This window comes from Manduca sexta, chromosome 5 (genome assembly GCF_014839805.1).
Source record: "Manduca sexta isolate Smith_Timp_Sample1 chromosome 5, JHU_Msex_v1.0, whole genome shotgun sequence".
NCBI classification, from domain to species: domain Eukaryota; kingdom Metazoa; phylum Arthropoda; class Insecta; order Lepidoptera; family Sphingidae; genus Manduca; species Manduca sexta.
Window position 1 is genome coordinate 4,446,103 of NC_051119.1, and position 72,089 is coordinate 4,518,191.

Genomic DNA, 72,089 nt, shown 5'->3' on the forward strand with positions numbered 1-72,089 from the left:
TTACTGCACTACACATAACAGCATTCGGCTATATGCCGCGTCGGTATAAGCGCGAAGAGCGCTCGTCTACTGCACTACATATTACAGCACTCGGGTATAAGCCACGTCGGTGACAGCGCGGAGAGTGCTCGTCTACTGCACTACACAACAACACTCGACTAAACGCTGCGTTAGTGACAGCGTGTAAATATATTTTACTACATTTGATAAACTCAGTCTTACCGCAAGAGAAATCAAACCGCCATTCTCCAAGGACCGATCGCCTTATCAATAGGGATGATACTGTCAATCTGCAACACTTTGTAGGGGACAACGGCAGCCGGAGACAGCCGAGCGCGCTTTTAAATCGGAATTGAATTCGTATTGAATCCACTCTCTGTATTCGGATGAGGCGCGGCGCTCGCTTATTCGATTTGTTGCCGGTACGAGATTTGAGTTTGTAAGACTCTAACGCGCGATTTATGAATGATGGATGCGGTGGTTATCTATTCTGATTTTATTTTTCTTTAAACCTGAGACTAGACTATAAGACTAATACGAATTTAAATATATATTGTCTGTTACGATTTCAATCACTGAACCGATAATAATGACTAGTAAAATGGAATTATCTTGAATCCCAAGGAATGGCGTTGGATTCTTTTTTGATTTGGTTGTTAACAACGTAGTTTATAAAGGTCAGGTCACATCGCCAACCCACGTCTAATTTTACATAATCATTTAACAGACCAATGTTATATGATTGATCGATGATTGCCTTCAAGATTGTTAATCCTCAACTCGGCCCTTCTCTTTAATGCCCTTGTTATTTATTTGCGGAAATATTTTGTATACCTATGTAACGTCAAATAAGTGATGTATAATATGATTTAGTTGATTTAAAAAAAATACTTATGATTTCCCGTTCCGTAAAGCCAATGTAACATTAGTGTTGATCTATGATTGCGATAAGCGAAGTGCAGTAGTGTTTTAAACTTGAATCCCAAGGAATGGCGTTGGATTCTTTTTTATACATTTATTAAAATCCGAATTCTATGCGAATGAAGCAGTCAGTAACAACTAGTCCCACAATATCCAATCAACTAAGTACATATCTTTGTGTACATAATAATTACTGTGACTCTCTCTAAAATGTAGCAAATACTTTTCTGTGTACTCGACTTTAAAATATAGTATAATATAAAGATATAAAAATTATTTTGGAATAATCTTTAAAGTAACCTTAGAATTATATGTTTGGTTGAAGTGTGTTCGGATGGTGTTGGCACTCTTTATAGGCAGTCAAGGCTGTCATAGCTTGCTCGTACCATCATTTATTTCTAAAAGGTAGAAGTACCAACCTGATCAAGCTAGCTGGTAAATAGCTGTGCATTGTAGAGGCTCTACCAAATCAATACGTACATAACTATCTCGCCCCTATCCCATAGGGATAGACAGAACCTATGTATTGCCACTTTGCACGATTCTGGTATACTTCTCTCGCTTCCTCCACCTTCATCGATCTTTTCATGCATTCTGGTTGGTTCAGGATACTTCTGACCTGACCTTTACTAAGAATATCAGATATCTGACATTCGAAGGTACGGCGCGGTCGACCCCTACAAATAAAACTAATTAATACACAAAAAGAACATCCATGCGTTTCGTAACTCGATGTTAAATTCGAAATCCTCTCCCGGGAAGCTCTATTCAATACTAGACTTTGAAACTAGATGTTTAAGAATAACTGTAGTTTGAGACAAAGGTTGTTCTGATTATGTAATGTTTGAGCAGATAACGTATATTTTTGTTTTTTATAGAGTTGCGAAACTCGAGTGGCAGTGGGCAGGACACATAGCTCGTAGAACTGATGGCCGTTGAGGCGAAAAAGTTCTGGAGTGGCAACCACGGAAGACGCAACGTAGGCAACCCCCACGAGATGGACTAACCTGGTGAGGGTCGCCGGAGTCCGATGGATGAGGGCGGACCAGAACCGGTCCCTGTGGCGCTCAATGGAGGAGGCCTATGTCCAGCAGAGGACGATTTCGGGCTGATATGATAATATTTTTTTGTTTATGTAAGTATTTGATGTGGTATATAGATTTATAAACTAGCTTTTACTCATAGCTCCGTTCGCGTGACAGTATATTAAAAGTCCCGCTATATATTTTCTTAGAATAAAGAGTAGCCTATGTCCTTCCCAGAGTTTTAAACCATCTCCTTTATACAATAGTACTAATCCGTAGATTTGTAATATTAGTACTTACTTAATTCACTATCCTTAGTCCTAGACCTCTAGTATTACTAATTTCCAACAACGAGCTTTCAAAAACAAAGATCAAACACAATTAAATCTAGGATTCGCAAGAAAATAAAAAAATCAAAATAAAATATGAGAATTTTCAAAGGAAAAGACGTAATGAAAGTTCTTTTTACCTGTTTGTACAATAAAGGGTTAATTTTTCCGCCAACTTTGCTAGGCATTTGTATGAACGCAAAACAATATAGCACTTAATAAAAACTCCTTATTTTGTACGTCACTGGCGGGTAGACCTTGCGATCGGTTTGCAAAATGTCAGACATGACCGCCATTTTGAATAAATTGGATTTTATTACTATTAACTCGAGTTCTTATTTTAAAATTGGAATTTTAAATTGTTATTGGCCTTAGACACGACATATTAAATAAATACTTCGATTTATAAATTCGAATTTCGAATATATCTTTCCAACCATCTATATTCACATTATAAATGCGAAAGTAACTCTGTTAGTTTTCACGGTTGAACTGCATGATGGCAACATGACAGATGAAATCAATTTCGCCTGCACCTGATGGTAAGTGGAGTAGGGTCCATTAAAATGTCGACTGATGAGAGACGATTACGCCTTGATAATCGATTTAATTATGCCGGCCTGTTAGATTCGGATATACACTGGCTGAACCCGGAATGCGACAAACTTACGTGGACCACTATGGCGAGTTTTAACACCATGTGTACGCCGCTATCCGGGCGAATATAAAACATATCCTACCACCAGCAAACCTGCATGCTAATCCAGAATACGGTCTATGTGTTTCAGGATTTACTTCTAACAAACGGTTTAAATAAAATCATTTATAAGAAAGAGTAAGGTAGTATGTAAAAAATATATTAGCCATTATAAAATTCTCCCGACGAGTTAACGATCGCAAGTAACATAGCTATTAGCACAAAGCCACCGGCGAAGCAAGGGGAATGTAAAACAATGGCTATTTGTTTGCCGGGGCCCAAGTTTCATCCCTTACACAATATAGCTCTTACCACGTTGGTTTCGCTCATTCATTCAACCCGTACATTAAGCCTTAAAAGCTGTTCCACATTTTACGGTGCGTGCTTTACGTTTACTAATTTATTAAGTTTTTATTGGAATTTGTGTTCCATACGGTGATATACGTATCATATCACTGGATGGAATATATTGATATATATTATAGACACGAACGTCCATATAAAATATTTGTTCAAAATCTGAACTAAAATGGCAACCAAAACGTCACTGTTATAACCTATTTATTCTTTTGAACAACATTTTTTTTTTTACAATTTTTATTTATTTGACTAATATTTTTGATCCAAATCCAGGTTTACACTTAAAATCGAGTCGTCAATATTGACCATACTAAAATCAGTTTGAATGGATTGTAGTTCAATTCAGTTGAACCCAGTGAATGTTCGGAACGCAAAATCTAGTACGTAGTACATATATATCGATGACATATATATTAGTCAAACGCAAACATCGCTAAAGTAAAGCCAAAACTAGCAGCAACTTCTATCGCTATCAATGAAGAAACATTTGTTAACATAATTATTTTATTTTAATAATTTTAAAATCGCATCTGAATCAGTCGTACACCTGTCCACACAGCGAGATGCATTAAGAGATATCACTATCACAGTAGACAATGGTTTATTGTTGTCCGGGGTATACGCGTTCGATCATCCACTTCTTGATACAATTGCTAATGCAAAGGATAATGAATGGATTGATCCCTGTTGTTTATGTACTCCTGGTACTTAGACGAGGGGATGGTATATAAATTATGTGTTTCATGTATCATTGATTGTTAGGACTGGGGTAGTACCTCGGTCTTACAATCAAAGTGATTTAACTCTTGGCTATAATTGGTAAAACTGCCGAGGTTTTACAAATCCCCAAGCCCATACTTACTTTTTTTTTGCTTAAGACGGCATCACATTTGTCGTTCCTTTGTCACTTGTGTTCAAGTTTAGTGAATGATTTAATTTTCTTTTTTAAATTTCTATTACTAAAACTAACCACTAACTAAAGTATTATTCAAGTAAATTTTTTTGTTATTTTTTTTTCTAACATCGGCCAGCAAAGTAGTAAGTGGATGGTGATCCACACAGCTGTTAAGGTGTTAACAGCTGTATTAATATTCAACTAAGACACGCTCTCAAGTGCGATCCTAGTTGAGATGCTGTCAAGTTAAGGTACATTGTAAGACTGTTACTATTTAATAAATAGATATCAACAACATCCCAAATGATATCTAAAGATATGACACAGAACGGATTATGATAGCTGAGTTTAATGTAATTATTTCCTATCACAACATGGGACGGAACACACTTAGTGAATAATTATTGGTGTTATAGTTGCGTATCCCTCTGCATACCCTTTCGGGGATATTTGCGTGATGTGAGGATTTAGTTATTGTTCTTGGTTTGTTTAACAGCGTCAACTTAGATGACAACAGACGCTCAAATAACGTTCAACAAAGCATCTTACCTAACTAAAAGTTTAAATTGGGGACTTTATGAAGTGAAACTTGTTCAGGATCGTTGTAATTTGAAATTTGATCAAACGAAATTGCGACACGATATTTTAAAAAGGAACAATGTTCAAACAGCCTGCATGCATTTTGCATCCTTTTATTCTTTTGTTAGTATGTGTTTATTACATCGATGACTGCTAAGTAAACCACATCCAACTAAGCTATCGCCGCTTTTAAATGATCTTCCTTCTAGATGTTTCTGTAGAAATATCTATCAAACTAACTCGGCACAAAGCCGTCGCGCCGGGAGTTATCAGCCGTCCAAAGTTGGAGCGACCGCTATCGATTATTGGAAATTCACTTTTATGTGTTAATAATTGACATTTGAAACGATAGCGTCAACCAACTTCAGTTGTTTCTCTTAAAGTGTGTGCCGGTTTAGTCGTTAATGTTCATTTTTCTTTACTTGCTACATTTTTGTGGCCAATATTAGATTTGCCGTTATAACTGCACGTTGGCCACGTATCCTGAACATTGAAATATGGTTTGATAATTTTGGGGAAAATCGGTTAACAAAAATATAGCTTTTTGGGCCCAGAAGCGTTTTATTCGATTAATGGTAAGCGATACGACCGCCCATAAACCGCAAACACCATCCAACACCTTGAATTACAAAGTATTGTATGGTATTTAATGATGATTCCACTGCGCTCGCTATTCTGATACATGAGACGTTAAGTCTCACTATGCCTAGTAGTTACACTGGCTACAATGTCCCTCAAACCGGAAAACAAAAGTGACTACACACTGCTGCTTGGCGGCAGAAATAGACATTGCGTTGGATCCTATCCAGGCGGATTCTCACATATGAGAGACCTACCACCAGGTAATTAGTCATTAGTCATTAGCTATTTAGTAATTTTGTTACCTATTTCGTTCCTATTCAACCGAATGTAGGTCATTTGAATATATTCCCAAAATCGAACGGGCAATCGAGTGTGCTAACATGCACAACGTGATATATTGCTGTGATTTGCATTAACCCGAAATTACCGCGCGCGGAACGGCTATTTACTGATTTCAATTCAGCAAATTATGTGGGATTGTGGCAAAGAAAATTGACGAATTGAAATTTTTCAAAATAAAATGCTTTATTCGTCGCGTAGGCGAACATAGTTGCACTTATGATAAGCCAAGGTACATGAGAATATTTAATTATTACGCCAATTAAGTCGATAATAAAACTACAGACATTTTATATTGAACATAAAAACATATGAGAGTACAAAGTAAACAAAGAAGCCAGCTCGGGCTGGCATGAAAGAAGAAATAAAAAAGATGTATATAATCTTAATAAGGATAAAGGGAGGAACGCGTCGCGATCCTCACCGGTGAGGACGATAGGGCCCTAACCTAGCTAACCTACCAGCCTTTCACTAGCTATACACACACAATAAAAAAACAATTTACTTAAAATTCTAGTATGCTCTGACAAATAGCACATGGCTAAAACCCATGGCTTTAAAATTTGTGCCGATTGTTTTTATTCTACAATTGTAGTAAAGGTTACAGATTTATTACAAAGTAAATGTTTAAAATAAGCTATGTTATAAGTTTGATGATATTTAGGTTCCACATATTTATATGTATGTTTGACCGACAGACGTTGTTCTGTCATAACTATGAATATTTAATTCGAATTGGTATAATAAAAAATAATATTCTAAAACATAGTGTTTATTATTGTAATGTTCTACATTCACAAATGATGTTATTGAGATATATTATGAAATTAACAATAAAACAAAATAATTTCTTTAAATTATCCTTATTTCTATACTTGGATTAAATTAAATAATTCTATTACGAAAACTAAATACATAGTCTTGACCCGTAGTTGATTATAATTTGTGAGTTATTCTTACGTCTCCTGTGAATACTGTGAAGATTCTTATTTCTAGTATATAGGCTTGTGTTTGACCTCTCGCCTGATAGTAAGTGATGATATGGTTTACGGTGCACGCTTGCCTAGAAAATACCTATTCACTCGTGATTTGAAGAAGCCCGGTTATTATTATCGGATGTACGATAATGCAATGATCATGACGTCATGACATATGATAGTAAATATTTTATCCTCATTACAGAAAGTCGCCGTAATTGCCCTGCAGACGATATCAACTTGTCCAAAAACTTAATTTATCAGTTTCATAGTTCGATAGTGTTTTACGGTAATAATTTGACAGCGTCTGCCCGGCGCCTAATGTAGATTATCAGTGGTGTGTCTAAAGTAAAGCTGAGATCCAATGCAATATAAGCTTTACACGAAACATAAGTAGGTATGAATTTCGTTGCCCAACTATAAAAATAACACTTTCATAGCAATTCATTAACACCATTTTCTATTGGATTTCTAACAAAACTACCATAATTATAATAATCTTCAATTTCTTGCAAAGTTTTGCCTTTCGTTTCTGGAACACATCGCCATACGATCACCATACATACCAGAGCATTAACAGCGTACACTAAGAAGGTACCCCACAGACCTACATATAGCATCAGATACGGAGAAATCTTCAAAGAAGATGCATGAAGTAAGCAAAGTAATATCACGTATACAGCTCCTCCCAACCCTCTATGTTTAACTGGCATTAGTTCAGCTGGTATCACAAATGCTACGGTAGTCATTCCTAAACTCATAAACAACATAAAACCTACAACACAATACAGGCTTAACATCGAATTACTAGGCAATAATCCGATAGATTGTAAATATGTAACAATTGATGCGGAAACCAAGAAAACTGTAGAAGTAATACCGCTAAATAATAAAACAGTTTTGTTACTGAAATTTTTTAAAAGAAACGTTGTAGTCAATATGCCTATATACAAAATTATGTTTATAGAAATCATACCGTACTTTGCTGCTGCCGAGTTACTTGTAGCTCTTTGAAGGATATCTGGACCATATATGAAAATAACCATAATACCACTCCAATAGAACGCGCATAAGATTACAAAAGTGTGAAAGCATGGTACATAAAAATCTCTGCTTATTATTTGCTTCAATAAAACCCTCGCACTGGCTTTGGGCTTCACTGATCCTCTTTGAGCATTCAATAGTTCTTTCAGCTCCTTCTGTGAGATATCGTCCGTCCCTCGCAGCCATTTGAAGGCTTTCTCGCATTTCGTATATTCCCCTTTGTAGGCCAGCCACGATGGAGACTCTGGCCAAGCACAGCTCGTTACAAAAGCTACTATTATAGGAACACTCATAATGATAGTAACGGTCTTCCAATGAAGGTATCTGGCGATAATTCCAATTACGGCCATGCCGAAGGTTTGGTTGATGGCGTAAAAAGACATAGAGATCATTCTATATTTGGGGGCAATCATTTCACTGATGGTATAGAAACTGACGATGATAAGACTGTTGCTGGCAAGGCCGTGGAAGCACTCTGCGATGATTATAGTCATCACGTTTTTGGAGATGTAGGTCAGGATCCAGCCAGTGATGATCAGGAAGCAGCATAAGAGGAATGATAGTTTTCTACCCTTCCATTGCATTATAGTTGGCATTGCTATGCTTGGTATTCCTGCGAGTCCGTGCGTTGAACCTGAAAAATAGAAGCATGGTATTTTTAAGGAAGATCCAATTTAACGATAAGTTTATAATATGACAAAATATTACTAAAAGTAACCATAATAAAAATAATATGTAAGATGGAAGTCATCTGATCCAAGCATATCTATTACATTGTATCCAACTCCATGAATATCTAACGACCATAGGCAGTCGCGATAACTTCACCATGGTGATCTTTTTCAAAGAATAAAGTTAGACGATCTGTAAATGAAGTTAAATTCCTTCTAACCGAATTTCGACCACGACGGCTAATTTCAACAAAGATCGGCCTGGTACGTAGAAGATATTGTATGCACAAGTGTGTGCAATACACAGGTGAATTATCTGTTTTTATACTTTTATTGTACCGTAAGACGGCAATCCGACACGACCGGAGAGGGATTAGGCGCAGGAGCAACAGCTTTACATGCTTTCCAAGGCACGGGGTTATCACACCGCCGACTTCTTGACCCCGAGTTGCGATTTAGTGATTTTTAGGATGGAAAAATTCAGTCACAATTATTTTTCGCCCGACCCGTGATTCGAACCTAGTACCTCAGCGTGACGACGATGAACAATTACAAAGGTATTCAACCAGTAAATAAGGTAGGTATAACGCAGAAGGCTAAAGTAAGAGACTCAAGGTATGCAATTTCAATAATTAGTAGAACTTTTTTTTATATTGCTTTGTATGATGAGATGAGCTTGTGGTTCGCCTGATGGTAACCGATGCCATCATCCATAAACAGTAGAAACACCATCCGACACCTTGAATTACAAAGTATTGTTTAATTTTCCACTGCGCTCGCCATCCTGAGACATGAAATATTAGTCTTATTATTTCTAGTAGTTATACTGGCTACAATGATCTTCAAACTGAAACACAACAGTGACTACACACTACTGCTTGGCAGTAGAATTAGGCATTGCGGTGGTACCTACCCAGGCAGACCCACATATGAGAAACCTACCACTACCACATGTTAAGTTTTATTATAATACGTACAGTAGTTACACTGGCTACAATGTTTAGGACAATATACTTATATTAGAATTATTATTATTTATATAGGAATCGTATTCAGGCAAGCCATGAGAATTAGTATTACCGATCCAAGACGCCATATGTATATCTACTTGTATCGTGGTATCGTTGGCCTTGAACTGCTCCAAGATGACGTTAGGGAATCCTACTACACCGCCTATTGAAATCGCTGCCAGCTGCGGGGCGCTGGCCACGAACATCTGGAAGAACAACGAAAAATAGATTTCTCATTTATAATTTTGTTGTTAATATGTGACTGTCTTGCTGAGGTTTGGAATTTTATCTTCGGGTACAGAGACTTTCCCGCCCTCAAACCCACTACTACAACTCCTGTAAGCCAGGATCGGCAGTGGCACGCATTATGACACCGAGCAGTGAAGCTCGGCGAGTCTCAGGGAAAACTAATATGTCATTATCCCGCAACGAAATTAATCAAATAGAAAGATAGGGAGGAGTTGGAAATATTAATTGTCCACTTCCCTACAGAGCAATTGATCTTCAATTGAGCAGCTTTGATCTTCGGGTAAAGTGATATTAAGTTTTTCTGCTTAGTATCAGTCTGGAGTTTGGAAATGTTTACCTCATGAAAATACCAAACGAATTATGAATCTATTGCTGCGTAATGAAGATATAATTTTCTTCACTACCTTCCTTAATAATAATATGTGTAATAAACCACTCCTGTATTGTATACTGCCCATTGCTGAGCACGGGTTTTCTCTACGACTGACACAACTACCTTCGTTCATCTGGCTGGCATGGTGCAGGCGGCAGATTTCGACTGAGATAAGAGATGTTAAGTCTTATTATGTCCAGTAGTTACGCTAGCTACAATATCCTTCAAACCGGAACACAACAGTGACTATACACGGCTGCTTGGCGGCAGAAATAGATATTGCGGTGATAAATACCCAGACGGAGTCTCACGTATGAGAGACCTACCACCCGGTGTCGAGTCTTAGGAATCAAAGTTTACTTTACTTACTTGTCTTAAAATTGGCGAATCCATTGGTAAATTATTGAAACACAAATTCAATCAAATATAAAACCAAAATTGCCTGAACTCAGAAATAAAATATAGATGAATTAGCAGAAATAAAATAACTGCATCTATTAAGAATTGAAAATAATACGTCGTCACGTTAGTTAATCAAAAACATGTAAGATCTTAATTCTCCGGTGAGTTCGTGACATAAGGAAGCAAGATATAATACAAAATTTAGGGGTCTGTAGTCAACGAGGACCTTTATAAATTTCAATATGAAATTGAGTTTTTATTTGGCTGCCTCGATGGCGATAGGTCCAGCGCTTTGATATCACAAATGCGTGTACCTGGCCGGGCAAAGGGATATTGGGGCTTTTTGTTAAATATCATCCCAAAGTCAGGAGATTGTCTACATGATATGGACTAGCCCCATCACAACATAAGACATTACATATGGTGAAAAGTAGATGCAATACTGGCGCCTCTGTCTACCCTTTTGGGGATATAAGGTGTGAGCGTGCGCATTTTTTGATTGCTGGTACTGAACCTTATATTATAAGGTATATTGTTAGAAACATAGGACTTCAGAATGAGAATTCTTAAGAGGTGCCATCATCCACTTTGTTGTTCTAACAAGATATCCCGGAGCCATTCCGTATGCGTCGAAATAGGCCATTGCGGGTTTTGGTTGGTATGCTGGTGTAGGGTATACAGGGTTAGGGACTCGGTCCAATGCTCGCTGGGATGATATACTCCCGAGTGTCGACTTTGGGCCGTAAGACCGGTAAAACCAAGATAACCATTCCACTCACCCACCAAGTGGTGCTAGCAATAACGCCTTTTTTACCCGCGAAAAATATGGTTGTTTGGACTTCTTCGTCTTTTCATTTTATAAAGAACTCTACGTGTATGTTTTCTTTATCCTCTTTTCACATGACATGAGTTTTAAAAATAATTACTTGTAATAAAGACAAGACAATGTACTTTGAGCAGAGTAATAAAATGTGAGCTGTTATTTTTATGTATCCGTCATTTGAACATATATTTTTTTTACATTCACTTTAAAAGGGCCAGTTTCACAAGTTTAAGTAAATTTATTTTGCAATTCTCATATTAAACATATAAATTAGGTAGTACTCAATTTATTACCATTTATTTGGGAGCATTGATTAGAACGTGACTTTTGTATTTGGTAGGCTTATACATGAGTATATATTTAAACTCACCGTAGTACCCCACGTAACCGTCGCGTTTCGGGATCAGCCTATGTACATCTAGTTCCAACGCCGGCAGAATAGGGGACCGGCCTATGCTTGATTTTGTCCATTATTCTATATGTAATGGTTAATAATACGAAAAAGAAGCACTGCTGCGAAAACTGCATAAAAATTGGTTAAAAAATGAGCAAGTAATTCATATTTAAAATATTGTAATGTGCAGAAGTGGGTGCGATGTGGGGATATCGCTTCATCTCTTTCTTTCACACGCGTCGTAATTCCCGATGACGTCACATGTGGATATTTCGTCTCTTTTCTGTTTCTTGTTAATTACCCCTTCCACTGAAATTCAAAGACTTATAACTTGTTGATTTTTTACCGGATTTTAAAAATTCCTTCTGTGTTATAATTTATATTATGTAAATATTTGATAAAAGTAAAGAATAAGATAAGAACAAAAATGAGTCCGGTACCCTATTGTGTCGACTGTCGAGGGGTACTCATCTCTCGTCAGTCAACATTCGATTGGACCTCCACTTACCATCAGGTGCAGTAGGGTCACTATGCTGTGAACGGGTAAAAAAATGTTGTGGTGCTACTGTTATGGGTAGACTTTCCAGCCCTCACACCCACCACTACAACTCCTGTAAGCTAGGATCAGCAGTGGCACGCGTTATGACACCGAGCAGTGAAGCTCGGCGAGTCTCAGGGAAAACTAATGTCATTATCCCGCAACGAATTTAATCAAATAGAAAGATAGGGAGGTTGGAAATATTAATTGTCCACTGTTATGGGTAGTCGTCTTATCACCAAGCGAGTTTGCTCGTCTCGTCATATATTCTATAAAAAATACGGAACCCATATTCTCGTAAAGGTTGTTCTCCGGTTACATAAAGCTGTTAATATACTTTGTGTGTAAGTATTTATTTAGTGATCAAAATAAAATATTCATTTTGTTTTACGTAGGCTGAAATTTTATTTGTCTTTATACATTTTAATGTCATACAAGCTGCTTGTTTGATAATTTGTACGTGGTAAAGTGACCCAGTTAAACATAATAGGGTCTTTGACTATGTTTCATTTTGTGCATTTTTTTATATGTATCAGCAATTAGTACAAAAAAGAAATTCTTCTGTGAACTAAACTAAAATTCAATAAGAAATGAGGCAGTAATTGAAATTTTAAATAGGGCTATATACAACAGTGGGCTTGGAGTGGATATATCGCCCCATCTCTTTCTTTCGCACGCATTGTTATACCCGCTGTCGTCACATGCAAGTTTTTTCTTCTTCCTGTTTTTTTGACATTCGTCCCTTCTACCTAATTTTAATGGCTAAAACATGTGGATTTTTCACCAGATTTCAATGATTTTTTCTGTTTTAAAATTTATACAATATAAAAAATACGACCTAGGTATTTTATAAAAATCTTGAAAAATAATATTCAAATACCCTATTGTAAATGGAATAGGGTCCGGATAGTGTCGACTGACGCAAGATGATTACTCCTCACTAGTCGGCATAATTATGCCGGCCCGTGTACACCGGATATGCACAGGATGATCATGGAATGCTATATAAGTAAGTGGACTACTATGGCGCATTTTAAACCCGAGTGGTCGCAACCCGGGCGAATACTGATAATCCTACCAGAACTACATACAATTACAACCCTATTTCAACACAATAAGATTGTTTTTTTAATTTCTCATCGTAGCTTTTTGTAAGGAGCGTATGCGCAATATTTTAGGTCTTGACTGTTACTCGTATGATGCTACATCTCACGACAGCCTATAAATAAAAAATAAAAATGTTTATTGATCACGTAAGCGAACATAGTTGTACCGTCAGCAAAAAAGTAGCAGCACCAATTAAAATTTTTAAGTCGCTTTTAAACTTTATACGGTTTACATAATTTTAGATAAGGAACAAAAAAGAATATTGCGATAGAAGCCACTGTGTAGAAGAGTTTTTAAAGTTATGAATTCTTTCGGCTACTTTTGTTGCTGACTGTACTTTGATAAGTCTTAATAAATCGTATGTGTAATTAGTGCATGCATTTAGGACTGATGGTAGGTCTCTTATATGTGAGAGTTCGCCTGGCTAGGCACCAACGCAATGTCTATTTCTGCCGCCAAGCAGCAGTGTGTAGTCATTATTGTATTCCGGTTTGAAGGACATTGTAGCCAGTGTAACTACTGGACATAATTAGACTTAACATCTCATATTTCAGGATGGCGAGCGCAGTGGAATACCAAACACTACTACTATGTAATTCAAGGCGTTGGGTGGTGTTTCTAATGTCTATGGGCGATCGTATCGCTTACCATCAGATGAACGGCAAACTCGTCTAGTCATTCAAAGCAATAAAAAAAGGCCTGTTTTAAAAGTTACAAATAAATATTTGTTAGTTATCATATTAAACAATTAATGGAGATAGTACTAATTTCATTGCTAATTATTTGGTGGAATAAATTGAAGTGCGACTTTTGTATTTGGTTGGCTTATACATGTGACGAGTAGAATTTAAAAAAGTAACATTCAAAGTGCCCCTATAATTATGTATAAAGAAAGACGGGTATTGCGACGGGAAAGGTCAAGGACAAAAGACCTCTAGGAGGTCGAAACCCGAACAGCTGGAGATCCCCATTAGCACCGCCCTTCATCAGGCGACGGATCGTATCAACTAGAAATAATTTTCGAAACGCAGAAGGAGTCACGATTCTTAGTAACGGGAGAAAGATTAAGAAGAAGATAAGAAGATAATTGAGTGTTGTGTACTCCTATAATTGGTACACACATCAAAATGTGGCTTTACTACTTTTATATTATAAACAAAAAATGTGTACTGTTGGAGAACTTTATTTAAATAAATAAATAATATGATTGGGCGTATATTGCCTTCACTCTAATGAACGCTTATAAGACCCGTAAGAAATAGCGATTAAGAATATTGCACTATACATTAATATTTGTTTATAAAGCCCAAACACCCAAATTAGATTTAAATGTAAAAGATCAAATAAAAATACAATAATAATAACAATGAAAACTCACGCGGAATTGATATATCCAGCCCACCGCTCACGCCGCCCCAAGGGACTAGCGGGACGTGTGCGGGGCCGCGGAGTGGGGAAGAGCGTGCTTGCAACGGTAAGCAGTAGAAGTAGGTATCAAGGAGTGACGGTCATGCGCCGAATGTTTATTAATACAAAAAACAACCTTGATGCAATTTTAATATGTTTTTAGGATAAAATATAACATATTATGTTCCAAATTAGTGAATTGGATTATGCTACTGATTCTCGACAAACTAATTTCGGGTTTGTAATATACTAAAAATAATGTATAACAGAGTTTAAAAAATAACAAATGTATTTTTTCAGTTCAAATATTTCTACATTATACATATTTGAGTTTAATATGTTTGTTAATTATGAAAACACCAAGCAATTATGTACCATCTACCGAGTTCTAAGTGTTATTGTGTCTGCTTTATTTTTAAATATTTTGTTTAAAGCTGTATTTTTTATTCTTTTGCATGTAATAATAGTTATAGTGAAAATTTCAATTAAAAAAAAATCAAACAGTATGGTTTTTTAATTATATATACATTTGTTAAGATAGTTTGTCCACCCGAATAGCTACCACAGTACACAAAGTTTTAACCAGCCATAGCGGTCGCATTCCGGATTCATTAGCAGTACACAAGATATTAAAACCCGCCATAGTAGCCCACGTAAGTGCGTCGCGTTCCGGGATCAGCCTGTGTATATCCGGTTCCAATAGTTATAATTGTGTCGACTATCTGTACATCTGGTTCCAACAGGCCGGCATAATTATGTCGACTGTCGAGGGGTAATCTTTCGTCATTTGAAATTCCATTGGACCCCACTCCACTTACCATCAGGTGGAGTGGGGTCACTTTGCTGTCCCCGTATAAAAAAGAAAAGTATTTATTGGATATAAAAATATTTCTTTTACAGACCTTTATTATCCCAATGAGTTTTTCATCAACAAGGAACATTATTTTTAATTTTGTAATAAAAAAATACAAGACTTTTCTTTTAATTTAAGTAATAAAAAAATACATTAAATTTATTTTAAATTATTGTTTAAATAATAAGTTCCCCTAATTGTTTTGAGCAAAATATTTGAAATTAGAGAACTCATTTGAATTTTTTCTTCAAAAACTGGGCTAGGGAAGTTAAAAATAAAAACAATGGTCATGCGTCAGTGGTTGTTGTCACAAGTGTTCAATGATTGGATAACTTCTACATGATATTCATTTACATATGTCGCACTTGAGTGAAATATCTTACCTACGTATGAATTTCGACAGGTGACAATATATTTACAATATTCATTTTATAAGCCATCTTCCATTTTCAATTTTCTTTTCCAACAATAATAAAATGCTTTAATCATCACGTAGGCGAACACAGTTGCACTTATGATAAGTCAAGGTACATGAGAATATTTAATTATTACTTAATTAAAGTAGCTTATATAAACAAAGACAATTTATATTGAAAATAAAATAAATGAAAAATATAGTAAACAAAGAAGCCAGCTCGGGCTGGCAGGAAAGAAGAAATAAAATGATGTAAGTATATATGTAATTTTAAATAAACAATACGGGAGAAACGCGTCGCGATCCTCACCGATAAGGACAATAAAAGCCCTAACCTAGCTAACCTACCAGCTTTTCACTAACTACCTAAGCGATGACTCCCCGAAGAAGAAAGATAGAAAGAAACAGTAAACAATAATAATAGCTCTAGAATTTTTAAAGGCGTTTTGGCGTCAGACTCTCCAAATTGCTGTGGAGCATCGATATATATATATATATATATATATATATATATATATATATATATATATATATATATATATATATATATATATATATATATATATATATATATATATATATATATATATATATATGTACTAGAATCTAGATTTGGTGTTCCGAACGTTCACTGTGTTCAACTGAATTGAACTGTCATCCATTCAAACTGATTTTAGTATGGTCAATATTGATGCTTGTGGTTCTATACGGAGTGGCGCTCAATATAAAACGCGAGTCTAAGTGTAAACCTGGATTTGAATAAAAAGGATTAGTCAAATAAGTAATAAAATTATTTGTAGTTCGAGTGAATAAATAGGTTATAACAGTGACGTTTTGATTGCCATTTTAGTTCAGATTTTGAACAAATAGTTTATATGGATGGATGTTCGTGTCTATAGAATATAATTCAATGCGATCAGCAATATCTCCCGGTAAAATACAAATAATTAGAATTATATAGATACAGGCTATTCGTGAAATTTGAAAAAATAGGATGCGAATAAAAACATTTAAAATAATAAAAAAATTCAAAGTGAACGCAATAAAGTATTATGTGATATACAATTAGATTTGTTACAAAATGGACATAGAACCTTATAATAATAAGCTAGCAATTCAAAATCGCAAAACCAGGCACCAACTTTCGTCAATAGTTTACATTGCATCTAATCATATAATGAAAATGCCGTAATTATGTAGATAACAACACATGTAGGTTTATAGTGTAGTTGTCGTAAAATAACCTGTTTTTACATTATTGTAATTACATTTATATTATTTACAGTTATATTTATAACGGTACATTACAAACTTGTAATTTGATGTGAATTCATGACTTTATAATACTTAAACATTAGAGCATAGATAATAAATAAAAACTCATAGAGCAATAACCACATTCTTCTTTTAACAAAAAAATTTAAACGAAAAATTTGAAAATGGAAGTCGTGTTCGAAATTCAATTTTAAGTTCATGCAAAATGAACATATCGCCATTTTTACGACAGGTGAGTAGTGTTTTGTATCACTTGTCGGTTAGATCGACATTGTATATTTGGTTTTAACTTTCGTTGAAAAATGTCGATATTTTGAATGTGAGTTTTAGTGTTAACATTTAAAAAGATATACGCTATATGAGACGTACAATCAGCTACAAAAGTATCTGAACGAATTAAATATTTCAAATACCTTTAAACTTTTGTATCATGTTAATTATAACTTATCAATAATGTTTTTTTTAATAAAATTTTAAAAGGTTTACTTATAGGTTAGGTTTATTTTAGATAAAGAAAAAAGTATATTTCGATTGAAGTTAATATGTAGAAGCGTTTTGAAGTTTTGAATTTGTTCAGATATTTTGTGGTTGACTGTACATGTAATTAAACAGGGTGACTTTTTGAGACTGGGCAGTTAATTTAACCATTTTAACTAGAAGATTTTCTTCTAAGAAGACTGTCCATCATCTTTAAATACCTTAAGATCTACATTCACAAATATTGATAAAAATGCTCAATCAACAAGATTATGGACAATTTACGCAAAAAAAAAAAATAATACCACGTGATTCCGTTGCTCATAAGGATCATAAGGAAATGGACAATTTATACAAAAATAAAATTAATGCCACGCGATTCTGTTACTTATAAGGATCAAACTCCAAATCAAATCCCTGAATTACCATCAAGTACAGAGATACACTTTGTCAAGCTGGTAAAAGAATATAGTACACTGCCTGAAATAACCCTTATTTCCAGGTGTTCGTAGCCAGTTCTCCGCAGCTGGCAGCATTCTCTGTGGGTGGTATCACTGGATTTCCTACTGTGCTACTCCAACAGCTCAAGGGAAACGACAGCTCTATACGTATAGACTTGGACACTTCTTCATGGATTGGTAATTAGTTTCTGTTTAAAAACGAGGACCAGGTCTTTCCTGATGATAACCACGACTGTCTATAAACAGTAGCTACATTACGCGACCTTTGGAGTACAAAAAATGGGGGCATTGAACTAATTATTAAAATAATCTTCTATCTATTATATAAAAATGAATCCCTATTTCTCTTGGTCACGCCATCACGCGTGAACGACTGGACCGATTTCATTAATTTTGTTTTTTGATGTATTTGTTATTGTCAAGAGAAGGTTCTTATGAAAGAAAAAAATAAGGAAGTTTAGCGGAACGTTAGAAAATTTAAGAAAAGTTAACTTCAACGATTGACAGAATGTGCGCTGCAAATTCATAATTAAGCGACGATAGCCTAGTTGGGTATGGAACGGTCTGCCAAGACGAATGTCCGCAGGTTCAAATCCAAAGGGCATACACCTCTGACTTTTCTAAAATCATGTGTGTATTCTTTGTGAATTTATCGTTCGCTTTAACGGTGAAGGAAAACATCGTGAGGAAACCTGCACATCTGAGAAGTTTCTCTACAGGAATTTCGAAGGTGTGTGAAGTCTACCAATCCGCACTAGGCCAGCGTGGTGGACTAAGGCCTAATCCCTCTCAGTAGTAGAGGAGGCCCGTGCTCAGCAGTGGGCAAGTATTATAATACAGGGCTGATATTATTATTATTATTATTAACGTCTGTCGGCTCAGCTAGTAACCTTTATGATGATGTCATAATAATTTAAATTAGTTTAAAAAGAACTTTTTTTTTCCAGCATCGGTCCACGGAATCGCCGGCATACCATGTCTTCTTGTTTCCCTAATAATGCAATGGAAGGGACGAAAACTGGCTTTTATCTTGAGCACTCTGCTGATCATCATCGGCTGGTCATTAATGCTGATAGCGAAGACAGCCAACGGAATCATCGTAGCCGAATCATTCCAAGGCCTTGGAGGAAATAGCATCATCATAGTCAGCCTTCTCACCATCAGTGAAATGGTCGCTCCCAAACTTCGTCCCCTTTCTTTGGTTCTCTTTGCAGTCATGCAGATTCTGGGTTTGATTGTCATATCTTTGATAGGCTATTGTCTACACTGGAAAACTATAAGTCTGGTGTTGTTGGTACCAATCGTGTTGGCCTTGTTAATGTCTTGTACGTGGCCCGAATCGCCCTCGTGGTTGGCTTGCAAGGGAGAATTTGAAAGATGCGAGAGAGCCTTTCACTGGCTAAGGGGTGACAGCGCAGACGCTCAAAATGAATTGACAGCATTACTAAAAGCTCAGAAGACGGCCCTATGTAAAAATAGAGAAGTTAAAATAGCTTTCTTTCAAAGAATTCGAAGACGCGATTTTTATTTACCATGTTTTCATATTTTTGTAATAGTAGGCACGTTATACTGGAGTGGTTCTGTAGCCTTATATATTTATACAGTGCAAGTAATCCAAAATACAGCAGGAATCACTAATGATTTTCTACCGATAGCATTAACTGATAGTGTGATGATGTTTGCTTGTTTGGCATCAATAGTTTTAGTAAGAAGATTCGAGAACAAAACTATTTTCGTTATAAGTGGTATTGGATGTTCAATTTCATTAATATCATCAGCAATAGCATACTATTTACAAAAATGTGGAGTACTACCAGCCTCATATATAACTTGGTTTCTTTTATTAGTTTATAGCCTGTTTTGTACATCAGGTTTAGTAAATATAGCTTTTAATGTATCTGCAGAATTGATGCCAGTAAAGCACCGCGGTATTGGTGGAGTTTTCTATACTCTTTCAATGGCAGTGTTGTATACTTCTTCAATCAAAGCAGCTCCTTATTTATTTGTTTATATAGATTATTGGGGTGCCTTTTTAGTGTATGCTTCTGTGAATACCTTAGGAACATTGTTTATTTGGAAATATGTTCCAGAGACAAAGAACAGGACCTTGCAGGAAATTGAAGAATATTATAACCACGGCGATTTCGATAAATATGATCCAAATGTTAAAGAACAGTTTGTTAATGCGTGATTTAATATAACGTTTGAGATGCGATATGATCTTCTATTTTATTTTAGACTTACTTTTGCCTGTGGCTTCTCCCGTCAGAAACATTAACATTTCTTTTATGAATTTTGAGTACCACCTGGGACCTTACGACTTACGATTATGCTAGACGTATCACGCACGCAGAATGATTACGACACCGAGACACATCGAGGCCAATCATTCATGCCGAGTTAATTCTAATTTCTACATACTATAGATAGCGATATATTTAAAATTGTTTTAAAACTGACATCAAATTTAATATATTCTGTTTACATTTCTTTTTGTTTTAAAGCAAGTTCTACCTAGATGTATGCCGAGTAACATAGCAGTGTACAATAAATGGTCGACAATTTAAAAATTACTGACATTAAAATGAATATTTGTTGTGTCTACATATTTTTTTATTTAAAGTAAGTTGTGACCATGAAATTATGTGCGATTCGAAATATTTTAAAACATTTTACGGAATTTTACAAAGGTGTTCTTACGCATTAATATTTTGTGAGAATTTTTGCATTTTTTTAGTCTAGCTAAATATAAGTATCGGTAGATTTAAACGACTAATTATTTATTTAGTTAGCAGTATTGTGGACAATTTAAACTCATTAATGGTACGGAAATCGTGTACAAGTGAAGGTAAATAAGATTTAGAAAGGTAAGGAGAAAACCCATATACAACATACATTTACACTTTGCTGGTGGTTGGATATATTTTATATCCACCTGGATAGCGAACACCGTACACAAGGTGTTAAAACCCGCCATAGTGGCCCACATAAGTGTCGCGTTCCAGGATCAGCCTGTGTACATCTGGTTCCAATAGATATAATTGTGTCGATTGTCGAGGAGTAATCATCTCTCGTGAATCGACATTCTATTGGACCTTACTCCACTTGCCAACAGATGCAGTGGGGTCACTATTTTGTGCCCGTATAAAAATAAAATAACTAGACATGTTTTGTACGATATGACAATCTATTGGAAAGAAAGAAAAAATACCAAGAAAGCAACGCAAGTCCACTTATGTAAATACGTGTCTTTTCCTTAGGTTTTCTTTAAAATAAAATGTCTCAATGATTTTAACCAAGAATTTGAATATTATGTGGTTTTTAAGCGGCGATAGCCTAGTTGGGTGTGGAACGGACTGCCGAGACGAATGTCCGTAGGTTCAAATCTCAAGGGCACACACCTCTGTCTTCTCTAAAAAATCATGTGTGTATTCTTTGTGAATTTATCGTTCGCTTTAACGGTGAAGGGAAACATCGTGAGGAAACCTGCACATCTGAGAAGTTCTCTATAGGAATTTCGAAGGTTTGTGAAGTCTACCAATCCGCACTAGGCCAGCGTGGTGGACTAAGGCCTAATCCCTCTCAGTAGTAGAGGAGGCCTGTGCTCAGCAGTGGGCAAGTATATAATACAGGAATGATATTATTATTATTATTGTGTTTTTTTAAGAAAGCAAACACTGAACCCGGATCCTTAAAAACTACGTTCAGCTGTAAAACATAAAAGAGAAGAAAAAAATGAACATACCTTTTTTGAGACAAGTAAGTTAAACGTACTGTCACTTTATAAGTTATAAACTGGCCAGTAAAATAAGAAACCTCCCTATGCTCTAGTAAAATGTAAAACTAATTTCTTGTAATGACAACGTTAACTTTAAAACGTAAACGTACTGCTCCTAATGCAGGTCTTTCAATTTCCTGGTCAGGCTTTACTAATGATGTCTTGTGTTTACGGAGGCCACATTGACGTGCAAGAATGAAATTGAAGAAGCAATTTTGCAGGCCGGCATGACTGCCGACCGTCCATTGTACCATTGTATCTTTGGCTATCTTGGCAAAATTATCCTTTTACTTTAAAAAAAAATGATTGGCAGTTGTAATATATTTTGTTGTCATCCTAACTTATGTAGTAACAAAATGGGGATGCTTCTAGTGTGATTATTATACAAGTGTATACTTATTTAATTACACAGAATTGATATTTTCTTGATTCATAAATATGAAGATTATTAAACTGACTTCATTGTGCTTTATAAAACGGAGTGCAAGGAGCAACTATCTGCTCTTGTGATGGAGCTCCAGGGATGCTTGTATCTTTGGCTCTTTCTAGGGGCTTCATGTCACTTAACATCAGGTGCAGTAAAGCTACAGAGAAACAATAAAAAAAAACCTTTTTCAAGATATTGGTGGCCAGTTCCCCGCAGCTCGCAGCGATATCCGTCGGCGGAGCAATTGGGTTTCCAAGCGTCCTTCTAGAACAACTGAAAACTAATGACAGTTCTATACAATTGGAAATGGAACTGTCGACGTGGATTGGTAAATAATTTCTTATGTATTTAAGGACGGGTTATAAAGTGCTTTTAGATACTAAGCCAGACAGATGGTCAACAAAGTGGTCCTATATGGGTTCATTTGAGGTAGAAAACCCTTACAACTAAGGTCAGTGGAAAGTAGTGTTTGGGTCCCGGGACGTCGCTTGTCCCAAAGTCCCAGGACTTTTCGTAATTTTAGTTGTCTCGAGTCCCGGGACTTTCGAGTCGAGACTCGAGATGAGACAGAGTGTGTCTCGGGACTTTGAAATTTTCGGGAATACCCAAACCCTAGTGGAAACCCAATATCACTTAATATGGTGATGTTGAGTTCTTTTACTCAGTATCAAACCAAAGCTTGTAATGTATTCCCGATATGGCGATCACTTACTGAGATATACGGGAAAAAATGGGTGCACTAGTTACGCCTCTACCTTTAAGAGATAAAGGCGTTAGTGCATGCTGACTATCAAGAAATTACAAAATAAACACATTAATAAATGACTAGATATTTGTTATGCTAAACATTAATATGAATGGAAATCTATTTCAGGATCGAGCCACGGCTTTGCAGGAATACCGAGCATCCTCATGCCGACATTAATGCAATGGAAGGGCCGAAAAATGTCTTACTTCATAAGCTGCCTCTTCATCTTTATTGGTTGGCTACTGATCTACTTCTCCGAGAACGTTATCACAATCATCATCGGCGAGTGCTTCCAGGGTTTGGGAAATAACAGTCTTGTTGTCGCCACCTTCAATTCTCTCAGCGAAATGCTAGACCCCAAGTTCAGAATCATTGCAATGTCAATATACATTAACAACGAAGCTCTTGGAGTAAGCGTTGCCAGTATTATTGGGAGATACCTTCATTGGAATACAGTCAGTATCGCTATGAGCATACCGATCACTTTAGCGCTCATTATTGGATTTCTCTGGCCTGAATCACCATCATGGCTTGCATACAAAGGAGATTATGTTAAATGTGAAGAAGCTTTTTTATGGCTTCGTGGATCTAGCGAGGACTCACAGAAAGAACTAAAAGAATTACTGAGAGCTCAGAAAGAAATGTATATAGCGAACAGAAAATCCAAGGTTACATTGAAAAAATTGGGGACGCAAATAACTAGCAGGGATTTTTACATGCCGCTTTTCCAAAGCTTTGTTATATTATGCTCTGTATACGGTAGTGGTATTTTAGTCGTTATAGTATATGGCATTGACATGATGCAGAAAGCAACAAAAAACTCATCAGCGACCCATTTCGGCATGATTATAATTTTCGTGAGTATATATTTAGGATCTCTGGTTTCAATATTCCTGATGAAATTTTTCAAAAACATAACCGTTTATATGACCAGCGGTGTTTTCGCTGCTACCTTTATGCTAGGAGCTTCTGTTGTGACATTCTTGCAGTCTGTGAGCGTTGTATCAGAGGAGTCTTTATTGTGTTTGTTCTTTATTATATTCTTTGTTGCTTCTACATCTATGGGGATATCCACAACTGGTTATTGTTTAGCTGCTGAAGTAATGCCGGTTAAGCATAGAGGTCTTGGTGGAGCCACGTATATAATTCAAGTATGCATATTACATTCTGTTATATTAAAATTTTCTCCTTATTTAATCTTATATATGAATTTGTGGGCCACGTTTATGTTGTTCAGTGTAATAGAATATGTATGTATGATTTATGTGTGGAAAAATGTACCAGAAACGAAAGGTAGGACGCTACAAGAAATCGAAGATTTTTATAATCATGGTCGGTTTGTTACTAGGAGTGGTGAGATAGAAGAGGAATGTTTAGCTCGAGAGTAAATAAGTTACTAGGGCTTTAGAAACTATTTTTCTTTGGCATGAGATTTCTGTTATAAACGGGTAATAAACATGAGAATAAATATAATTTACTGAATTTGGGTTTTATGTTTTTTACCTTTAATATTGCGTAAATTAACTATCGAGCTGTCTTAGGGTCTCGTACCTCTAAAGAAACCTTTATAGGATCACTTGTTCGTCTGTCTGGATGTCAAGAGCCTTTTTCTCAAAAACACGTGACGCTAACATTTTGAAATTTATATAAAATACTTTTTTCCGACATGCTTACAAATGAGCTATTTTGATTGGTTCATTCTCGAAATCAGATTGAAGATTAGGATCTTTTATTGAAAATGGCCGTAGGTCGTATATTTTCGAGTACTTTGCGACTTTACATGGGAATCAAAACCTAGAGTGTATTTTCCGTTGACATAGAATCCTAAAATTTGGCAACTGGCAAAGTCTATAGCATATAATGTAAAGAAAAATAATCTGAAAATAGTAAATACGTAATTTAGGAAAATAAAAAGCGAATTTACTTGACTAACTTAATATTTGCGGTTGATCCAATAACCGTGTCTGCAGATCGAATGGCGAAGTTAAGTTTGTCAAGTTTGAACTCACACATATTATATACTAATTCAAATTCAAATTAAATTTTTTATTGCATATTTTATTTATAACTTTCTTTCATTTATTTCGTACCTCACTTAGATACCTTATCTACAAATCGTAAGGAATCCTTAATGCGCAAGTCCAACTCCCACTTGTCCGGTTTTTTAATAATTCTTTCACTAATAGTGATATATAAGTACTGTCGCAATACTTAATTTGGCCGCTTGGAACCCTGGAAAAAGCTAAGTCTCAAACAATTGCTATTTGTATATTAGTTTAGAATAAATTAGTTTACTGGTGGTAGGTCTCTCATATGTGAGAATCCGCCTGGGTAGAAACCACCCCAATGTCTATTTCTGCCACCGAGCAGCAGTGCGTAGCCACAATTGTGTTCCGGTTTGAAGGACATTGTAGCCAGTGTAACTATTAGACATAATAAGACCAAACAATACTTTGTAATTCAAGGCGTTACTTGGTGTTTCTACTGTTTATGGGCGGTCGTATCGCTTACCATCAGGCGAACGGCTTGCTCGTCTCGTCATTCAAAGCAATAAAAAAAAGTAAATGATTCTGAGCTGTCAGGAGCAAACCTGGCTGCTACAGGAACGAGGTATGTAGTGGTCACCACATACGTAAGTATACATTTTTTTAATAAGACCCCAGTTCTTACATAGTCACGGGCAAGTTGGTCCTCTAAAAAGCAATCATTACTATCAAAATGAAATTATTTTTCGAATTTTACCGCGACTTTTTAAATTGTATGCCTTCATGGTCACATGTAGTCCGTAAAGTCAAAGTTACAATAACAACCTACATTTTATAATATTATCGTTTTTTCTTTAACTTTTGATGTCAGTCCGATTTACGAAGAATGAACTCACAGTGTTTTGAAGTCTGGCAGCCAGTCTTTTGGGTCACGATTTAAGTAAATGTGGAATAGGATCCCAGGTTTACGCAAGCTACCAAAGGTCTTTCCTGTTGATATTCGGGTGTTTTTAAATTTCAATAGCCTCGCGATTTATCCTAGGCAGGAATCAGTATTCTTTGGTAAGAATTAATGGATTGTATAGACGCAGATAAAGATAAAGATAAATCTTTACATCCAACCATACCTATCAGAAGAATTAGAGGCACTCAAAACCATTAAGAAAAGGAATAGGGATCCGCTCACCATATGCAATGCCGTGATCGCAAGCAGTACGTTTGCTTTTCAATTTTTTTTTTACAGTTTTATTAAGAGACCAGAATATATTTCGCCTTCTGGTAAGCAAAAGGCCCTTAAATAGTTTCAACACCTTAGATTAAATCTGCCTGGCACTCTAATTCAGTTTTTTGGAAGGTTATTTTAATGCAAATATGGGAAAAACTTGGGACAGTAAATACCACAATCTTGAAACACAAAGTGAACGAATGTACGCATAATATGTTAAAAGTCAAAATATTTGTAATTTAAAATGGTAATGACTAATTAAACAGTCTGCCCATCATACGTAGGTGTGACGCATGAGGTACAAACGAATGTGGACACAGCTTGTGTAGTAGGGTTCTTGCACCCGCCAACATTGTAGACTATAATGTTTTTTTTTTATTATATTACGTTTCAAAGCGGCGATATTCTAGTTGGTTGGGGAACGGACTGCCGAGACGATTGTCCGCAGGTTCAAATCCCAAGGGCATACACCTCTGACTTTTCTAAAAAATTATGTGTGTATTCTTTGTGAATTATCGCTTGCTTTAACGGTGAAGGAAAACATCGTGAGGAAACCTGCATACCTGAGAAATTCTCTATTAGGAATTTTCGAGGGTGTGTGAAGCCTACCAACCCGCACTAGGCCAGCGTGGTGGACTAAGGCCTAATCCCTCTCAGTAGTAGAGGCGGCCCGTGCTCAGCAGTGGGACAGTATATATACAGGCCTGATATTATTATTACGTTTTCACGATGTTTGAAAATAAACACCGGTTTACAGAACAGTCTCACTTATAACCTGTTTCAGCGTTAAGAGGTGGTTAAGAATAGGGATTGCAATCCCGCAGCTCCTTCAATCTCGCGGGATCGACATGCCGGACCGATCGATCCCGCGGGATGCCGCATTATTGTTATTATGTTTTAAAACCGAATTAAATTAAACTCTAGGTTTTCTTTAAAAACCAACTTTTATTCAAAAAGTCTTACATTATGCACCAAGAGTTGACTATAGACCTTTCTTTTGTATGGACTTGGCATTTGTTATTTTAGTTTATGTTCTTTTAATTAGTTGTACCTCAATAATTCTTATGTTATGGGGGAGAAATGTTATGTATATTATAATTGGCAGGTTTAGACCTATCACAATAAAGACGTTAGTGCGTTTTTAACTGTCAACGAGTTTGTATGAAATAATTACATGTCTAACAAGTGGCATTGTGACTATTTACGAATTTTTATTACGTTCTAAGACACTGTTAAGATAATATTGTTAATCTAGTGGCGGAAACTCACCGTTAAACAAACCAAATCATACAAACATTATAAATGCGAAAGTTTGTAATGATGTATGTTCCTCTTTCACTAAAAAACTATTCAACGGATTTTGATAAAACTTTACAGTAATATTCGTTATATATCAGAATAACACATTGACTACAATTTGTAATGATTTTGTGTAATTTGGTCATAATATAATGATTCATATCAAGTAAGTCGAAAAAAATGGTATCTTGGTGTACGCTACCTAAACCGTTGGATTTAAACAAAGATGATGTACCGTAGGATTGTTTATCTTAAATAGCTCTAAACAAAAGTCCGCGACAGCATATATCTACCTTTTATGTGGAAGCCACTATGACAAAAATAGTGAGCCATAAATATAATTAAATCAGATACTTTTTAGTGGGACTTTTATCCCGGAAAATTCTTCACGCGAGTGAAGCCGCCTGCAAAAGCTAGTGAATCTATATGTTCGAAGCAAGTTAATTATACAAGGCACAGGCTGATGCTACAGAAAATATTTTAATAAATTTAATTATAAGATAAATATTACAACGGATCTTTTGCACCTGCTACAAAGTACAAAGCAGCACAAAAAGTGGATATTATTTGCCTATACGGAGGATCTTCATTACCTACAATGAAGTTTGTACAAAGGCGACAGATGTCGACATATTTTTCGATTCCCTTAATAGCTTCATAAACAAATGTAGAAGTTTTTTTAATGGCAAATTATAATATTTATATCGTATTCCTCTGTTGTCTGCTAGTTAAGCTAAGTATGTAATTTTCTTAAGCAGTATGAGGAGTCTTTATTAAGGCAACAGAAGCCAAAACAACAGTTTTTACATTTGTCTTTATATTTGTACATGCATCACGCAAAAACTGCTGCATAGATTTGAATGCAGTTTTCACCAATGTATTTCTAGAGGGTTAACTTAAAATATAGTCTCCTACTTCATTCTGGGAACATACAAAATAAGACCTTTATCGTTGAAATACGTTTTAACGAGGCGGAGCCGCGTGAAATACCTATAATAACAATAATATCAGCCCTGTATTATATACTTGCCCACTGCTGAGCACGGGCCTCCTCTACTACTGAGAGGGATTAGGCCTCAGTCCACCACGCTGGCCTAGTGCGGATTGGTAGACTTCACACAACTTCGAAATTCCTATAGAGGACTTCTCAGATGTGCAGGTTTCCTCACGATGTTTTCCTTCACCCTTAAAGCGAACGATAAATTCACAAAGAATACACACATGATTTTTTAGAAAAGTCAGTGAAATACCTAGTACTGCTTAAAACGAAATGTATGGAATGGAAAATATTAATAGGTAAATTGCAGCGTCGCATCGGCGCATTGAGTCAGATGGGTATATGTCACGTGTCGTTGACAATCGAATAGTTGTGGCAGCTGTTTAACAGTTTTAGTTAGTAAATATAATATAAGTACTACTCATTTGCATTCTACATTTTTTTTGCTTTGAATGTCGAGACGAGTTTGCCGTTCGCCTGATGGTAAACGATACGGCCGCCCATAAGCAATAGAAACATCATCCAACACCTTAAATTACAAAGTATTGTTTGGTATTCTACTGCGCTCGCTACTCTGAGACATGAGATGTTAAGTCTTATTATGTCTAGTAGTGACTAAACACTTGCTGCTTAGCAGTGTTATTACGGGGTAATTTTGACATAGCGTTACTATATGAAACCACATATTCGCCTTCAATCACGCGGGCGGAGTTGCGAGCAGAAGCCATTAAAAAGAGAGAGCAAATTTAATTTGACCTATTAGAATTAAAAAGCTAAATAATCATTGTTAACAGTATTTTTATTGTGTTTACCAGTTTTAGCCTTGCTTATGTTAAGAGACGGCCGTTACGTTAAGACGTCGCGCAAACTTCGAATTTAGCTAAAGCCGCTCATGTTCATGGTATATTTTACGTATAGAGTGTATATTTTCTAGGAAAAAAAAATTACAGCGTCTGCGCAGTGCGTTCTTTGGTCACGTTTTTAACAAAAATAAACCGTAAAATAATATAACATTATATATATTAACGAGTTATTAATTTATTATACATGAGAACACACGTAATCGACATTGCTATTGGTGCTGAGGTCTCGGGTTCGATCCCCAGGTCGGGCAATGATATTTTGTTTTTACACTTTGTATTTATATTTTTATTCTAGTCCGGAGTCTCGACATTGTCTCCAATATTTTTTATTAATTTATTAATTTCAAATACAGACTTAGGAGGCATACAGTATATATATTTGCTAATGGCACACAAACTAAGCTACGCTTGTATCTTGGGCTGCCATAATAAAAGTAACCATATAAGTTATCAGCGCCTTAATGTGGAGATAGACTTTCCCACATCATATGACGGAATAAACATGGCGGAAAGTGGATGCATCGGTAGCGCTTGTTCAATCCTTCGGGGATTAAAGGCATGAGTGTGTGTACATATGTATATAAAAATGAATCCCTATTTTCCTTGGTCACGCTATCACGCGTGAACGGCTGGACCGATTTCACTATTTTTTTTTTTGTTGTGTTTGTTATTGTCAGAGAAGGTTCTTATGAAAGAAAAAAATCAAACATTGTGCAGTAAATTAGAAAATTTAAGAAAACTTAACGAAAATATTAATTTTATATAACTGTCAATTGTTTGAAATAACTGTCAGCGATTGACAGAATGCGCAAATTCATAGTTAAGACGGGACAACGTCTGTCGGGTCAGCTAGTGTTTAAATACATATAAAATATTTTTTGGAGTCTGTGCCTAATTTGAATTGGATATTGTAAAAGGAACGGACTGCCGATGCCGACGGATGTTCGCAGGTTCAAAACCCAAGGACACGCACCACTGACTTTTCTAACATTACGTGTGTATTATTTATGAATTATCGCTTGCTTTAACGGTGAAGGAAAACATCGTAAAGAAACTAGCATGCTATAGAAGTTTACAGTAAGAATTTCGAGGGTGTGTGAAGTCTACCAACCCGCACTAGGCCAGCGTGGTGGACTAAGGCCTAATCCCTCTCAGTAGTAGAGGAGGCCCGTGCAGCAGTGAGATAGTATATAACATACGTCAACAAAACGTATATTATTTATTTATGTACAACGTTTTTGTACATAAATATTTCATAGCCTATAAATACTTAGCTTGGCTAGCGATTTACATTAAGCATTAACTTCAATTAGTCTCTCGCAAATAGATGAAAATAAAAAAAAACATTATCGAACATAGAATTTCCTTCTTTTTAAAGTCGGTTAAAAATAGACGACGCACTTGTGTTGCAAGAGTAGGTAAGTTAATTATACTTTTATAAACGAAAATGTGTTTTCCAAAAAATTATATGGAAATTTCACACTCTTGAATAAATAATGTATTCTTCATCCGATGATATGTCGATGACAGTTTTGTCTGTATGTTTTTCGTGTTTACTATGTTAAGTTTATTCATAAGAATTTAAATAACCTTATATTTTTATGCACAACATCACGTATTTATACTCGAAGGTTAGCAGAGACGCAACCAGAGCACCCACTTTTCGCCTAGTGTGTATCTCCTATGATGTGATAGGGGGTGAGTCTATTATCATATCGGGCACAAATTGCAGAGTCCGGGCTGATACTGATCAGAATAAACCCAAATATCACTTTGCCCGACCCAGGGCCCGAACCCAGGATATCAAAGCGCTGCCGTTCCGCGCATGTAGTACAACACCACAAAGGCAGTCAAATCTGTCTTATATTTTTGTACGGGCACTTCAAAGCGACTCCTGCATATGATGGTAAATGGAGTAGGTCAAGATAGTGTCTGACGAGAGATGATAACTCCACACCAGTTGCTACAATTATGTAGACCAGCGTGGAGAACTAAGGCCTAAACCCTCTCAGTAGTAGAGGTCTATGCCCAGCAGAGAGACAATATAATACAAAGCTGACGTTATTAGAATCGTGAAAAATATGAATAATGACCGCTGCCCCTAGGGATAATTGTATAATTGAGAGATAGTATACTCAGCAGATAGCAATCAATTCTATGTCTGGGCGTCACTTCACTTACCACAAGGTACGATTAAGGTTGCCAACCATACTGTAATACGTAGTATTGGATTATATTTTGGTTTTGCATATTATATACTGTTGAAGAAATATATTGAACGCAAAATACTATATTTTTGATACCTAATTTTCACAAAGCCTTCATTTTGAAATGTATATAGACGCACCTTTACATTAACTTTTGACTTATGTAATAGAGTGTATCGAAATGCTGATTATGCGAAATGAAATATTTATATAGAAATAAATAGGTATAACATATTGTATTGTATATTTTTTTAAATAATAACCTTTATTTCAGTGTGATATATTTTTTGTAGGTTATTTTGGAAGATTTTATCTATGAAGTGTTGGCAACCCCAGGTGTAGTAATTAGTTTACATGCTAATACATAACAAAAGAAAATCACGACATAATATAACTATGCACGCCTACGTGATTAATAAAGATTTTTATTTTAGTTTCATTGTTTTTACAATGATGCTCCGCTAATAAACTTGTAAACACTATACAATAAACATAGATTTTTTTGAACGGATTCTGAAAGAAATATTTCGGATTTCAAGTTATTAATATTGACATAATCATGTTCATCGTCATTTCAACCGGGAATCGTTCACTGCTGGACATAGGCCTCCCCCATTGAGCGCCACAGAGCCCGGTTTTGGGCGCCCTCATCCATCGGACTCCGGAGCCCCTCACCATGTCGTCGGTCCATCTCGTGGGGGGCCTGCCTACCATGCGTCTCCCGGTTCGTGGTTGCCACTCCAGAACTTTCATTATGTTCATAATTAATTATTTTAAATCATATGAGTAAAACCGAAGTTAATTAATTCATGAGCGACGAAAAAGTTATTACTGGTGGTTGGCGGATGCATATACACGGGGAGAGTGTAGTGACTAACTTCAAACCATACAGAACAATACTGAACTATAGATGTAGTTAATAGGTGTCCTGTTCCAACAGGCATAATTGTGTCGACTGCCGAGTAATCATAACTCGTTAGTCGATATTGTATTGGATCCCACTCCACTTACCATCAGGTGTAATAGTGTCAAATTGCGTTGCACCCATAAAAAAACTGGTACTTAGAATGTGTTCAACAAACTCGACACAACTCCACTTCGTTTTATTGTGATTGGTTGAGATAAACACGTCACTAACGCATTGGTCTTCCAATCACAAACAAAATTAAAGGACCTACGAGTCGTTTTGACATAAGGGAGCAGAATGACTTATGTTTAGAAGTTTCTATATCCCCTAAAGGATATAGATTTAAAGACCAATTTGCCATAGTGCAAAAGTCCGTGAAAATATCTGGATGTTTGTAAGACGCAGACCTCTGAACCTCGAGCATTATCTCGAAAAAACTCAGACGAAATTTTATTCAGGTCTTTCACGATCGTAGCCGCGGGTAACACTTAGCAAGTAATAACTTTTATCTTAACTTTGACGTCGCTTCTCATGTGTCTTTAGCAAACAATTGATTTGTTCCGAACACATTGATGTCAATTCGCGAAATAAATGACATTTAGTAAATTGCGTCCCTGTGTTTGGACGTGGGTAATGTCTTGGTAGCATAAACAAAATGGATTCGCCTTTTTTGAGACAAGTAAGTTTACTTTTTATAGAAAGTTTTTTTTTTTATTATCGGACCTCGTAGTCAACCGGGCGAGACCTTCGAAGGGGATACTGGAATCCCTCGACTTAGCGACTGGAAGGCCCTGGAGGTAAGTTAGGAGGGAATATCTGTGGAAGGAAAAAGAATCTTATTAGTATGGGCGGAGGCATCAATATATATACTACGTACTGGATTTGGCGGTCCGAACATTCACTGTGTTCAATTGAATTGAACTGTCATCCATTCAAACTTAGAATGGTCAATATTGACAGCTTGTGGTTGTGTACGGAGTGGCGCTCATGATATAAGAACTCGAGTCTAAGTGAACCTGGATGTTTATACAAATTTTAGTCAAATAAGGAAAATTATTTGTTGTTCAACTGAATAAATAGGTTATACCTGACAGTGACGTTTTGGTTGCCATTTTAGTTCGGTTTTGAACAAATAGTTTATATGAACGTTCGTGTCTATAGAATATACGTCAATGGCAGCACGAATATCTTTTTTGTCGTATGATATTATCAAACTACTACAGACAGACACTTAAACATAAACTCACTCCAGACGAATTTTTAGAGTAATTCATGCAGGTATCTCTGGGAATTGTGAAACAGAAATCAAGTTAATCGTGATTATGTTGAAGTTACAATTGAAATGGTAGATAGGATCTGATGATATTGTTTAAGACTATTGTTATTGATATTTGTTATAGAACTGCTGACGGCCAATTAATTGATGGTAACAGCCAAAGTTAATGTTACTTTTGTCTCAATAGCGATGTTTATGTTTATATTAATACTATGGACGTTCGTGTCTATAGAATTAACGTCAATGGGCGGAGGGAAGAAGAAGAAACGTTCGTGAATCCTGACAGACCTCAATGTAGTTACAGTCAAGAGATATACACACTTAACTGTGTGTCTAGGGTCGTGACAAATGTCCCCATGCATGGGCGTGCATTCTGTGTGGAGACAGAACCCACAAGAATTGCGTTGGTAGGTTATACAAAGATTCAGTGTATCAAATAGTAAATTTAAACAGTATTGTAAAGTATTAAATAGCTAATATAGATGTTTACTCACAAAAGATGGTGAACGAATTCAAAATTGCAAATCGGTTTTAAACTTTCGTGTCCGTATAAATCGCTTTTTCTTAAACAAAATAAAATTCAAAGAGTTGACTTTATTTTAGATAAGAAAAAAATAATATTTCCTTTGAGGTTATTACGTAGAAGCGTTTTGAAATTGTTGAGCTACTTTTGCTGGCTGTACCATTTTATTACTATTTTCTGGGAGCATAGATTAGAGTGACTTTTGTATTTGGTCGGCTTATACATTTATGTGACGCGTAGCATTTACTCAGAAGTTGTGAAACAGTGCTGGCATCTTCCAAATCTTAAGTCTTATACAATGCTATTACCGACAGAGAGAGGGGGCGAGTCCCCAACGCTATATACACCCTACGCAGGGCTTACCAACTAAAACTACGCGGTGGCCTTCCGCGCATTAGGGACGGCTGCGGGCTTCCTCCGACTAGTGTCTAAGTCATCATCAATGATAACCCTAGCAACTCCTAAAACAATACACACATCCAGCATTTATCTCCGAAGGGGTATGCAAATGCGCAACTAGGGCACCTACTTTTTGCCAAGTGTGTTTCATCCCATGATATGATAGGTGGCGAGCCTATCGCCATATCGGGCACAAATTCTTGACTCCAGTTTGCTACTTAGCACAAAAAGTTAAATATCAGACCTCAGAGCGCTGCCGTACCGCAGTACAACTACGCCACCAAGGCACACAACTACATCGTGTAGAAACTCCTAATTTCATTCGAAACTACCACCACAATAATAAATGTGTTTTTTTTCAGCTGTTTATCGCAAGCTCGCCGCAGTTGGCCGCGTTCTCCGTCGGCGGTGTTAGCGGATTCTCAAACGTAATACTAGAACAGCTGAGAGCGAACGATAGTTCGATACCAATCGATTTCGAGATCGCTACGTGGATTGGTAATTATTTTTTATACTAGCATGGGAAAGTGAACTTTCTCCATCTGATGGTATGCTGTGTGAAGTCCAGGGTATCGACTAACGAAAGATTATCTTTGAATGACGAGACGAGCTTGCCGTTCGCCTGATGGTAAGCGATACGATAGCCCATAAACAATAGAAACACCATTCAACACCTTGAATTACAAAGTATTGTTTGGTATTCCACTGCGCTCATCATCCTGAGACATGAGATGTTAAGTCTTATTATGTCCAGTAGTTAACACTGTCTACAATGTCCTTCAAACCGGAACACAACAGAGACTACAATATGCTTGCGGCAGAAATAGACATTGCGGTAGTACCTACCCAGGCTGGATCTCGAATATGACAGGCCAATAAATTGACCAGTTCATTCTAAAGGGCACAGTTACAAATTTGGTTTAACAAAATTATTCTATAGTCAATAGTTAATGTATAAACTAGATTCGAAAGAACCTTCAATCAGCTATCCCCTTAATTCGGTAAAATAAGAAGAATAAAATAATATATAATAATATGTTCTGTCCTGATTGAAAGAGATAAAAATAAATTCTTATTATTATGATAATATTTAAATGCCGTGTAATAAGTGAGTAACGGCTATTATGAAAATAATATGGAATAATTAAAATTTCGTGGACATGTGTTTTGTGATGTTTCTAAATATTTTTAGACGTAATAACTCTTCAAATATTGACATAATTGTGACAACTGTCGAGGGGTAATCATCTCTCGTCAGTAATATTCTATTTGACCCCACTTCACTTACCAGGTGCAGAGGGGTCACTTTATAAAAAAAATTACGAGATGTTTTTTATAAATTTCACAAAATTTTTTCATGTTAAAAAATTAACAAAAAATTGTTGTAACCTTATGTTATTAATTCCTCGATGTGGCGATAGGCACGCTGTCCATCACATCATGGAACCAAATATAGGCGACAAATTGGTTCTCTGACTTTACTTACGCCTTCGATGATAAACTCGTGACATTTTGTGTTGTTTTGTTTATACTCAACTAACGACCCGCCCCGGCTTCGCACGGATGCAATGCTGACTATTTAATGGATGTTATTATTATACATATAAACCTTCCTCTTGAATCACTCTATCTATTAAAAAAACTGCATCAAAATCCGTTGCGTAGTTTTAAAGATTTAAGCATATACAGATAGGGACAGAGAAAGTGACTTTCTTTTATACTATGTAGTGATTCCTAAATTTCAGTAGATTAAAACCTATTGATTATCTTTTCCAGGATCGACACACGGCTTAGCTGGCATACCGAGCATCGCAATGCCCACAATAATGCAGTGGAGAGGCAGAAAATTCTCTTACATCATCAGCTGCCTTCTTATAATCACTGGATGGCTCCTTACCTACCTCGCCCAGAACGTCATGATGATAATCATCGGCGAATGTTTCCACGGACTGGGAAATAATAGCATAGTCATCGTCAGCCTCTGCACTATTAGTGAGATGGTCGATCCAAGATATAGAGCCATCTCGTTATCATTTTACACCATCAATCAAACACTAGGTATTACCATCTGTGGCGTCATGGGCAGGTATCTTCATTGGAAAACCGTCAGTATTATCATGAGCATACCGATTACAGTCGCTCTCCTTATGAGTTGTGTATGGCCAGAATCTCCATCATGGCTCGCGTATAAAGGGAAGTACGCTAAATGTGAGAAAACATTCAAATGGCTTAGAGGTTTTGATGAAGACTCAAGGAAAGAGCTAAAAGAACTAATGAGTGCACAAAAAGAATATTCTATTTCTGAAGGGAAGGCCAAGTTTGTGTTAAAAGATTTGTGGTTTCAAATAACTAGTAAGGACTTCTACGTTCCCTGCTTTCATACATTTGTTGTCTTAAGTGCGTTTTACTTTAGCGGACTTTTAGTAGTGTTAGTTTATGGCGTGGATATAATTCAAACAGTTACTAATAGTGCATTGACAGCTCGTTATGGTATAATTTCGATCCACATTTTTTCATACATAGGAGCCTTAAGTACTGCACTACATTTGAAATTATTTAAGAACAAAACTGTATTTTTAGCAACCGGGGTTACTTCATCTTTATTAATGTTTGGAGCATCTGTTGTTATATTATTACAATCTGTTGGTATATTATCTAATAATTCAACGATATCTGTATATTTCCTTGTTGGTTTCATGTTCTTTTTAAGTGCAGGAGTAAGTTCATTATCCTTTGGTGTTCCGAATGAATTAATGCCAGTAAAACACAGGGGTCTTGGTGGGGCTGTGTATATTATAATGTGTTGTATTTTACACACGTCTATTTTGAAATTGTCTCCGTACTTAATACTGTATATAGGATTGTGGGGAACATTCATGATGTTCAGTTTAATAGAAATGAGTAGTATTATTTATATTTGGAGATATATACCTGAAACTAAAGGGAGGACGTTACAAGAAATCGAAGATTTTTATAATGATGGATATTTTGTTACCAGTATTGTTGATGATGTTGAATGTTTAAATAAAAATAAGAATAAATTATGAAATTTATATGTTTGTTATAAATGTGATGGGGACGAGCCTGTCATTAATCCAAAACTAACCCGAAGCGGGGATAGCCTAGTTGGGTGTGGAACGGACTACCGAGACAAATGTCCATAGGTTCAAACCATGAGCATACACCTCTGACTTTTCCTAAAATAATATGTGTATTCTTTGTAAATTAATGCTTGCTTTAGTGGGGAAGAAAAACATCGCGAGATAATCTGTATACTTCAGAAGTTCTCTATAAGAATTTTTAGGGTGTTTGAAGTCTAGCAATCCACATTAGCACCGCATGGTGGATTAAGTCCTAATCCCTCTCAGTAGTAGAAGAGACCCGTGCTCAGCAGTGGGACATTATATTATACAGAGCTGATATTATTATAACCCGAAGCTCTAATTTTTAGCAACTGAAAGAACAAATGTTTTCATTTTAATCGATTAACCCACCGATTTAGCAGCATGTCTTCGAATATCAATCTTCAATCTAATTCCGAGAATTAAACAATAAAAATAACTCATTTGTAAGCATGTCAAATAGAACTGTGATCTGATTGGTCCATTTTGAAAATATATCAAAAAAAGGTATTGGGATCGTTTATTGAAAGTGCGAGTAGTATTAGAGGAGGCCCGTGCCCAACAGTGGGACAGTATATAATACAGGGCTGATATTATTGAAAGTGACGGTTAGATGTCGAATCTAAAACCTCTCAGCTCATAGCCAACGACAACAGACCAATGGTGATGGAAAAGCAATTTAAACATGCAAAATCACTGACAGACGTTTAAATACAAGTAATAACAAACAAAGCGCGAATTTGTAATGAAGTAGGCAACTCGAGGCGTTCATTCGTGCTTCGAATACTCCAATACTGAGTTGTGCCAATTACGTTTCTTGTTTGCAATAACTTTGATTGATTGAGAATTCTACTGTAACAGTTCAGACATTCTAAATTTGAATTATCTGATAATAAAGTGATTGAGGTGAGAAATGAAGGTTCATTTAGAGTAATAGTTTTGTTAATCGTTATATCGCACCACTGACTTGCAAAAATTCAAATACTGATCTATATAATATCAGTTACTGCTGGGCATGGGCCTCCTCGACTACTGAGAGGGATTAAGCCTTAGTGCACCGTGCTGGCCTAGTGCGGGTTGGTAGACTTCATACACTCTCATATTTCTTATAGAGAATTTCTCAGGTATGCAGGTTACCTTACGATATTTTTTATTCATCGCTAAAGCAACCGATGATTTAGTCCGTTCCAAATCTAATAAGGCTTTCGCCGCTTCTTTAGAGAATAAATAAAAACTGACCCATTTCTGTCAAATACAAATTAAATTTAGTTGAAACTGTTTATTTATATAATAAACAGCTACTTGACATTATTATAATTCATGTGTTACTAGACAGCGTCTATGCGATGCCTTAATTCAGTACCAAGTAATGACATTGATTTTCCAAAAATATACAAAGATATTTAATGAGACCGACTCGCAAACAAGAGACTCACCAACACCTCAAGTAATTACAACTAATACTCCAAAATCTATCTTACATATAATTTAGCAGTCGGCTTCAACCTTAACTTTGATTAGCAATTCATGAATTTTATTATCAACTTGCTTCAAGTTAAATTGAGTTTTCGTGTCACCTTATTACTTGTCTCCGGGAATCTTAAGCCGGACTTCGTTTTTTTACAGCTCCTTTCCTTGGCGGTACAAATGTTTTTTTCAAAGCCGTCTCTTTGATTGCTTCGTTTTATTCGAGAAATGGAATCGGAAAGTGTTTTCTGTTTTTATTTGCGTTGTTATTTTATGGTATTAGTCAAAACGGTCAAGTGGCAGCTTTGGACAGGTCCTGAATTCGATTCCCAAGTTTTGGCAGTATTTTTTTTCACATCAGATAGGCAAATGGTCATAAAAATTTAACAAAAATCTACATGCTAGAAATACTTGTTGCGTCAACCTATATAAATAGTATAATAATAATCATCATCATCAGCCGCAGGATGTCCATTGATGAACATGGGCCTCCACCAAACATTTCCAGGTCGACCTATTAGAAGCGGCCCGCATCCAGCGACCTTCTGTGACTTCCATTAGGTTACCTGACCATCTCGTGGGTAGACAATAAAATAATATCAATAATATCAGTCCTGTATTATATACTGCCCACTGCTAAGCACCGGCTTCTTCTACTACTGAAAGGGTTTAGGTATTAGTGCACCACGCTGGCCTAGTGTGGGTTGGCAGATGTTACAATCCTTCGAAATTCTTATGAAGAATTCTCGGGTTTGTAGGTTTTCCATCACCGTTCCAATGAATGTAAATTTGATACACCATACACACGTAACATAATAACGAACAAAATCGAAAACTTTGGGTTTTGACCTATATTCAAGTTGAATAAAGGTGGAAGTTAATTATTTATTTATTTATTTGGGAAACAAACAGAACAAATTATGACTAAAAATAAATGTTTTCTAAATCCAACACAGTTTCCACTAATAGGTAATACATACATTATAATAAAAATATGTATTTAAGCACTCTTGTGGCTTGCATTATTGTTCTTACATTATTATTTTAGCTCTGCAGCCTTCGTGGCCACTCGGCCGAGACCGCCCTATGATTATGAAGACTGCAATATCTTCGGAACGTCAAGACTAAAATTAAACTTATTGCGCAAGAAATCCATTTATTTCAGCAAACACAGAATAAACATACAAAACAGAATTCATTAATGAATTACATCGTTCCTTAATATTAAACCAACCTTAATATTTAATATTAGCCAACATGCTTATATAAATAATCCTCGCCAAATGAGCACATTTGAAATCAAACTAAAATTTAACATGTTTCGATCTGCGGCTTCCAAAATTGGATGTGTAATATGGCATCGTCTTCGCAGACTCGGTTTAGGATGTCTGCATAGCCACCGTTTTTCTATCACGCGTGTTAAACGTCGCAGGAACACGCTGGATTCACGCTTTTGAAAAGTCCATTTTTATGTTATTTATTAAACAATATACAAGAACATATTACATCAGTTCACAGCGGTCACTGCACTAGGCTCCAGGCCTGTATCGCAGTAGACCAAATAAGAATTAACAATATGCATATATTTTCATTTGAAATCATTTTTTTTTATAGATCTGAATTATAATGATACCAACTACTGTAACAAAAATCACACAATAAAGATTTGATTTGATTTGAATTCCCTTGCTCGATAAATGCAAAGGCTAAAGAATGTTGTAATTGCGTGGGGATCTTGCTTAAAAAACAAAAAGTTACATCATGATTTTACCCCTAAGGAGCAGCTAGCGCTGTAAATAGGATACCTTCTTTTCGCCGTGTGTGTTCCGCCCCATGATATGATAGGGAGCGAGCCTGTCGCAATATCGGGTACAGAAGGTGAATCCAATATTACTTTTCACTATCACCCTGACCGACCCGAAATTCGTATCCGGGTCCTCATAGTGGTGGTCATACAATTACGCCACAGAAGCAATCGATTTATTCTAGGCAATGTTAAAACTCATATGTATTTAAAATAGCTGATATTCTTAATATCCAAACATCTATATATAAAAGAAAGTGGTGTTAGTTACACTATTTATAACTCAAGAACGGCTGAACCGATTTGGCTGAAAATTGGTGGGGAGGTAGCTTAGAACCAGGAGACGGACATAGGATACTCTTTATCCCGGTCCCACGGGAACGTAACATAAAACGTGGTATAACCAAACGAAATTTGGTATGGAGATAGTTTAAGACCCTGGGAAAGTTGTAGGCTACTATCTTGGGAAAATATATAGTGGGACTTTTATCCCGGAAAACTCTTTCACGCGGGCGAAGCCGCGAGCAAAAGCTAGTATATTCATATAATGCAATTCGTAAGCAAAACTTCCACCCGCCACGCCTGTCAAGCGCCTAACGTTATGCCGTAGACGTTCATAATTCTCAGGACGAGTTAAATCTCATTTCGACGCAAATCAAATATTTAGCTGAGACGAACACGAACGTTCAAATTAATACCACGTATACGAATGAACATCGAGTGAGCAGCCATTTAGCTAGGGGCACCGAAGGATACTGAATATCCAAATATAGTTTGCTGATATATGTCTATACTATCAGTTATCTATGTATATAAAAATGAATCCCTATTTCCTTTGGTCACGCCATCACGCGTGAACGGCTGGACCGATAACACTATATTTTTTTGTTGTGTTTGTTATTGTCAGAAGAAGGATCTTATGAAAGAAAAAAAACAAAAAATTGCGTGGAAAATTAGAATATTTAAGAAACTTCACGAAAATATTAATTCTATATAACTGTTAATTGTTTGAAATAATTGTCAACGATTGAAAGAATGCGCGCTGCAAATTCATAGTTAAGAGGGGACAACGTCTGCCGGGTCAACTAGTTACTAATGAAAAAAAATAGAGTAAAAACCATTTTTATTTAAATGCTCTAAAAAAACTTTATCTAACCTGGTGGTAGGATATATTCTATATCCGCCCGGATAGCGACCACTGTACAAGGTGTTGGAACTCGCGTGGCTCACGCATGTGTGTCGCGTTCCGGGATCAGTCTGTGTATATCCGATTCAAACAAAACGGCATAATTGTGCCGACTGTCAAGGGATAATCATTATTTGTCAGTCGACATTCTATTGGACTCTACCACTTACCATCAGGTGCAGTAAGATCACATTGCAGTGCAACTATAAAAAAATGTTATTTTACTGATAGTTTAATCTTATCATAGTTCTTACTAATATAAATGCGATACTTTATGAATATGTGTTGTTAAAACTAAACTCAGAAATAGCTGAACGAAATCACATGAAATTTGGCACACTCATAGATCATGTCCTGGATTAACACATAAGCTTTTTATCTTGGTAACTTACTTTTAAATTGTTTAGGGATTGCTGTAGCGAGAAAGGCTATTAACGTGGGAAAAGCCGCTAACTACACCTAGTTGATTACAAAAGTAGAAGTTAAAGTAACAGCCAAAAGAATTGCCATAACATAAACATCGCAATGGAGACAAAGATAACATTAACTTTGGCTGTTACCATCAATGATTTGGTCGTCAGCAGTTCTATAACAAATATCAATAACAATAGTCTTAAACAATATCATCAGATCCTATCTACCATTTCAATTGTAACTTCAACATAATCACGATTAACTTGATTTCTGTTCCACAATTCCTAGAGTTAACAGTACCCCTAGCATGAATGGTAAAGAATTACTCCAAGAAATTGTCTGGAATGAGATAGTAGTTACACAATACTATACTTTAAAAAACAGATGGGTGCTGCCGATTTTTTACTTTTCTAAATATGCTCACTAGGCGTTATCAGAATTCCCAAGCAAAAACATTTTTATTTACGGCATTACAGGGTATACCCAATTCGTCTGGCGTAACTATTAATAAAACATAAAAATTTACAACTATATTCTATAACTATTTATAAAAATAAATTATCAAACAAAAAAAAAATGAAAACTAAGCATAACAAATATAAAACGTGAACCATAACTTAACGAATGCACATATACACTCACGCCTTTTAACTCCTAGAGGTAGACTAAGACCTAAAAGTGTACCCAGTTTGCTTCATGCGTTTTTCCTTCCATAATGTAGTAGGGGGCGAGCATATCGTCATATGGGATACAAATTCCAAACTCCAAACTGATAGTAGGGAAACCCAATATCGCTTTGCCTGACAAGGATCGAACCCGAAACTTTAGTACTGTAGTCGTTCTATAATACAACTACCACCGAAACAGTTAACGAATATCATTACGCAAATATTCGTGCTAGTGGCACAGTACAGTCAACCGCGCAAGTTTTGATTTGTAATTCATGAAATAGAAATGAGCTGGCTACGAAAGTTAGATCGACTTCCGTATCGCGTTGATGCCAATTTGCTGTCATCAGAATTGACTTATAACCTTATCTATGTGCAGTAAGACCTATATTCGCAAGTAATACGTGTTTAATGTAATTTATAGTTGAATAAATATTTTCTAAGCTTTTGGTTGTTTGATTTTTTGTGACGTCATTATGGATGAGGAAACATACTTTTGTTCACATCTCTGCCGCCGTTATTTCTCTGTTTAAAAGTATAAAAGTAGCCTACAGTATTCAGAGGACCAATATTGTAAGGATCAGGAGGGTCGGCAGAGTAACTCAACAAATAAGTTTGTTGGTTTGTCAAAAGACGCGGAATGGGTCATTGTTTTTTTTTTGCTTAAGTAGCTGTCAGTTATGGCCATACGCATATATAAAGAGGAAAAAACATGAAAAAGTAAAAAAAAAACAATCAACACGGTTATTCTGAAATAATAGTACACTCATTCATGACTATTCTTTTGACAATTTTACTTTTTTTGAAGGTGCGTTCCATTGTAGTAACATTTATGTTTCGAAAGGGTTCAATTTCAGTGAAGTTTTAAGTAAGACTAGCTTCCGCTCGCAGCTTCGCCCGCGTGGATTTCGGACTTCAAAAATGGAGCCGGTCGCGAACGTTCGAGAATGTTCGTTTTACGAAGCTACTCGCTAGGTGATTCGCTAGCCTCTAGGTGCCAAGCAAGCCGCCTGCCTGTGCCTGCCTGACCTTATATATATACAAAAATAATCCTTATAACATGATTCAGTATTCACGCATGATGGCTTATTATTAGCGTATTTCATGTATAACTTTGGTGTTTCTATACCGATTTCTATGATTCTTTTTTATGGAAATTTTAATAATGTTAACTTTTTTAATTAGGGATGACTGAGAGTGTTATAAACGTAAGAGTAGGCAAATATAATGAAAAAGCTTCGAACTGCTAAGCTATCGGGAGTTACACGTGTTATTGTGAGTCAACCATAAAAGATAGACATATGCTGTCGTGGGATATTTTTACATAATTTTAAGGAGAACATTTCCGTCATACATGATTTCTGTGTAGCTTTAACCATTAAGGTTGCACACGCGACGGAAGCTTAAAAAATTGAGTAACTTCTCCCGTTTTCCCAACATTTCCCTTCACTGCTCTGCTCCTATTAATTGTAGCGTGATGAAAAGTATACTATAACCAGCACAGGAGTATGACAAATAATTGTACCAAGTTTCGTTAAAATCCGTCGAGTAGTTTTTGTTTCTATAACGGTTATACAGACAGACAGACAGACAGACAGATAGACAAAAATTTTACTAATTGCATTTTTGGCATCAGTATCGATCCCTAATCACCCCCTGAAAGTTATTTTGGAAATATATTTCATGTACAGAATTGACCTCTCTACAGATTTATTATAAGTATAGATATAGATAAAATTACAAAAATCTCAAAACCGGATATCTTTAAAATGAATTTATTAAATTATTATTTATGGTAACTACTAAACATAATAAGACTTAACATCTCATGTCTCAGGATGGACAACGCAGTGGAATAAAAAGCAATACTTTGTAATTCAAGGTGTTAGTATTTCTACTGTTTATGGGCGGTCGTATAGCTTACCATCAGACGAACGGCAAGCTCGCTTTGCCATTTACAGCAAAAAAAAATATTTCCATTTACCATCAGTTGATTTACCATTAGCCACGTAGCTTTCTCTCGCTACACTATTGTATAAACAAACCATCGAACTGACTATGACATTATGTAAATTCCGAATTCGTGGTTTACATAATTCCAAATTATGTACTAGTAATTTGAAATTAATGGTTTTGGCAATTATTTCTCCATTTAGCGTGAATTCTGAACCATTACAATTGAACGAGCTTTGAAGCCGCAAATGTTTCGTGTGTAGACGCTGTTAGTTTACTCCATCTAGTTCTGCTATTCAGCAGTTTCCAGTTTGAGAGGCATTACGACCTAAATAGATAGACTTATAAATGTAAAGGATAAGGTTGGTTGTGTGTTTCATGATTTTTTATCTTGAGACATGAGATTTGTTGAACATAAATATAATGCTCTCACCATTGACGTATATTGTATAGACACGAACGTCCATATAAACTATTTGATCAAAATCTGAACTAAAATGGCAACCAAAACGTCACTGTTATAAACTATTTATTCACTTGAACAATAAATAACTTGTTTGACTAATATGTTTTATTTAAACCCAGCTTTACATTTAGACTCGAATTCTTATATCATGAGCGCCACTCTGTACACAACAAGAAGCTGTCAATATTGACCATACTAAAGTCAGTTTGAATAGATTGCAGTTCAATTCAGTTGAACACAGTGAATGTTCGGAACGCCAAATCTAGTACGTAGTATATTATCGATAGCTGTTACCTAGTTCTTCAACAGTAAGAGTAAAAGTATTTCTAGGATCTAATGAATCGATCACTTTGATTTCATTTTCAAATCAACGTCACTCGACTGCCAACCGTACTAACAGAACGCTGCCAACCGTACAAAAAACAACTTTAATATTAACGCCAAAACCATCAACATTTGAAATTTGGCACGACATACGTTCAATAGGAGAACAATTGCACAGAATATTACGCTTCACATTAAATTATGTATTCCCATTCAATAATGGACAGAATTAAATAATTCAATCTAAGTCTAAATCTTCTTGTACAATAGTTTTGAACAACATTACAGCGTTACTAGGCATTATGTAAGATCTAATATCTCGATATGTCAGAACAGTACATTGAAGGCTTTATACTTTAAACTTATACGCGGTTTTGTTACTGTTTTTGCGTAGCCCATGTTTTCAGATTGCATTTTACTCGGCTCGTTAACCAAGTTACGAGAAATCAATTCCCATCGAAATGTGATGCTAGAAATCAGCACAGGATGCTAAATCAATATCAGCTGTATTCTGAAGGACAAAAGGATAAGTATTATTTGTTCTCAAGTTGACGTCTATTCATTGTAATAAAATATCTGATCTGTTACGCTATACCAACAAACAATGTGAATATTCTTTGTAAACAAATATATCTCTCTATAAATATTAAAATAGACCTGATATTTTGTAATGTTTTGTTAGACCATTTCTCTATAGAATAATCTTTAGTATAAACAGAAAAATCTAAGTAAAAAATAATAAATTAGTTCGACAAGCGAGGAACAATCAGTTTTTTTTCAATCTATATTTTGACGCAACTTCACAGGAGGTGCAGAGAAGTTAATTTATCTAACTTTACTAAAATCATAAAGTGGAAAGGTTGTTTGTTTGTAATAATCACTAAAACTACTGAATCGATTTAGATTTTTTTTTCATTAATGGGAAGCTACATTATTCCTGAGTGCTATAGGCTACTTTTATCCCGGGAAAAATCTATCCCGATATATTTTTATGCGGGAAAAACCTACCGTATTCAAAAAGTAATCTTAGCTTTCAACAAGGATAATCAAATATTGCGTATTATATTTATAAAATTAACTCATCCTAATATCTAAATCAGAACTCAGCTCACTAACCCGCAATATCGTGATTACACTCAGGTATTGTAATTAAAAATTAATTACAATACCGCGCCGCTAATTACAAACATTGCTCCATACAGTTTCAAACGGGAGCTATCATTCGCAGCATCCAGAGCTTTAGTGGTTCGCGGACCGTCGGCAAGCGAGGGTGTATCGTGTCGTGTATTCCACCTCTCGTACTTTTTTTGCGAACTTTTAAATACTTTGTGAGTTTTTAATCGTTTGCAGTGGTGTGAGTGAATGAGGTAAGTTTTTTTTTAATTGTTTTTAGTATTGATGAGCAGTGGGTTGTTTAACAAGAAAGGGTAGTTGTAAAATAAATATAGAGGGATGATTTTAATACCGTACTTTACTATAAAAATGCAATGTAATAATACTGATATAAAATTAAATAAATATATTTTTGTTTTTTTTTTTTTTTTTTTTTTATAAGTTTCATACTCAAGTAGACAAGAGACACATGGAAATTTTAACATGGTGGTTCGTTGTGAGGAGTTCAGTGATTAGCAGTAACAAAACAGGCCGGCATAATTTAAGCGATTAAGATACGCAATGTCATTGGTAGATATTATATTTAGAGAAGCCCAGCAGGTTGTCAGATTAGCTGGTGAACATCCAACGTAGGCCAGCATAATTCTAGCGATTGCTGAGAGTTCAATCCCGTAGATATTTTATTTGTAGTTTTAACCCAGGTTGTCACTGCGATAAAAATGCAACCCTAACTTTATGTGAAATAAAGTGAAATATTGTATCACTTTGTATTCCATTCTCGCTTGAAGATAAATGTTTGTGGTCTGAAAATGTATAAGGTTTTGTTGGTTCGCTAGATCTTTATTCTATATCTTTTATTTGTAATAAATTTGTAACAGGCCGATGTCTGTACATTATGGATATTGAAAACAAAAGAACAATATGTGGAGCCTTTATAAGAGCAACAAACAGTTTTTAGAATTGGTACTTATCTGTATGTTTGTACACGCATCATGCAAAAACTACTGCATGGAATTGAATGCAGTTTTCAGCGATGCTTTACTAAAGGTCTAATTTGAAATACACCATTTTATGCAGGATAATATTTTTTCAAACGGGTGAAGCTGCGAGCAAAAGTAATCAAGGATAAATATATTTTGGGATTGTATGTATTAATTTTGGGTCATCTTAACTTTGTTGATAAAATGATTTATGAAACAATGATGGGAAGAGTAAGTTGTTTGTTTCAAGGTATTACGGCTTTGTAAAGTTAAATTAGCTTTGCTGGTGGATATATTTTATATCCTCTCGGGTAGCGACCACCGTACACAAGGTGTTAAAACCCGCCATAGGGGTTCACGTAAGTGTCGCGTTCTGAAATCAGCCTGTGTATATCTGGTTCCAACAGGCCGACATAACTGAGACGATTGTCGTGGGGTAATCATCTCTCATCATTCGGCATTCCATTGAACCACATACAGCCTTGCTCGATAAATGGGCTATTGAACACTAAAAGAATTTTTCAAAACTAACTAGTAGTTGCTGAGATTTACGCAATTAAACAAACTCTTTACCTTCATATAATAGTGTAGAAGTATAGAATGATAGATGGCCAAAACCGGTAGCAAAACATAGTCAATATGACAACAGAATCACAAGCTCAGGGGAAATTACTGGATACCAGCTAAATATATTTGATTTACGAGCCGCGAGTCGGGCATTTTGTTTTTTAATTTGTCACTTTTTTGATATATGGGAACACTTTACCAGTGGTCATACGTGTCAGGAAGACAAAGTGAGCAGGTCTCTAGAGAGTTACTCTGTACTTTTCAATTCATTTTTTCGTTACTATGAGATTTTCAGAATGAATGAGTATATTAATAATGATTTCTTATGTTTACACGAATGTTAGACATCGAAATGAAACTATTTTTGGGATTTTATAGCGGTTTTTTTATTAATATTTTCTCACAACGTTATATTGATGATAGATGATGAGATATTGTAACTCTGACTTTGCGGATGAACAACACCTCAGTCCCCCCGTGACCATGAAGGCTGCAAAGTCTTCGAAACGTCGGGAGAAAACGAAAATATAAAAAACCGCTATAGAATCCGAAAAGTAGTTTTATTTTAATGTCTAACATTCGCGTAAACTAGATATAAACAGTAGAAACAGCATAGCATTGGGTGGCATTTGTTTATAGCATCTTAAGATATTAAGTTATGAGTTATCATTGATATTTTTATGGGTACAGTGATCCTACTGCACCTGATGGTAAAATGATCAGAGATGTTATCCTTCACCAGTTGACACAATTATGTTGGCCTATTTAAATCCAGATGTACTATACAGCTATACAGGGTGATCTCGGAATACGACACTCGTGGGCCACTGGCGGATCTCACACCCTGTATATAACATTCGTTTTCTGTACACAAATACAGGGTCATTTTGACATTGCGTTACTAAATCAAACCACATACTCGTCTTCACCTTTGCTCACATTGTGCCAAAAATCATCCATTAATGACTAATATTTTCACCAAAAATCCTGGTTTTAGTTTTATAATTTTTTGATCTTTTGATTTGAGTGTATTTCTGACTGAAAGTGTTGCCGCTGCGACGCATTCTCTTAGTAGTAGTAATGGCTTTAGGGCGCATTAAATTAAAATTACTTTTTATTAGTATTTATTTTGTTCGAAACTTACACTTTTTTATTTTACAACCATGGCTCAAGTAACTTATTATAAAGTGTTATTTCAAAGTAGATAAGTATGTGGTTTCATTTAGTAACGCGATGTCAAAGTAACCCTGCATATATACTTCATCATTACCTTGATCATCCATGTATAAAAAAGTAAACCACGTACTGAAATGATATCATCAAAAAAGCCCGTACATCACACCGTCTTATCGTGTTGTTGCAAATGTGCGCTATATTTCACTGCGCCGACATTCATTCACGCAAGATACGGGACTAACACAACGTACTTTGTAAAGATACAAAGATCTTTTTTTGAAAAGTAGTTCTATTTTTAAATATTCATTTTTAAATAAAGAATTTTGTAGAACACGTTGTACTTTATAGTTACAAAAGAGTTTTGTTTAAGTTATCTTTTTTTTTAATATTTATTTATAAGGGTTATCACACATTTGGCTGTATAGTAGAAAAAATTACATTTAACAAACCTTAAAAATATGTAGTTCCTTCGTAAACTAAGTTTGTTCGCGACTTCGCACGCCTAAAAGACGTTCTTGAAATAAAAATCTCACTACCTTAAGGCGATACCTCAAGGTCCATTTTCATACATTTTGTTTCACCTTTAATCTGGGTAACTAAACAAGTATTGGCGTATTAATTTCGTCATATTATTTAATATGACGAAATTTTAAAGGCCGAAATATCCATGATTATTAATTATTTTTACGTTTTTCTTTCAACTGCGAGAACTAATCACTAACTAGACGTGAATTTAAATTCTTTACTTGCCAATACTTGTTTAGTTACCCAGATTAAAGGTGAAACAAAATGTATGAAAATGGACCTTGAGGTATCGCCTTAACATAAACTCTATGCATATTATAAAACAAATTCCCCTTTTCTGTCTGTCTGTATGTTATCGAGTTTTTGTTATCTATTTTTGCCATCTAGCAGCAGTGTGTAGTCACTATAAAGTTCCAGTTTGAAAGCTATTGTAGCCAGTGTAACTCCAGGACATAATAAAACTTAACATCTCATGTCTCAGGATAGCGGGCGCAGTGGAATACCAAACAATACTTTGTAATTCAAGGTGTTGGTGTTTCTACTGTTTATGGTCGTATCGCTTACCATCAGGCGAACGGCAACAAACAATAAAAAAGATTGTATCAACCACGAAAACAGTTAAATCATTGATAACATCAGTTCATCCCACTCCAGCCCAAGCGACATCTAGTGACCGCAAAATGAATTTTCCTTGTTGAATATTTTTCATTAAAACCTAGTTGGTATTTAGCTGGCTCACTATTATAATGTTCTATGTGATATTTATTGCAGATATTGTTTTTTTTTTGTAAGAGCCCGGAAAGTGACCACTGCACCTGATGGTAAGTGGAGTGGGGTCCCATAGAATGTCAACTAACGAGAGATGATTACCTCCTGGCAGTCGCCACAATTATGTCGGCCTGTCGGAGCCAGATATACACAAGCTGATCTTGGAACGCGACACTTACGTGGGCCACTATGACAGATTGAACACTTTGTCTACGGTGGTCGGTATCCGGGCAGATATAAAATATATCCTACCACCAGAAAATTATATAATATTTTAAATGATGAATTATATATTTTACATGATTTTCGTATTTATCAGTAAAAATTGGAATAATTCGAAACATAAATAAATGAACTACGAATTATTGTCTTTTATAATTTTTACCATCAAGAATAGCGTAAATATTTTTTTTACAAATGAAATAAAAATTAACATAGGTCCTTGTAGGCCAGCAATTTGTGGGTAAGAAATTTCCATAGTCCACGGACGCCTACAATGGATAATCGAGGGTGCGTGACGTCATTTAAAGGTACGAATCCCGATCGGGAGAGGGTATCGACCCCTAATTTGAGGTAATTGGGGTAGTTCATAAAATTATTTTGCGAATTATTTATATACAGTATATTGTACTGATGTTAATTATATCAAAGGTTATATTTATAAGATTAACTAGCTTTTGCTCGCGGCTTCCCCCGCGTGAAAAATTGTGATTATATTTTCCTGGGATAGAAAGTAGCCTATAACCTTCCCAGGGCCTTAAACTATCTCCATACCAAATTTCATAAAAATCCGTTCGGTAGATTTTGAGAAAATCGATAACACACTGACAGACAGAGAACAGGACTTTGTTATATAATATGTATAGATATTTAAATTAGGTTATTTACTTATGTCAGTTACAATCATAGGTTTAAAACATTTTTTATTAACAAATATTAGGAAGTGATTGAAAATATTTTCATGTAAATATTTTTAGACTGCCTCGGTAGCGCAGTTGTTATACGGTATACTGCTGAGGTCTTAAGTTCGATCCTTGGATTGAGCAAAGTGATATTGGGTTTTTCTACTTAGTGTCAGCCTGGAATCTGGGATTTGTCACATCATGGGGCGGAATACGCATGGTGAAAAGTGGGTGCAGTTGTGTCTCTGCCTACCTCGTCGGTGACTAAAGGCGTGTGTAATATTATCATTTATATATAAATATATTATGTACATACATAAATACCTAAATTCCCTTTAGAGAAAAGTTGAAAAGCAACTAGTGGTCACGGATTATTATTATTATTTTTTTTATTTAACAAAAGGCATAACACAGCACACAATCATGATAAAGAATACTTAAGCACTAAATTACAGATTAACAAGATCACAGCAAATCAGGTTTAGTTATAGAACTAAATCCATTTTATTTGAATGGAATTATTTGCACTAATTTTATTTATGGTATTTGCGGGGCGAATCAAGGATTCTAAATTTAAAATCCTAAGTTTACCGCCATTGGACGGGTATATTTTATTAGTGGTAGGTCTCTCATATGTGAGAGTCCGCCTGGGTAGGTACCACCGCAATGTCTATTGCAGCCAAACAGCAGAGTATAGTCACTGTTATGTTTCGGTTTGAAGGTCATTGTAGCCAGTGTAACTACTGAACATAATAAGACTTAACATCTCATGGCTCAGGATGGCGAGCGCAGTGGAATACCAAACAATACTTTGTTAAAGGTGTTGGATGGTGTTTCTACTGTTTATGAGCAGTCGTATCACTTACCATTGGGCGAATGGCAAGCTCGTCTCGTCATTAAAAGCAATAAAAAAATGTCTTCATTTTCATATGGCTTTTCATTTAAATCACTGAGAATTCACGAAATTTGGTCCATACTCTATATTAAAGGTAACTGTTTCACCTCCTAATTAATTTGCATTGCGTGGGGTACTCCCGTCCACTATCATTTTCGCCAAAAATTATGAGAAATTATTTGAAGCCAATTATTATAATCCACAATTATGTAGGTTAGTAACAAATTATTTTGTATTTTTATAAGCAAGTAGAAATAGAATTCAAAATCCAATAGCATGATATTATAACCGTAATTTCTGAGCAATAGGAAACAAATTATAATTATAATATGAATTGGGGACGTGTTGAAAATTATTATACTATTTTTTTTTTAATATTTCACGCAATGATTTTTTTGAGTACCTAACTGTTTCTTTTGTACCCTTTTTTCATTGGATCTTCATTTGCACTGAACAGAATCTTCGTCCCTTAAATAATTCACGAACTGACGTGAAAAAATTAAACGAACCATTCCTTTTTTGATATAAAGCAACTTGTCAAAGTATAACAAGCTATCTTACCCGCGTTACGATTGGTGACATCTGACAATCCAACAAATTGGCCGGCCGAAATAATAGTCTGTCACATTTGAATCGTTCTCTAAGAAGTATTTGCATGATATTTTTTCGATATCTGCTCGTGATACCTCGATGGTTGACGATCTATGATCGCTCGCGGCCAATCCCGTTTTATCGTTATAATATAAAATTATAATATCAGCCCTGTATTATATACTTGCCCACTGCTGAGCACGGGCCTCCTCTACTAATGAGAGGGATTAGGCCTTAGTCCACCACGCTCTCCTAGTGCGTATTGGTAGACTTCACACACCTTCGAAATTCCTATAGAGAACTTCTCAGATGTGCAGGTTTCCTCACGATGTTTTCCTTCACCGTTAAAGCGAACGATAAATTCACAAAGAATACACACATGATTTTTTAGAAAAGTCAGAGGTGTGTGCCCTTGGGATTTGAACCTGCGGACATTCGTCTCGGCAGTCCGTTCCACACCCAACTAGGCTATCGCCGCATTATCGTTTTATCGTTGTTATTCTTATTTTAAAAATGTTTGATTTTCGAACACTTCGATTTCGTTGTTTTGATTTATATATAAAGTTAGTGATTTTGCTTTTATAATTAAGTTATTCTCATGACTCAGTCTACTTTTGCATAAAACAAAAAAGCATGCGTAAAAACAATTGAATATGCAATTTCGAAAACGCCACGCGTTCAATAATGGAACAAGTTTAGAAAATGGAAATTTTCTATAGTGTAAAAAAAATCTTTTTGAGTTAGCATTTGGGTTTATTTAGCAATAAAAATGACAGCAGTTTTGTTGTTATTTTTATTATATACCTATACATTTATCGATTTAGATCTAGACAATATGTTTATAAAATTAGCCCTTTTTGAAATTGCATATTCAATTCAAAATCAACCTATTTCCAACCCTATCGACTAATTAGCACAAAATAATTTTGTTACAATTTATCATTCTTTTGACCCAATAATTCGCCCCCGTGGGCGGAAATCCAATTCCTCGCTATAATTAGATACCGCGGCCGCTCATAGCAAATTAACTTCATTAAGATCCCTGAACAAAATAACTTGATTTGTATCCTTATATTCAGCGGTATTTATAACTAACTGGATCGCAGTTTCTCCCAAGAATTCGTATTGTTAAAGCATTTTAAAATGTGGTTTCGGCAATAACAGATTCTATATGAATCTCGGTAACAAGTTGTTAGCGTCTGTGTGGTGCCTTAATACAACTATTTCAAACCTTACTTTTTTTTCTCCCGCAGTAAAAAATCATGGTATGGACGCCAATCTTGAACCTGGGGAGCAGAAGAATGATTATGTCGGACTCACCAGCCTTCTCCAATTATACCGTCATACCGACTAGAACCTGCGGTGGTGTGTCCCTTGCGTATTGAGCGGCGTTAAGGTTAACGCCACTGTAGAGGAACAGATGGTTGCGTTCCTCTATGGAAGGGGAAGATTTTCAGTCAGGCAGATGTTGCGCCTGACCGGCCTTGGCCCTTCCGACAGTTCCTATTCGGAGGTGGTATATATGCTGCACATTGCGCAAATTGTGCAAGCGTGATTCAGGATCGATGTCGCCATCTATCGTGATATCACTGCAGTTGTGTGTCACTGCATCGATCCTCTTGCAGTTCCGGCGATGTTGACGAGATGGCGGTGTATGCATCGATTGTACCGCCACACGTATGTGAAACGGTTCCGGGGAGTTGAGAGTGCTTCCGAATTCGCCGAAACTGTCTCACCACAATGACGCTACGCAACTCTTTTGGGGCTCAGAGGTCCCGATCTTTCGGCACCATTTTTCGAAATGAAGCCGCGTATTCTCCGATACGCAGCCACGACTCTCGATAGCCCCCTTTTAGTTGCCTCTTACGACAGACAGGAGATGGCGGAATTTCTTAATTACCCCAATACCACAGGGCTTGTTTCAAACCTTACATTTAAATACTTATGATCAAATATAAACCAAACCTATTCAAGAATACTATCCCATTTAACAATCTACAATGACCCAACTATATTTTGACCTTAGACTCTTGTTATCATTACGGGAGAATACCTCGGGTCCACGTCGTAAGCACGTCCTTAGGGCCAGTTACGTAGTTACTTTGCATGTAGTAAGCTAACTTGAGTGCCATTGTTGGTAAATTGTGGTAAAATATTAGTATTCGCTCGGATAGTGACCGTAAATAAGGTGCAAAATCTCCCTTAGTGACCCACGTAACGTGTTCTGTTATCAGCCTGTGTATTTAGATTCAAACATGCTGGAATAATAAGGTAATATATATTAAGAATCGAACGGAAAAAGAATTTTCAAAATCGCATAAATAAATAAGTTATAAAGGTATTAAATTTTGGTGAAAATATGACAGTATTAGCAAACTGTGACGTCACTGAGTGTCACCGGCTATGACGTTGCCTGTGTGGGAAAGAGATAGCGCGGTAACTCAAGACGCCTCACTTTGTTTACAACAATATTTAAAATATGAAGAACTGTTTTATTTATAACGATTTCTTGGTTTACGCGAATATTAGACAACGAACATGGCATTCATGACCACGGAGTGGACGATGATGGCTTGAAAGTCTTCGAAACGTCGGAAGAAAACATAATATAAAAAAATCGCGATAAAATTCGGAAAATATTTTTATTTTAACTGTTTTTTCTCCCTCAAACACACATTACGGAGCGACATATTCGTCAAATAACTACCAAACCCCTTAAATAAAGATTTAAAAAAGAAAGCACACATTATACACCACATTGGTGTCCCCGGCGTGATTCAGCCCAGACCTACGGCTGGCGGCAATTGGTTCTATCATTATAAAATCGATCTAATAGTATATAAAATCTAGGTGGAAATTTATTTGTTCTCCGACTCAATTATTTTTTAACTTTACTTAATAATTTGTTTTCTTTAAAATGTGAGTTTCTTTTATTTTTGTTATAATAATATCAGCCCTGTATTATATACTGTCCCACTGTTGGGCACAGGCCTCCTCTACTACTGAGAGAGATTAGGCCTTAGTCTACCACGCTGGCCTAGTGCGGATTGGTAGACTTCACACACCCTCGAAATTCCTTATTTTTGTTACTTTTTCCATTTTGTTTTAAATATTGTTCACTCCTTTCATACCATTGTTCTTTACTAGTGAAAACTTCACTGGATTTTGTAACACATTCTTTTGTTATTTACGTTTGATATTTCCTGCTTGTTTCCTAAACATTTAAAAAATATTTTTTTTATACTTGCACGTCAAAGTGACCCCACTGCACCTGATGGTAAGTAGAGTGGGTTCCAATAGAATATCGACTGACGAGAGACGGTTACCCTCGAAAATAAAATAAGAGTCATACAAAAAAAAAATATTAACTTCTCGAACAGATGCCTATTAGTTCTCACGAAAATATTATACACGACTTCTACTTCCCAAAATTTCCTTTATCTATAATTAACATCGCTTTCCCAAAGTACACAAAATTCTTCATTTAGATATAAACCACATCCTATTATGTGAATCACCTATTGGTGTACCAAGCTGGGAAAACTGTGTGCGCCGATACGATCGGACTCATGAATAAATTTGCAGAAGTTTATCCCAAGTTAAGAGTGGGATGCTGCAGGAATATCAGTTGAGGTTATTTTTGAATGAGGAATCAGAATAGGTTACTATTTATTTTGAAAAAAAATGATATCGTTTCAAATCGCTGCTGGTGGTAGGATATATTTTATATCCGTCCGGATAGCGACCACCATAAAAGGTGTTAAAACCCGCCGTAGTAGCGCAGGTAAGTGTGTCGCGCTCCGGGATCAGCCTGTGTATATTTAGTTCCAAGTTGTCCACTAAGTGTATCGGGATCAGCCTGTGTATTTCGGATTCAACAGGCCGGCATAATTGTGTCGACTGCCGAGGGGTAATCATCTCTCGTCAGTCGACGTTCTACTGGACCCCACTCCTCTTACCACCAGGGGCAGTAGGGTCACTTTGGTGTCTGTGCATAATTATTTGGGTTATAAATAACGGAATTCTGAGATAACAAGCATATACTATGAATTGAGAACGTTCTCTTGTTTTAAAGTCGGTTAAAAATGCTGATTACTTTCGTAATCTATACTTATAATAAAACAGCAATCCGGAGTGTGTTGAAGGAAAAGTAATAAAAAAAGAAGTGAGTGACTAAAAAGAGTAAGAGAATTTAAATCAGTGGTCTACATAATTCTTTTTGACTACATCGCGTGCGCGGTATGTCACTGCTCTGAGGTTCTGGGATCGAATATCGGGTTGGGCAAAGTATTATCTAAGTTTTTCTGCTCAGTATTAGTGCGGAGTCTCTTTTTTAATGGCGATAGGCTTGTACCTTTTTACATTATGGGACGGAAATATATAATAATAATATCAGCTCTGTATTATATACTGTCCCACTGTTGGGCACGGGCCTCCTCTACTACTGAGAGGGAATAGGCATTAGTCCACCACGCTGGCCTAGTGCGGGTTGGTAGACTTCACACACCCTCGAAAATTCCTAATAGAGTATTTCTCAGGTATGCAGGTTTCCTCACGATGTTTTCCTTCACCGTTAAAGTAAGCGATAATTTAAAAGGTTACACACATTTTTTTTTAGAAAAGTCGGAGGTGTGTGTCCATCGGATTTGAACCTGCGGACATTCGTCTCGGCAGTCCGTTCCACAACCAACTAGGCTATCGCGCACTTTTGGGACGGAAAGCACATAGCGAAAATTGGGTGCCCGGTTGTAACTCTACCTGCCTCTTCCGAGATAAAAGCGTGATGTGTGTGAGTTCTGAATATCTCAAAAAGAAGTTGTTTTAAATCCAACCCTTGCTTTAATTATGTGCCATATTTTATAAAATCTGCAGTTTCTGCGTTGACTCTTAACAAACAATCAAACATTTTCAAAATATATTTTTAATATTAATAAGCTAAAAATGTATATACCAAAGGGCAGAATTTCAAACAAGGAACACTGTGAAGTCATATGTTGCAAATTTTTTAAACGTAATTTTCTACAAATATATTTCATAGAAATAAGTTTTGGACATCCGCGTACGCTTTGTGAAACGAAATAATATCCCATGGCGCAATTGAACAATTTCCCCGAAAATCTGTTGTTTCAATACTGGGAAATAACTTTTATCTGGTAACACTTGATTGGAACGTTGGTATTTCATCATTAGTTTTTGAAGTATTCGTATTTTTTTAAATACACATTTCTAAATATGCTCTGTTTGAAATACTGCATATGTTTCACGAACACTTAAATGCTATTTAAACTACTAAATACACAATTCACGCTGCCAACTATAATAATAGTACCTTCTATTATATACTGCTCATACGAAGCACGGGCCTCATCTACTGGGAGAGTTTTAGGTCTTATACCAACATGGACCAGGTCCAATGGCGAAGTATGGGCCTTTGTTGCATGTCTGCCTACTCCTTTACATATAGACGTGATGAGCGTTAATAGTACATTTTGTAGAATGTAACCTTTGTTGTGACCAATATTCTTTTTAATGTGTTCTATTTTTGAAATTATATTTGAATGTTGTTGTTTGCCTTACGTATTTTACTCTGAAATAAACACTCGTGTCAATAACACATCTTTTTACTTAATTTTATAAATAACTCAGAACTTATACCAATTACTTACAACAGTATAATTATACTTGAACTATCCAAACTACAACTTGTATCCATAGTTTTGGAATTAAAATCCACTCATGTAGAAAAAGGGTTAGATGTAAACGTTACGATCAAAGTAAACTAATCCGGTCGTAAATCAAAGCGGTTTAAAAATATAGTTTCCATATTCTCTTTGATAACTGCGCATACACTTTTTATTTGTAGGTTGTTCTGGAAAATTGTGTTTTATGCGGAGACGACAAAGTGACCCCACTGCATCTGATGGTAAGTGGAGTGTGGTCCAATAGAACGTCGACTGATGATTACTCCTTGACAGTCGACACAATTATGCCTGTTGGAACCGTATATACACGGGCTGAGCCCGGAACGCGACACTTACGTGGGCCACTATGGCGGGTTTTAACACCTTGTGTACGGTGGTCGTTATCCGAGCGGATATAAAATATATCCTACCACCAGCAAAAGTAAAAACATACCGTCTTCGTAGTTGAAATTAAAATATATTGCACACTGCTTAAAGTCTAATGGTGGACGGCATCAATACGGTATGAAATTTACTATTTCATCTTCTAAATATATTAATTTTGTTTCAGGATAACATGGTTTGCTCTATTTGGAGACTTATCGTCGCTGCTATCTTCTTGAATACATGTAAGTATTAGAATTATTAGATGTTTAATTGACTATACAAGATGTTTATTATTCGGTGTTCGATAGTGGCTTTCGTAGCCCCCTTTCTTATTCCGAATGACGAGACGAGCAACTTGCTCGTCCGATGTTAAACGGTACGTGATACGACTCCCCGTAAACAATAGCAATATTATGTACACTAGATGTTTATTTGTTGAAGGTATTCGACTGGGTGGTGGCTTTTGTCTGCCCTTTTATCTTATTACGAATGACGAGATGAGCAACTTGCTCGTCCGATGTTAGCAATATACGATACGACTCCTCGTAAATAGTGATTGTAAAGCACTACGTGATTGGACGTGATGCATTGAAATGCCTAGTTACAACGTTAAATAACCTTTCATATTAAAATATCAATGGTTAATCTCTGCTTGGCATCAGAAATAGACACTATTGTAGTAGGATCAGGAAAATAACAAACTTTGTCATGTCGTCATATGAAACAATTTTTTGTGTGTTGACAACATTAAATTTAAAACGAAAAAGTCAAATCTCAATCTTCAATCAGACTCCGACAATGGACCAATCAAAATAATTCATTTGTAAACAAGTAAAACACTGTTTTGTGTGGTAAATTTTGGAGATAGATCGAAAAAAGCGATTAAGATCGTTTATCGCAAATGATGTATAGGTGAGATATAAAAAAGATATACTTATTTTTGAGATAGATCGGAAAAAGCGATTAAGATCGTTTATAGCAAATGGTGTATACGTGCGATATAAGTACTTATTTTTGAGAAAGATCGAAAAAAGCAATTGAGATCGTTTATAGCAAATAGTGTATACGTGTGATATAAGTACTTATTTTTGAGAAAGATCGAAAAAAGCAATTGAGATCGTTTATAGCAAATGACTTATAGGTGAGATATGCAAAAGATGCTTAATTTCAGTATTATGTGAGACCCAATATAATAAACGTTATGTATTAAATTAAAACAATTATACGCATTTTATCGCGGTTTATTATATTATAATTTTCTGTGAATAAAAATTGTTCACTGTGATCGAGAGGCCTCCGCGACGCGACGTCCTCGTAGTACTCGCCCCTGAGGATAACCTACTTAATAGGTCGAAACTGGTCGGCGATTCCGACTACTTTTTAAACGTGAGTAAAACCGTGTTGTTTTCGACTAATTTAATATGTCTCGCGTAAGTTTTATTATAATTTTCTTCCGCGAAGATTATAGTATTAATTTAATGTCTAACATTCGCGTAAACATAAGAAATTACTACACATTATGCAGCTAACAATACCGCTAAACAAGATCTAGTGAGTTTAGCTCTTGAGGTAAACCGTTCGGCCCTAAGGCGAATTGTTCCGTTATGAAAATGATATTAGTTTAATCTTACATTACAAGGCACATTGTTTATGAAAAATCTTTACTTATATTTTGGATTTTCTTGCCCGTTCTTCTCTGGTGGGAACTGCTTCCCAAACTATAGATAGAGTTAATATTGATAACACAAGTCGACAATAACAAAAATTTTTTTTGTGTTTCTGTTCTAATGCTTGAATTCTGATTCCAAACGTCGAAAAACACTCGGATATCCATTTTTAACTCTTAAAGTTTGCTTTTGTCTGATTTATGTTGATAAGTACGTTTTGAAGATTTTAATTGATTCTTATGAGCAATAGGCGGTAGCATTTTGATCATTTTAATTGCAAATTGTGAATTATGTCTAAACGGCAGTAGTGAGTGTTTACTAGTCTATTACTATTTAAAAAAAAGTATATTTGAGTTGTAACAACCGACTTTTATGTCGTACTTGGTTAGAAAATGGCACCAAGAAAGTGTAAACAGGATGTTGATTAATTCTGTTTTATTTGCGGTGAATTTATTAAAGTAAGAAGCAAAAAATTTGCTGCGGCAACGATTTTGAAGCATTGCGAAACCTATGAGGCTTATTATGACCTCAAAATACGGAATCAAGATAAAAAATAGGTGCCTCACGGTGCTTGTGTTAATTTCAAATTGGAAAATATAATGTAAAAGTGAAAGCAATAGTAGAGCCTAAATAAATATTAATGCTACCGTTACATATAAAGTTAGGGCTAATGAAGCAATCTGTGTAAGCTCTAGATCATAATTCTGAAGCTATTGAATATTTAAAGAGATTTTTTCCCAAATTATCTGAAGCTAAAGTTAAAACTGGTATTTTCGTTGGACCACAAATAAAACAAATACTGAGCAGCGATGATTTCACAAAATTCCTTATTGCTCATGAAAAATAATCCTGGAAGCGTCTGAAAGCAGTAGTCAATTGTTTTTTTTGGAAATCACAGTGTCGACAATTATGAAGAGTTCATTGAAACTATGCTTGAAAGTTTTAAATTGATGGGCTGCAGAATGTCCCATAAACTCCATATGCTACATGCTCACCTGGACAAATTTAAAGATAATATGGGTGCCTATTCAGAGGAGCAGGGAGAACGTTTTTACCAAGATGTGATGGACTTTGAACGACATTACGAAGGGCAGTACAACGACAGTATGATGGGAGATTACATTTGGGGATTAATACGCACACAAACATAAAAGATCCATTAAAAAAAAACATTTTTGAACATGATTTTTTGTTATTTTCCATTTGTTTGCTATTATTAGTCATAATTCTTGTATACAAAAGACTTTGATGTTCAATAAAAACTTTTTTATCGTAATTTTAAATAAAATTACAGAGAAAGTATAAAAATATGTATGTGTTTTATGAAACTCAGTAAAATTGCTCTAGTTTCTACAAAAGCAAACTTTGATCGGAACAGTTATTTTTTTATTTATTTGTAACATAGGAGAAACCAATATTTCATATTCAGGAGCCAGACTCAAAAATCGTGTTGACCGGTGTAATCTAAATAATGTATAACATTTTACAGATTCAAATAAATCATTTCATTTCATAGAGCTGAAGAGTTTATTTGAACGCGCTAATCTCATCATCATTGGCCGTAGGATGTCCACTAGGGTGGAGCGTCAATGTATGGAGAAAAAAAAAAGAGTTATCAAATCGATTTTGAACACCTGCGGAAAGTTGCATATGGCAAAATTATACGTAAATATATTTTTATTTTATTTTTTTGACATATTTTTTAGCCCTCCGCCTTAGCTCAAAGTTTAAAAAAATACATTAATTAAGATATTTTTTAAATCAGTACAAAATAACACCAAAATCTGTAAAATATTATATTTTAGCGTAAAGCTAAAATTAAAATACTAATACTAAACTAAACTGAATTCTTTATTGAGTGAAAAGCATGAAAAATCAATATGAAATTGAAAGCCAAAAATAACAAAATCGTGGAAAATTGGGTAAATTATTCAGATTTATTGTGTATTTTAAAATAGTTTTTTGTTTCAAAATATGGCATAATTCCGCGCGATTTTATTTTAGATCAAATAATCCATCTCTTGCCTTTTCATTACCTACCATAATTGATGCTTCAGTGACCATTTTTACACATCGCTCTACTGCTTGTGTATGACAAGGATAATCCGGCAACTCCATTATAGTATTGGAGTTTGATACCATCAGCTCTTTCAATTCCGTGGTACTGATGATATCCATTAACATATAACATCAGAGGACATGGAACTTGTAATTCGGTCCAAATAATCATATCAGTATAGTTTTTAGACTCAAAGTTTAACTTCGGAACTTTAAATATTCTTAGCTCAGATTGTTGATTTTTTTAGCTCCGATTATTCTCCTTCTACTTTTATATGCGGTCGGATATTGTACAGCATTGCTAAAAGTAGGTTTTTTAGGATATACATTAAATTAATTTGTTTATATAACAAGATCAATAACCTTTTTAACGTCAACGGTCAAACATCGAACAAATTCTATTTATTTGAAGATGTGGGTTGGTCGTTGTTTAAACGTACTTTCTTTCTTTATACAAAAGCAGACAGGGGTATAAACTTTTAAAATGTATTACATGAGTTTAATTAATTGAGAAGAAGGGTTTGATGACGCTACATAATATGTACTACTACTACTTAAGACTATATTATAGTCTTAAGATTCTGTTAGCCGTTGTTAACCACCTGAAATGAGCTATTATTCCTGGATTTCTGTTAGACAAGCCTTGAGAACATGAGCTGCTACTTATAGGTTGACATATTTGGTATTTCTAATCTGTACACAGATTATTTTCAGTTTCCTTCAGTAAAACAGGTATGTTTGACGGTATATTAGGAGAAAACTCAGTGACAAGAAAATCAGTAGTTTTCCAACACTTTCTCTATTGGCCCGGAATAGAGTTGAGGGCCGCTGGTTTCTCCATCTAATTTTATAAACAAATGCCGGAGGGTTTGTTCGTTCGCGTGTAGTAGACAAATAACCATTGCAGTGGTCTGCCTAATTACAAGAAAGACTTGGAAAAAAAATACAAGAGATGTACTGAACAATTGATGACAAAAAAGTTAGCCCAGAGTTTCTTTCTGCCTTTCTTCTTCGAGTAGTCATCACTTAGGTAGGTAGAGAAAGGCTGGTAGGTTAGGTAGGCTAGGGCTCATGTACTCGCCGGTGAGGATCGCGACGCGTTATCCTTTTATTTCTCCCTACCTGCCAGCCCGAGCTGGTTACTTCGGTTTGTACCTTGTATACATTACAAGTTTTATCCCTAATTTAAAATGTCCACAGTTACATAAGTAATTTTAATTGTTATTTAGAAATAATAATATTATAAATTGTTTTGACGTATCATAAGTGTAACTTTCTTCGCCTACGTGATAAATAAACTATTTTATTTTACTTCAATGTGAAACGATTTACCCCACCTTTCTAACCAGTGTTTGTAGCAGTTCCGTCGCATCCAATAGCTAACGGATTTGTTCAAATTTATATTATTTTTATAAAAAAACAACTGTTTTGATTCCGCTATGGTTTTTTCCCGCACCACACAACATAGTTATATGCCCTAAATAGTGTGATCCTGGCTCCATTATTAAAGAAATATGTTCTTTTGTAACCGCAATTACAGTTTATTTCGTCCGTATTGACGTTATGTTTTTCTTGCTTAGCTGTTAATTATTCAATGTACGGACTATTTATAAATATAAATATAGTGATTTAAGATATTATGAGTTACATAACAATATAAGAAATAATCACTTCTGACTTTATGATATATTTAAAAATATCTCGATTTGACGATTTTTCATGACCTTCAAACGTCGGTAGAGGGCTAAAAATAGGTTGCAATATTTTTTTAAATATTTTTTTCATGAAACTGAGTGTGATATGCAACTTTATAGTGCTATTCAACATCGAAAATATAAAAAAAAAAATTAACGCTCCACCCTAATGTCCACTGCTAAACATGGGCTTCCCCCAAAGATTTCTACATCGACCTATTGTAAGCGGCCCTTGATAGAAAGCTGCAGAATTAGTTTCGTTTGTTTGGACGCGCCAATCTCAAGAACTTTTAAATTGATTTTGAATTTACTAATAGGAAGCTACAGTACTTCAGCGTGCTATAGGCTACTTTTATTTCGAGATAATATTTATTGCGGAAAACTTTTTAACGCGAGCAGAACCTCAGGGAAGAGGTGGTATACTATAAATTCGTTATGGGTTCGAATAATAATATCAGCCTTGTATTATGTTCTGTCCCACTGTTGGGCACGGCAATATCATACTGTCCATCAAAAGGTTGAAAGAAGAAATTGTTTTCAGCGATAAGACCTCCTTGCCATGTCTTGTATTTTTTACCTTCTCTTTTTCTGTATTTTTTATTGGTTGTTAATAAAGAATTCTATCATTACTCCCTAGACTCAGACACGACCTGACCTTTAAACAAGAAGTATAAATATGGTTTACCTCAACGCTACTCAAGAGCCTTTACCGCAACTCACAAGCCCCTGACAGTACGCATCACAAACATCCAAGCCAAGAACAAACATTTGAACAAACGTTGGCTAATTGGAAGTAAACAGAGGCATAGATACCTTATAAGGTTCTATAAAGGATTGAACACACTCACAGAGGTTAGACAGAGGCACAACTAGTGGACTTACTTTTCGTCAAGTGTGCTCCATCCTATGTCATAGGTGGTGAGCCTACCGTCATATTAGGTACAACTTTTAGACTCGGTGTTAATACTGAGCAGAAAATCCTGCACTTTATTCGATCAGGGTTCAGAAGCTGAGATCTAAGCGCGATAGACGCAATACTACGCCATCGAGATAGACTTAAATAGGATAGAAATGTAGAAGAAAATATTGGGACTACAGAAGTATGATTTTATAGAACTCCTTAAGGCGATACCTCAAGGTTCATTTTCATACATTTTGTTTCACCTTTAATCTGGGTAACTAAATAAGTATTGGCAAGTAAAGAATTTAAATTCACGTCTAGTTAGTGATTAATTCTCGCAGTTGAAAGAAAAACGTAAAAATAATTAATAATCATGGATATTTCTGCCTTTAAAATTTCGTCATATTAAATTTTAAAGGCCGAAATATCCATGATTATTAATTATTTTTACGTTTTTCTTTCAACTGCGAGAATTAATCACTAACTAGACGTGAATTTAAATTCTTTACTTGCCAATACTTATTTAGTTACCCAGATTAAAGGTGAAACAAAATGTATGAAAATGGACCTTGAGGTATCGCCTTAAATTGTTAGTTCGTCTGATAGTTACCATAGTAATATGTCTACCGCCAAGCGACGTCGTGTAGTCACTGTTGTATTTTGTTATACGATCATGACAAAGTGACCCACACGATGGTAAGTGGAGTGGGGTCTTATAGAATGTCGACTATACGATATGATTACCCCTCGACAGTCGACACAATTATGCCGGCCTGTTGGAACTGGATATACACAGGCTGATCACGGAAAGTGACACACTGAAGTGAGCCACTTTGGAGGGCTTTAGATGTCCCGTTTTGAAAGAGACTGGTATAAAATATACAGCCCTATATTATATTAAACCAATGCGGGCTACGGACCCTCTATCACTGAGAGGGCTGTCTTAGTGCACAAATTGGCAAACTTCATATTGGAATAAGTCTTATGCAGAAATATTAGTATTTCTTTTTTTAATTGCTTCAAATGATAAGACGAGCTTGCCGTTTGCCTAATGGTAATACGACCACCCATAAACAATAATAACACCATCCAACACCTTCTTCAAGAATTACAAAGTATTGTTTGGTATTCCACTGCGCTTGCCATCCTAAGATGTGATGTTAAGTTTTATTATGTCCAGTAGTTACACTGGCTACAATGTCCTTCAAATCGGAACACAATAATGACTACACACTACTGCTTGGTGGCAGAAATAGACATTGCAGTGTTACCTACCCAAGCGGACTCTCACATATGAGAGACATACCACCAGGATGCATATATGTATGCTGTTTTTCTGTTGAAAAAAAAAATAGGTAATAAAACAATACCACAGAAGCTCGGCATTGCTCTGGCTAAAAATCCTGGACGCCATGATGAAATCAAATACAGCTCCCTCTATCCGCCTGCTTCCCCGCGGCCTGAATTTTAGGAATCCAGACCGCAATACCAGCTAAAACTAGGTGGAATATTACTGGAGGCTGGAATTTTTCTTGCGAATTCAGGATTTCTGCGAAATTATGTTTGTTGGTTATTAAAATTATTTACTTTAAACGTGTTTTGGATAATTTTAAAATTCGTGCATGATGACGAATTCTCATATTTGACTGAATACTCACATTGACTGTAAAATAATGTGGTTACTGTATAACATTACGAGTCAAATTTCGATCACATAGTTATTCACAGTATTGAATACAACACTAACGAATATATAGTCGCACATAAGTTTATTTTGATCTCGCACAAAAGATTAAGTTTATCTTGCCACTTGGAGTAGTAAAATATTCATTAAGATCTGTATTGATACGATACACCAGGTACCAGCAGAATTACCAGCTCCTTGGAGCAAAGCATATTGCTGAGCTGGGGCCTGATTGCGGCTGCAATATCTCACAAATGGATATGTACTTGTCTGTTGTCTATGTATATCTTAAGTTATACTGAGTGTTATTGGAGCCTAAATAAACTTTTTTATCTATCTATCTATCTCTATTCGCTTAGGTTAAAATTTATTTTATAACTTATCTGTCGACGAAAAATGAACTTAGTCCATCTATACAGTCCACATTAAAGTTTACAAAAGGGTGCAATTTTTAGAAAGGAAACCAGAAACAACATACAGTTTTATTAATGCACTAGCTTTTGCCCGCGGCTCCGCCCGCGTTATAAAGTTTTTCGGGCTAAAGTTTTCCGTTATAAAAGTCACGCTGTATAATTTCCTGGGAGCCTATGTTCTTCCCAGGGTCTCAAACTGTCTCCATACCAAATGTCATCTTAATACGTTGGGTAGTTTTTCAGTTTAACACGTTCAGGCAGACAGATGCAGCGGGGGACTTTGTTTTATAATATATTTTTGTAGAACTTTTTAAGAGGAACAATCCCGTCATACATCATTGTTGCATAACTTTAACCGTTTACGCAGCGCACGCAACGGAAGTTCTCAAAACTAATAATTTTTCCCCGTTATTGCAACATGTTTCATTACTGATCCGCTCCTATTGGTCATAGCGTGATGATATATAGCCTATAGCACTCCAGGAACAAAGGGCTATCCAACGCAAAAAGAATTTTTCAGTTTGGACCGGTAGTTCCTGAGATTAGCCATTACTGCTCCGCTCCTATTGGGTATAGCGTGATGATATATAGCCTATAGCACTCCACGAACAAAGGGCTATCCAACACAAAAATATTTTTTCAGTTCAAACCGGTAGTTCCTGAGATTAGCCATTACTGCTCCGCTCCTATTGGCCATAGCGTAATGATATATAGCCTATAGTACTTCACGAACAAAGGGCTATCCAACGCAAAAAGAATTTTTCAGTTTGGACCGGTAATTCCTGAGATTAGCCATTACTGCTCCGCTCCTATTGGGTATAGCGTGATGATATATAGCCTATAGCAATCCGCAAATAAAGAGCTATCCAACGCAAAAAGAATTTTTCAATTTGGACCGGTAGTTCCTGAGATTAGCCATTACTGCTCCGCTCCTATTGGGTATAGCGTGATGATATATAGCCTATAGCACTCCACGAACAAAGGGCTATCCAACGCAAAAAGAATTTTTCAGTTTGGACCGGTAGTTCCTGAGATTAGCGCGTTCAAACAAACAAACAAACAAACAAACAAACAAACAAACAAACTCTTCAGCTTTATATAATAGTATAGATAAATTCAGTCTGCAAATCGTTCTGATGATAATTAGATTCTTCATAAAGGGAAGCCGGCAGGAATCGAGTTATATGGACCTTACGTCACTATTGCCTTTAAACAATTGGACCAAATTCTGCTCCAGCCTGGAAGGGAAGATATTCTTAAAAGTAACGAGTAGGTACTGGTAGGGCCAAGTTTTTCTCACTGACTGTTAAAATGCTTGTTTCCAATGTTATATTATATTTAAAAAAATAATATTATGGCGCAATAAAATACACCTTATTTGAAAAAAGAAAAGAATGAAATCTGGTACAAATGAACTTTAAACAAGAAAGATAGAGTTTTTTATGATATTGGTCTCGAACCGAATTCCGCGCGGGCGCAGCAACAAGTAAAAGCTAGTGCAAAATAAATAGGGCGTGTAACTGACTCAGGGTCGAGTTGCACCTGGCAACTAACAAAGAGGTAAATTGTTTAAACAATTTCAAACAACGTGCGAATACTAAAATAATCGCTCACCGGCCACTCTAATTACTTGGGACCGACTGCATTTAGTTTTGGCGCGGTTTCGAATGTTTGAGGGTAGAGAAATTAACTCCGGTGAAAAGTCGATCTGTGGAAAAAGATAAAATTACACAAAACAAAAAACTATCAACACGCCTTTATACAAGCGGCGATAGCCTAGTTGGGTGTGGAACGGACTGCCGAGACGAATGTCCGCAGATTCAAATCCCAAGCACACAACTCTGACTTTTCTAAAAAATCATGTATGTATTCTTTGTGAATTTATCGTTCGCTTTAACGGCGAAGGAAAACATCGTGAGGAAACCTGCACATCTGAGAAGTTCTCTATAGGAATTTCGAGGGTGTGTGAAGTCTACCAATCCGCACTAGGCCAGCGTGGTGGACTAAGGCCTAATCCTTCTCAGTAGTAGAGGAGGCCCGTGCTCAGCAGCGGGCAAGTATATAATACAGGGCTGATATTATTATTTATTATACGCCTTAGGAAGGTGTAAGTGTAACCACGGCACATACTTTTACCCCCTTATTCATAGACGTTTTTAATCTAAGGATGGAGCATTGATATAATAACAAGTCTGTTTCTCAGTGCTGACGGCACGGCAGCAATCGCAGTGCGTAGACATAGCGCCGTTGTGATTGGCTAATATTGAGATACAACTTGAATCTAGTTGGCTGAGAAACAGACTTGTTATCATAGCAATGCTCCGTCCTTAGATAAATAACGTCTATGAATAAGGGGGTTAGTCTTTGTTCTATCCCATGATGTGATAGGGGCGAGCCTATCGCCAGACTCAGGCTGATACTGATTATTAAGAAGAAAAATTCTCTTTGTTCGACTCGGGATTCGTATCCGAGACCTCAGACCGGAAGTCAAATGACTAAAATAATTACAGGCGTTATCAGGCAAGCTCGTCTCGTCATTCAAAGCAATAAAAAAAAAACTTTCAGCGCATTTCAAACCTTAATGAGCGGTAAACATTCAAACGACAATTGAGAAAGTCTGAGGAATCCAGCCTCTTTGAAACCTTCAACATTCCTCTGGAATTACGAACGCAGCGTTAAAATGCATTTCACTTATTATTTGGTAGCGGTAATGGTGCTGCTTTCTTTGGTTTTTAGGGTTCCGTAATCAACGGATTGAGACCCTATTAGCCATTGTCGTCTGTGAAAAAAAAATTAAAAGTTATATCAAGCTTATATTTTTATTGAATTTTGTTTATTGTTTTCAAAGTTGTATGTTCCTTTATTGTCATAAAATGTCGTCAAAGATAGAGTACGCACATTTTTTTAATTTTCACTTAGGCAAAGGTAATTTTTTTGACGCCTCTATAAAGTTATCCTCGATTAAAGATACTTTCAAAATTCGAATTTGAGAGATAGATTTCCTACAAATTATTCAACACAAAAAAGACGTACACTCAAAGTAAAAAAAAACTCTTAAGTCTCAAACTCTAAGTACACTCTAAACTATACCAAATTAGCTGATCCGATAGATGTCCTGTATTAACTATGAATTTGCAGCATACATTCTGTCAATCGTTGAGTTATTTCAAATACCTGACAGTTACGTAAAGTTATTATTGTCGTTGTTGTTATAATTTTCTAATGTTCCGATCAACATCCTTAATTTTTTCTTGACAATAATTAACACAACAAAAAAACAATTAGCGAATATATATAATAACATCCAAAGTATGAGAATAGATCCCGCCACTATCTACGGAACTCTTAATTCGTGCCGCTGACTTACCAGTTTTTATTTAAAAGAATTTGAAAGCTTTAGCGTTGTTCGTTTTTTTTTCTTGGCAGAATAAGGATAGGATAAGAATCACAGTCCAAAACAAGCAACAGAATCGCGACGCCTATAAATAAAGGATAGGGGAGAATCCTGAAATAGAGGACGGTAAACAATATACACGCCTTTCCCTTCTCCGGAGTAGACAGGTAGGTAGCTCCTTTAACTGGTGGTAGCTCTCTCCTATGTGAGAGTTCGCCTGGGTAGGTACCATCGCAATATCTATTTCCGCCGCCAAACAGCAGTGTATAGTCACTATTGTGTTCCGGTTTGAAGAACATTGTAGCCAGTGTAACTACTGGACATAATGAGACTTAACATCTCACGTCTCAGAATGGCAAGCGCAGTGGAATACCAAACAATACTTTGTAATTCAAGGTGTTGGATGATGTTTTTACTGTTTATGGGCGGTCGTATCGCTTACCATCAGGCAA

At 35.9% G+C, this 72,089-nt stretch overlaps 3 protein-coding genes across 5 annotated transcripts; 2 read left to right on the forward strand and 1 right to left on the reverse strand.

The window, feature by feature from the left end:
* Positions 1-6,608: 6,608 nt before the first annotated feature.
* Positions 6,609-10,498, reverse strand: LOC115454961 (facilitated trehalose transporter Tret1). The gene is made up of 3 exons (XM_037445068.1): positions 10,421-10,498; positions 9,500-9,635; positions 6,609-8,382 (listed from the first exon to the last, which is right to left on the reverse strand). Exons 1-3 carry the CDS (start codon positions 10,442-10,444, stop codon positions 7,139-7,141), a joined length of 1,404 nt encoding a protein of 467 aa, XP_037300965.1. The 5' UTR covers positions 10,445-10,498; the 3' UTR covers positions 6,609-7,138.
* On the forward strand, positions 8,772-24,834 carry LOC115453355 (facilitated trehalose transporter Tret1). 2 transcript variants are annotated; one of them, XM_037445055.1, is made up of 6 exons: positions 8,772-8,976; positions 18,245-18,380; positions 19,151-21,070; positions 21,871-21,962; positions 22,601-22,736; positions 23,283-24,834. In XM_037445055.1, the coding sequence occupies exons 4-6, from the start codon at positions 21,939-21,941 to the stop codon at positions 24,542-24,544; spliced, it is 1,422 nt and encodes a 473-aa protein (XP_037300952.1). In that variant the 5' UTR covers positions 8,772-8,976; positions 18,245-18,380; positions 19,151-21,070; positions 21,871-21,938; the 3' UTR covers positions 24,545-24,834. The 2 variants fall into 2 exon arrangements, with proteins under 2 accessions (XP_037300952.1, XP_037300957.1); XM_037445060.1 differs by lacking the exon at positions 8,772-8,976 and adding an exon at positions 16,833-17,497.
* Positions 24,835-33,206: 8,372 nt separating this feature from the next.
* LOC115453354 (facilitated trehalose transporter Tret1) lies at positions 33,207-37,890 on the forward strand. Of its 2 annotated transcripts, none has more exons than XM_030182054.2 (3): positions 33,207-33,318; positions 35,200-35,335; positions 36,614-37,890. In XM_030182054.2, the coding sequence occupies exons 1-3, from the start codon at positions 33,295-33,297 to the stop codon at positions 37,882-37,884; spliced, it is 1,431 nt and encodes a 476-aa protein (XP_030037914.2). In that variant the 5' UTR covers positions 33,207-33,294; the 3' UTR covers positions 37,885-37,890. The 2 variants fall into 2 exon arrangements, with proteins under 2 accessions (XP_030037914.2, XP_037301290.1); XM_037445393.1 differs by lacking the exon at positions 33,207-33,318 and adding an exon at positions 34,113-34,322.
* The last annotated feature ends 34,199 nt before the right edge of the window (positions 37,891-72,089 follow it).

Bases quoted from the DNA above. Each gene is read 5' to 3' on its own strand.
- LOC115454961 (XM_037445068.1), bottom strand. From the start codon at position 10,444: ATGGATTCGCCAATTTTAAGACAA. The intron at 9,636-10,420 runs GTAAGTAAAGTA...TTGTTCTTCCAG, and splicing joins ATTCGCCAATTTTAAGACAA to ATGTTCGTGGCCAGCGCCCC. The intron at 8,383-9,499 runs GTAATACTAATT...TCTATTTTTCAG, and splicing joins ACATATGGCGTCTTGGATCG to GTTCAACGCACGGACTCGCA.
- LOC115453355 (XM_037445055.1), top strand. From the start codon at position 21,939: ATGAACATACCTTTTTTGAGACAA. The intron at 21,963-22,600 runs GTAAGTTAAACG...ACCTTTTTCAAG, and splicing joins ACATACCTTTTTTGAGACAA to ATATTGGTGGCCAGTTCCCC. The intron at 22,737-23,282 runs GTAAATAATTTC...AATCTATTTCAG, and splicing joins GGAACTGTCGACGTGGATTG to GATCGAGCCACGGCTTTGCA.
- LOC115453354 (XM_037445393.1), top strand. From the start codon at position 34,128: ATGGACGTTCGTGTCTATAGAATTAACGTCAATGGGCGGAGGGAAGAA. The intron at 34,323-35,199 runs GTAGGTTATACA...GTTTTTTTTCAG, and splicing joins AACCCACAAGAATTGCGTTG to CTGTTTATCGCAAGCTCGCC. The intron at 35,336-36,613 runs GTAATTATTTTT...TATCTTTTCCAG, and splicing joins CGAGATCGCTACGTGGATTG to GATCGACACACGGCTTAGCT.